The 72,089-nt window shown below is 41.3% G+C and overlaps 1 long non-coding RNA gene across 1 annotated transcript; it reads left to right on the top strand.

Annotated features, from left to right (window-relative positions):
- The first annotated feature begins 27,261 nt into the window (after nucleotides 1–27,261).
- LOC138985973 (uncharacterized) lies at nucleotides 27,262–53,168 on the top strand. The gene is made up of 3 exons (XR_011462905.1): nucleotides 27,262–27,421; nucleotides 51,407–51,544; nucleotides 52,438–53,168. It is a non-coding gene; the product is annotated as an uncharacterized lncRNA (long non-coding RNA).
- The last annotated feature ends 18,921 nt before the right edge of the window (nucleotides 53,169–72,089 follow it).

Genomic DNA, 72,089 nt, shown 5'->3' with positions numbered 1-72,089 from the left:
TCCCTGTCCATCACCAACTCCTGGAGCTTGCTCAAACTCAGGTCCATTGAGTCAGTGATGCCATCCAACCATCTCATCCTCTGTCGTCCCCTTCTCTTCCTGCCCTCAATCTTTCTCAGCATCAGGGTCTTTTCAAATGAGTCAGTTCTTCACATCAGATGGCCAAAGTATTGGGGTTTCAGCTTCAGCATCAGTCCTTCCAGTGAATATTCAGGACAGATTTCCCTTAGGATGGACTGGTTTGATGTCCTTGCAGTCCAAGGGATTCTGAAGAGTCTCCTCCAATAGCACAGTTCTAAAGCGTCAGTCCCTCGGCACTCAGAGGTGGTAGTTTGAACATTCTCTGGCATTGCCTTTCTTTGGGATTGGAACAAAAACTGATCTTTTCCAGTCCTGTGGCCATTGCTGAGTTTTCCAAATTTGTTGGCATATTGAGTGCAGCACTTTCACAGCATCATCTTTTAGGATTTGAAATAGCTCAATTGGAATTTCATCACCTCCACTAGCTTTGTTCATAGTGATGCTTCCTAAGGCCCACTTGACTTTGCATTCCAGGATATCTGATTCTAGGTGAGTGATCACACCATCGTGATTATCTGGGTCATGAAGATCCTTTTTGTGTAGTTCTCCTGTGTGTTCTTGCCACCTCTTCTTAATATATTCTGCTTCTGTTAGGTCCATACCATTTCTGTCCTTTATTGAGCCCATCGTTGCATGAAATGTTCCCTTGGCATCTCTAATTTTCTTGAAGAGATCTCTAGTCTTCCCCATTCTATTGTTTTCCTTTATTTCTTTGCATTGATCACTGAGGAAGGCTTTCTTAACTCTCCTTGTTGTTCTTTGGAATGCTGCGTTCAAATGGGTTTATCTTTCCTGTTCTCCTTTGCCTTTAGCTTCTCTTCTTTTGAAGGTTAGTCCTTGTTCAATAAAAACTCCTCTTGCTGATTTTATCGTGGTATCTGATATTTTGTTATAAAAACTTTTCAGAATTAATTAATTTTTGGCTGTGCCTGGTCTTCACTGCCGCGTGCGGGCTTCTCATTGTGGTGGCTTCTCTGCCGCGGAGCACAGGCTCGAGGTGCACAGGCTTCAGAGGCTGGAGCACATGGCCTTAGTAGCTGTGGATCACAGGCTTAGATGCCTCACTTCCTGCAGGAAGGGGGACCCCTTCCAGGGCCCCAAACTGGGCTGTTGTCTAACACTCAGAAATGAATTGTCTGAGGAGACACACGTGCCGACAAAGCAAGAGATTTTATTGGGGAGAGTGCCTGGGGGAGAGCAGTGGGGTAAGGGAGCCCGGAGGACTGCTCTGCCACAAGGCTGGCAGTCTCTGGTTTTATGATGATGGGATTAGTTTCCAGATTGCCTTTAGCCAATCAATCTGATTCACTCAGCCAAGATGGATACCGGCGAGAAGGATTCTGGGAGGTGCTTGGACACATGGTGTCTCCTTTTGACCTTGCCCAAACTCTCCCGCTTGGTGGAGGCTTATTAGTTCTGTGTTCCTTATTAGGACCTCCTATCGTAAAACAACTCATGCAAATGGTTACTAGGGTGCCTGGCCAGGGTGGGCGGTTTCAGTCAGTGTGCTTCCCCTAACACCCTGGCATGTGGGACCTTCCTGGACCAGGGATTAAACCCATGTCCCCTGCAATGGCAGGTGGATTCTCAACCACTGAACCACCAAGGAAGTCCTTGTTATAAAAGTTTATAAGTCTTATTTTAAATTCATCTGGAATTGATTTTAAAAAGTAAGCCAGGAAGAAAAACACCAATACAGTATACTAATGCATATATATGGAATTTAGGAAGATGGTAACGACAACCCTGTATGCGAGACAGCAAAAAAGACACAGATGTATAGAACAGTCTTTTGGACTCTGTGGGAGAGGAAGCGGGGGGATGATTTGGGAGAATGCATTAAAACATGTATAATATATAAGAAATGAATTGCCACTCCAGGTTCGATGCAGGATACAGGAAGCTTGGGGCTGGTGCACTGGGATGACCCAGAGGGATAGTATGGGGAGGGAGGAGGGAGGGGGGTTCAGGATGGGGAACACGTGTACACCCGTGGTGGATGCATGTTGATGTATGGCAAAACCAATACAATATTGTAAAGTAAAATGAAAAATAATAATAATAATAAAATAAGTGAAAAAAAGGAAAGAGCTTCAAAAAAAAAAAAAAAAGTGTGAGTTAAGATTAATTTATTTTCTTTCCCCATATGGTAACCAGCTGTTCCACTCCAATTCATTGTCTCACTGAACGACAGGAAGGCCACCTCCACCACGTATCGAGTGTGCGTGTTACTACACTCAGGCTTGGATTTGCACTACTCAAAAGCCAACACTCAAGGGACGCGTGTGGGTAGGAATGGAAAGTTGCTTTATTCAGGAGGCTGCAGGCTGGGGAGAAGGGGGACTCATGTTCACAAACCAACTCCAAAGATTCTGCTCAACCGTCCCAGGTTTTAAAAGGAGACTCGTTTACTGAAGGGGTCAGGGTCTTCACTGCCTTCCAGTGTATGCAGACTTTCTTCTTACTGGCTGGGGGTGCGGGAACAGGGTGGTGTTCCAGGGATCCTGTGCTCAGCCTGAAGTTGCCGTCCTCCTTCTGGGTGGGGGACTTAGTTCCTGTGGAAGAGCTCAAAGGTATTTCTTTAAATATATATTCTTTAAGAAGGAACCAGGGCCCTGCCCCCATGGCTGCACTCTCATTTCCTAACTGCTTCTCCTTTGTTTCTTCACCCCCTCCCCTTCCTGATAATCAATGCTTTGAGTCTGCCATGTGAAACTCAGGGAAGGTCAGGAGGCTGCATGAAGCCTATTTCCCACAAACAAGAAACAGGGACACAGAAAGGATTTGTGTCCAAGAGAGACCCACAGGGTCCCGTTCCACTTCGTCCATACATATGTGAGTTTGCTGTGTTTTGAGGATTTTTTTTTCCCATTGACCTGCTATGTATATCTCTATTTCAATACCATGCTATGCTAAGTCACTTCAGTCGTGTCCGACTCTGTGCGACCCCATAGATGGCAGCCCACTAGGCTCCTCTGTCCCTGGGATTCTTCAGGCAAGAATACTGGAGTGGGTTGCCATTTCCTTCTCCAGTGCATGAAAGTGAAAAGTGAAAGTGAAGTCGCTCAGTCGTGTCCGACTCCTAGCAACCCCATGGACTGCAGCCCACCAGGCTCCTCCGTCCATGGGATTGTCCAGGCAGGAGTACTGGAGTGGGGTGCCATTGCCTTCTCCAATCTCAGTACCCCGCTGCCTTAATTACTATAGTTTTGTAATAACCTGATGCATGGTAGGTGAATGGCCCCTCTTTTTCTTTCTTCAGTGATTTCTTAACTGTTTTAAGTCTTTGCGCTTACAAACCAAGTTTAGGAATGAACTTGTCAAGTTCCTTTAAGAATCCTATTGGAGTTTGATAGGAATTAATTAATTCTAGTGGAGTTTGCTGGTCTTGCAATATAGCTGGAGAGATTCCACAACTTCATAACGTTGTCTTTGACGTCATATATCTCTTCAGTTATTTAGGTCTTCTGTAGTGTCTTTTCATCAGCTGTAAAATTTCCTCCGTAATGATTTTGTATATTTGAAAATTTTATTTTTGTTATTTATATTTTTGAGCTATTATAAATTATGTTTATTATCATATTCTTTTTGTTACTAATGTCTAGAATGATACTGCTTTTATATTTATTCACCTTGTTAAGCTCACTAATTTTCATGATATGAATGCAATTTTTATTTTAATAGACAAGAGTACTATGTGTGAACACCATCAGCTTTTCTTTCCAATTCTTTTATCTTTTATTTATCTTTCATACTCTCCTGAGTGAGACAAAAATTCCAGTGCAGTGTTTAATACAAATGATGACTCTTTCTGTTCCTGATTTTAAAGTTTTGTTTTGAATATTTTTCCATTAAGTAGGTATTTTTAAAGATTTTTTTCTATACTATGGAACACACTAAGAAAATTCCCTTCTACTTATAAATCATAAATATGATTACAAGGAAATTATGGCTTGAGAGAATGCTGAATTTAATCAGAGGCTTTTTCAGTAGCTACTTAAATAATTACTTGTTTTTTTTTCTTTTATTGGTTAGCACAATAAATTATATTAATAAACTTGCCTAATGTTTTAATTCCTTGAATAAGTCCATTTAGTCATGATAAATTTTTTTTAAATAAATCTTGCTGCTGAAATTTAGCTTAGGTTTTTCATATGTGTGCTTTGAAGCCCATCTGTGGAAATAGCATGGACCCTCACCAACACTTGATTCATCAGCAGGAGCTGAAGATGCCGCGTTGCAGGTGTTAGGCAGCTGAGAGTGAGTTGTGACAGAGGATCTGACGCCACCTTTTGATATCTGGTGTTTAACTGGTGACAGTATCTACGTCCTCTCTTCACCCTCCCCTCAGCTCTGCATCTGGGCAAGCTGATAAAAAAATAAATAAAGGATCCTGGCTGCTTCTTCCTCTGGAACAGCCGAGATACTGAACCACAAGCCTTTGCCTGTGCGTGGAAACCCCCACTCTACCTGCAGTGAGACCCCAGGCCAACCTTGTGCTCTCAACCCATTTTTGGACGGGCTGGGAACGCACGACTTGCCCTCTCCTAAAAGCCGCCTTGTGTGAGTTATTAGCTTTCTCATACCCTCTGGTGTTGTGTGTGTATCACCAGTTTTTACATTCGAAACAGATTTTGAGCAGAGGTCCATCCATCCTGCACCTTTGGTTTGGACACAAAGCAGTGTGCTGATGAATGAGATGGAATTGCGACTTTACTTTTGCTATCTTTTCCTGGCTTGAGTATCATAGTTACACTTGACTTAGTAAATCAGTTGAAAAATGAAAAAATTCTTGTAGAGAGGCATTTATGTAAGATTAGACTTATCTGTTCCTTAATTTTTCTTAGAATTCATCTGTAAAACCTGGATACAAACGTTTTATGGATATTTTTAAAGACTATGAATTTAATTTCTTTAAGGATTTTAAGGTGATTCAGGTTTTCTGTTCTTTTTCAATATGAGAAAATGAGAAAAATAGTCCAAATTTCCTGAGTTGAAATGTGGGTTTGTAGCAGTGGTATAGGGTAGAGACAGAGGGGGTCAGGGGTCTGGGCTCTTTTTCATAAGGGCACTGACTAACCCCACTCATCAGGGCTCTACCCTCATGACCTAATCGCATCTCACAGGCTCTTTAACTTGTTTCAAAGATGTTTTGTCATTTCTGGTGTACATGTCACATGCATCTTAATTACCAGTTTTATTTTTGATGTTATGGTAAACAGAACTGCTTTTTAAATTTCACTTTTGGATTGTTCATAGTAGTTATGGAAATATAATTGATTTATGCTTTTTAATGTTCTATCCTACAGCTTTGCTTTTTAGTAAGTTCCTTATGATATTGTATGTATAAAATCATGTTATCTGAAAATAAGGATAGTTTTTACTCCTTTTAAAAATATAGATGTATTTTCTGTCTTTTTTGGAAAGTTGCTAATTTTGGACTTAGTGTCTTTAATAGATATAGGCCGATTCACATTATTTCTCCTTGTGTTTGGGCTGTGTGTGTCTGTTAAGGAATTGATAACTTTAAGTTATCAAATTTGTGGCAATGGAATTATTCATAGTATGCCTTCATTATCTTTTTAATGTTCATCAGATCAATAGCGATGACCCGTCTTTAATTTTTCATATGCATATCTGTCTTTATTCTTGGTTTCTTCATGATGGCTTCTCTATTTCTTGGTTAGCCTGGCTACAGACTGCTCAATTTTATTGACCTTAAAGAGCCAACTTTTGATTTTGTGGATTCTCGCTATAGTTTTTGACTTCATTATCTTCTCAATTTTAATTAGATCTTATCTTCTTGCTTAGGCGTCACTGAGCATTTTATATGATCTTATTTTTCCCTTCTCTTAGGACATCAGTCATACAGGCATGCCTATGATTTTACTTTTTCTCTTCTCTTAGGACATCAGTCATACAGGCATGCCTTGTCTTACTCTGCTCTGCTTTATTGCCGCCCTCCTTTGAGCAAGTCTGTTGGCTCCATTTTTCCAACAGCATTTGTTCACTTCATGCTTCTGTGTCATGTTTTGGTAATTTTCACAATATTTCAAGCTTTTTCATTATTATTATATTTGTTATGATGGTCTGTGATCAAGTTGATGTTACTACTGTAATTGTCTGGGGGTGCCATGAACTGTGCCCACACGAGACAGTGACTTTAATAAATGTGTGTGTTCTGCCCACTCCAGCTATTTATCATGCCCCCGCCTCTGTCCCTCTCCGAGGACTAACCTATTCTCTAAGACAAAACAATACTGAAATTTGGCTAAATAATAACTGTACAATGACCTCTAAATGTTCAAGTGAAAGGAAGAATTGCATATCTTTCACTTTAAATCAGAAGCTGAAAATGATCATGCTTAGTGAAGAAAGTATGTTGAAAGCCAAGATAGGCTGAAAACTAGGCCTCCTCCACCAGTTAGCCAGATTGTGAATGCAGAGGAAAGGTCTTGAAGAAAATAAAAAAACACTACTTCAGTGAACACACAAATATTAAGTAAGTGAATAGCCTTATTGCTGATATGGAGAAAGTTTTAGTGGTCAACATGGAAGATCAAACTAGAGCCATAAGACTCCCTTTAGTCACAGGAAGGCCTTAACTCTTCAATTCTATGAAGGTTGAGAGAGATGAGGAAGTTGCAGAAGAAAAGTTTGCAGATAGCAGAAGTTGGTTCATGAGGTTTAAAGAAAGAAGGCATCTCTATAACAACAAAAGGCAAGGTAAAGCAGTGAGTGCTAATATAGAATATACAGCAAGTTATCCAGAAGACCTAGCTGAGATAAAGTGATGATTCTAAGCAACAGATTTTCAAAGTAGATTAAACAGCTTTCTAATGAGAGAAAATGCCATCTAGGGCTTTTCATAGCTAGAGAGAAGAAGTCAATACCTAGATTCAAAGGACGGACTGACTCTTTTGCTGGGGGATAATGCGGCTGGTGACCTTGACTTGAAGTTGATGCTCATTTACTATTCTGAAAATCCCAGGGCTCCTAAGAACTATCCTAACTCTACTGTGACTGTGCTCTGTGAACTGAACAATGAAGCCTGGAGGACAGCACATCTGTTTGCAGTGAGGTTATGTGAGTGCATTAAGCCCATTGTTATGACCTGCTGCTCAGAAAAAAGATTCCTTTCAAAATATTACTGCCCTTTCACAATACACCTGGTCACCCAGGATCTCTTAAAGGAGATGTACAACGAGATTCATGTTGTGTTCATGCCTGCTACCACAACTTCCATTCTACCAAAGAGTAATTTTGATTTTCCAGTCTTATTGCTTAAGAAGTGTATTTCATAAGGCTGTAAGTGTCATAGATAGTAATTCTTCTAATGCATCTGCACAAAATAAATTGAAAAGCTTCTGGAAAGGAGTCACCATTCTAGATGCCATTAAAAATATTTGTGTCTCATGGCAAAAGGTTAAAATATCTGTATTACCTGGAGTTTGTAAGAAATAGATTCAAACCTTAATGGATGACTGTGAGATTCAAGACTTTATTGGAGGAAGTAACTGCAGATGTGGTGGGAATATCAAGAGAACTAGAATCAGAAATGGAATCTGAAGATGGACTGAATTGCTATATAATTTTTATGATAAATGTTTAATGGATGAGAAGTTGCTTCTTATGGATGAGCAAAGCAAGTGGTTTCTTGAGATGGAAACCACTCCTGGTGAATATGTTGTGAAAATCGTTGAAATGACAATAAAGAATATAGAATATTATGTAAAGTAGTTGATAAAGTAGGGGATGGATTAGAGAGGATCACTTTAATTTTGAGAGAAGTTCTGCTGTGAGTAAAATGCTATCAAACAGCATTTTTGCCACAGAGAAATCATTCATGAAAGGAAGGGTTAATTGATACAGTAAACCTCACTGTTGTCTTATTTTAAGAAACTGCCACAGCCACCCCAACTTTCAGAGCAACCACCACCTTGTTCAGTCAGAAGCCACCAACACTGAGGCAAGACCCTTCACCAACAAAAAGATTATGACGTGCTGAAGCCTCAGATGATGGTTAGCATGTTTTAGCAATAAAGTGTATTTTAGTTAACACATGCTCAGTTTTTAGACATACTGCTATTGCACAGTTAGTGTACTACAGAATAGTCTTAGCATAAATTTATATGCCCTGGGAAACCAGAACACTGTCTGACTCACTCTATTGCAGTGTTCACTTTGTTGTAGTGGTCTAGAACTGAGCCTGCAGTATCTTCAAAGCTACGCCTATCCTCCTTTAAACACTGTTTTAGTTCTTTTATTTTTTTTTTTTTATCTTATAGTTTCTAGTGTACCCTGCAGAGTGAAAACTTTCTCTACAGGTAGTAACATGGGGCAGTTTTAGGGCAAATACTGTTTACTTCTCATCTGTCAAGCAGTATCTTTTGCTGCCTGATGCCTAGTGTCTTGAAAACCTTCGCTCTGTGTGTTTTTTCCTGCTATAGTTTTATAAACTGTTTCAATGCAACAGCTGTTACTCCATCTTGAGTCGAAGCGGAAGTTTGTTAAATATAATATATCAGCTTGGAATGAGCACATTTTTATTACTTATGCTTTAGTAAACTTTATCTTCTATATAGAAATGAGTTTGAGAAGCTCCTAGTTATACAGCCAGCCTCTAACAGTCTTGATTCGATTCCATGTGTTTATTTCAAGAGAACATCCACAGCGCTTTGAGGCCATTCAAGCTTGTTTCAGGTGCAGCTGAAATTCTAGATCCCGTGCCAGTGCACGGTCCTGCCTGTGCACAGCAGATTGAAAATGAACAATGACAACACAGAGATTGTTGTTGTTGAAGCAGAAACAGAACTTGAGTTACGTCCATTCTGTCATTTCACAGGATACCTTAAAGTTTTCACTTGTGTTCAAAACTTGAAAGAATTTTAGCTAACAGGGCTTCCCACAAAGTATTTATAATTCATCTTAAACCTTCTACATAATAAAATATTTTATCAATAGAAGGTCACTTCTGCTATAACTAATATTCTTTTTTAAATTCTATTGAAGTATGGTTGATTTACAGTGGTGTGTTAGTTTCAGGTGTACAGAAAACTGAATCAGTTGTACATATACACACACTCATTTTTTAAAAATTCTTTTCCCAGATAGGTTATTAGAGAGCATTGAGTAGAATTCCCTTACTTTACAGTAGGTCCTTGTTGGTTTTATATTTTAAATATAATAGTGTATATATGTCAATCCAAATCTCTCAATTTATCTCTCCCTCACCCTTCCCCCCAATAACCATGTTTGTTTTCGAAATCTGTGAATCTGTTTCTATTTTGTAAATAAACTCATTTATACCATTTTTTAAGATCCCACATGTAAGTAATATATGATACTTGTCCTTCTCTGACTCACTTCACTCAGTATGGCAGTATCTAGGTTCATCCATGCTGCTGCAAATAACATTATTTCATTTTTCTTTATGCCATAACTAATCTTAGCTAATGGCAAATCTGGCATTCAATCTTCATTAGGTTTCCAAGAAACATACCTAGAAAATTTGCTCAAGATCAAATTTATCCATAGACTAGTACAAAGTGTTACAGTTACCCTTTATCAAGCAGTGTCTATAAATATTTATAACTTTATAGACACACATGATAAATATCCAGATTGATTATGGGAACTTGTAGAGTGGTGATTAACTCCAGCTAGAATGATGGGAGAGTACTTCCTAGAGAGTGTGAATTTTAGTTAAGCCTTGAAAAGTGATCAGCAAGGTGTCCAAGGGTAAAAAAGGAGTTCTTAGAGGCAAGTGTAGCCTGCGGATGTTCCTAGGCTGAGGAGGGGCCTGCCTGGTTATTACTAATAAATGAGCTTCCTTTGAAAGCTGTATTGACTCTTAAAGTTTACTTAGGCTTTCCTGTGGGAATGGAAGAGTAGGGACAGAGGTCACTGGATGCTCTTTCAAGGTTTTAGTTGGTGAATTATTAATCTACCTTCAGAATCTACTTTTAAAGTCTAGTACCATATTCTATGAGATGAAAAAAGTCATCCGCAAATGGACCATTTCACTTTCTTAGACTTTTTTCAACTTCAACTGATATTAAAGAAGAAATTTTGAGGCATTCTTCCAATAGTTAGGAGCAACTTTTATTTTGAACAATTTCTACATTTTTAGGCAACACAAAATCGCCACAGACCTCTTTCCTGCTGCTGCTGCTGCTGCTGCTAAGTCGCTTCAGTTGTGTCTGACTCTGTGCAACCCCATAGACGGCAGCCCACCAGGCTCCCCCGTCCCTGGGATTCTCCAGGCAAGAACACTGGAGTCGGTTGCATTTCCTTCTCCAATGCATGAAAATGAAAAGTGAAAGTGAAGTTGCTCCATGTCCAACTCTTGGCGACCCCATGGACTGCAGCCTACCAGGCTCCTCCATCCGTGGGATTTTCCAGGCAAGAGTATTGGAGTCGGGTGCCATTGCCTTCTCCGACCTCTTTCCTAGTAAATATTAAATGGAATGGTAACATGAATTTTTTGTTTTTGTTCCAAGAGAAGGATAAATGTTTCACTTTTTTTTTTCTCCCTTCAATTTAATGGAAGTCTTCAGTTACCCAAGAGAATATGATGGCTTTTAGGAATCTAAACCATGAAATTAAATGTAATTACTTTGTTCCTTTTTATTTTTAAAGCCATTTGTGTTAAAATGTTAGAAATTAAATGACTCTAAATGAAATGGCATGCATTTAGCATTTTGTGAGATGAACAAAAATTCCTGTAAGAAATAAATGTTAGTTGTATGGACAGTATAGAATGAGGAGGTACTTGGCCTGCCCCGTCAACGTCTGCTTTCTTGCCATTTGCTTTGTATTTCAACTAGCTACCTCCGAGGTTTTGGACAGCTCTAAAATGCAGTGCTGATACTAACTGGGCCACCTACTGATATGCAGTGACTGGAACACAATTACTTAGACATAAGTGCAGACTAACACATTTTCTTCTTGGAAATGGACATCCTTGTGAAGATAAAATTGAACAGTTTTCTACATTAAAAGAAAAAAATCAAGAAATTCTTACATATTCTTAGAAACAGAAAATATCTCTACTTGGTATTTCCAAACATCAGCAATATAAGGAAAAGCTAGGGATAGACTTTGTGAGAGTGGTATTTTTTTTTTTAATTGAATCTAATTCTTATGTTTCGGAAGAAGAACAAACCTGTACTGGGCTGTCCTAATAAAAGCTTTAATTACCTTAATCAGTTGTCCACTTGGCATTATTAAAGACAAAGGAGAAATTCCCCTGTGGAAGTTCTTCTCCTTCTTGCCATCATGAATGCTGCCATAATTGCAGTATTACAGAAGAGAAGCAGCCGTGTGGCATTTGAATGGATATTAAGGGAAGAACCCAGGCCTACTTAGTTAATTGGCATGGAAAGCCAACAAAAATCCAGAAACTTTTAAAAACAAATTGTAAATGATTTCATTAGTATGAAAGCCTAGGTGCTTGTAGGTTGCATACCAATTTCAATAATGTGATGGTAAGTCAAGGTTCTGTTGGATTCCATCATGACTTGGTTTTTGTTAGAAGATGCTTTGTGTGAAGGGGTGATTCTACACGTCTCTGTGTAATTATTAACAGGGATTCCACACAGCTCAGGCAAAAACATCTAAGCTACCTATTGGCTTCAAGTTTCCTCTTAAGAACCGGCGCTTCTATTGAGAGAGTAGCCCTGGCATATATGCAGTATCACGTGTGAACACAGCCAATGGGAAGCTGCCACGTGGCGCAAGGCGTTCAATATGGCGCTCTGCGGCCACCCAGAGTGGAGGGACGGGAGGATGGGAGGGAGGTCCAAGGTGGGGAGGCATGTAAGGCTGATTCATGTTGCTGTGTGGCACAAACCAACACAATGTTGTAAAGCAATTATCCTCCACTTAAGACATGAGAGAAGATGAATTTAGAGTGGTAGAACAAGAAGGAAAAAAAATAGGTGCCTGTATTCCATAATTTGAAGCATGCTTTTTTCTCTTATTATGTTATTCTTGAAACGTGCATAAGAGTTGGACCATGTGAGACTGCTCTCTCATATGTCTGAGACTCATATCAGGCACAGAGATGTGAATTTGTTGCTAATGGCATGGAGTCTAGAATTTAGATGGGGTAAACACAGCAGAGTTTGTCAACTTCAGCAGGTAGACCTTTGGGTTGGCTCATTCTGGTTGTAGGGGGTTGTCCTGTGCATCATAGAAGGTAGAGAAGAATCTCTGGTTCCACCCCCAGAAGCCATCAGCACCCCCTTCTCAGCTGTGGTAAACAAAGTCATCTCCAGGTATTGCCAAATGTCCCTGGGGGACAAAGCGTCCTCCTGTTGAAGCCTTGGCTGGCACCATTGAGCCATCAGGGAAGTTCTAAATAGCACAGTACTTGGTGTATAATTAGAATTCTCCCACCTTTAGGAGGATTTTATATTTAAAAATATATCTGAAGTTCCTTCAGAAACATCTCCTTATGTATCTCTTCTTGGGGATGGGGGACAATATGGTATGGGGCTTAAGTGGTTGTTGGTCTCTAAGTCGTGTCTGACTCTTTTATGACCCCATGGAATGTAGCCCATCAGGCTCCTCTGTCCATGGAATTTTACCAGGTGAGGATACTGGAGTGGGCTGCCATTTCCTTCTCCATGGGCCTTAGATATTCTTATGATTAGAGAGTTTATCCTCAAATTTGGTTTTATGGAAACATCACAGGAAAGACAAGGATGTTCATGATGAAGTCATCATTTGTGTAGTACTGTCTCTTCTTAGGGGTTGCAGGGATTCCTTTCTTTACCAAGCCAATGACTCTTTGAAGAGATGCAGAACCTCAGGAGGCAGACCCATAGGAAGCCCACTGTTCTTTTCTGTATGCCCCAAAGAAGATGAGTATTTGATGGGAAGCAGTGATGGCTTCTCTGATGTTCTCAATGAAAGAACAAATTTTGTATCTCTGGGTATCCCTATTTTACCCTTCATGGCACTTCAAGAGTTGAGACGTGAAATTTGACATTTGGAGACTTTTAAAGGGGAAAACTACTGTATGTCGATGTATCATTGCTTCACACACTATGCTGGGTCTACGTACTTCATAAGGATGATAAGCTTCCACTGGCTTCAAGTCATCAAATAGAACATCATGTAGTAATTTTCTCCTACTGTTACCTAAGGTACATTTGGATTATAGAGCAATTTCCTGCTACTTTTAGCAAAAAATCAGGTTATAGTTAATTTCATTAAAGTAAGTGGTGGTTATTGACTGCCCTCTCTCCTTGCAGCTGATACAGTCACAGGAGGGACTGAAGTGAATTCAGGTCCCTGAATGACACACAGCATTCATGCCACGAACAGCTGTTGTTATTCCGAATCTCTGTGGTTTACCCTGTTGTATATCTCAAGGAGTTTGTGTAGTAACAAAGCTGTAATGACAAAGTTGAAATCTGTCATCAAAGTGTCGTCTAAATTTTCTAAGTCTCTTTTAAACTAAAGCCAAACAGATTTTAGTCTTCATCACCTTTTCCGAAAAGCTCTCATCTGAATCCCTAGTGACTGTAATACTTATCAATCCAAGGGCTGGTTCCTGTTTCTCACCTTTCATTTATTTACTTATTTATTTTGGGGGGGCTTCCCTGGTGGCTCAGCTGCTAAAGAATCTGCCTGCAATGCAGGGGACCTGAGTTCGATCCCTGGGTTGGGACGATCCCCTGGAGAAGAGAAAGGCTACCCACTCATTATTCTGGCCTGGAGAATCCCATAGACTGTGTACTCCACGGGGTCGCAAAGAGTCGGACACGACTGGGCCACTTTCACTTTTTTCCCCTGTACTTACTGGAGCATATTGGATAACAATGCTGTGTTAGTTTCTGCTGTACAGCAGAGTGAATCAGCTCTGTGTCTACGTGCAGCCCTCACTTTGGACTCCCTTCTCATCCAGGTCACCACGGAGCCCTGAGCAGAGTCCCTGTGCCGTGCAGGACGTCCTCATCAGTCACCTGTTCTGCACACCGCGGTGTGTGTAAGGTCCTCATCCTTCTTAACGTTTCAGTGCCGTGTGATCCAGTTGATTCCATCCTTGCAGTGCCCTCTCTGCTTGGTCTTCTAGCCACCCACCAACTCTCAGTGTTCTTTCTACCTCACTGCATATTTCTTCTCTTTCTCTTTTGCTGATTCTCGTTCTCACTCCCCCTTCCATTTTATTGTCTTCTTAGTGTTGAGTTATCATTAAGTGCATTCTTTGAACCTCTTTGCTTTTCAATCAACATAAGGTAATCTCATGAATTCTTTTAGCTTTTAATATGATTGATATTAATTGATGTCAATTGATATTAACTTATTATGATTGATATTATCCAAGATGCTTGCTCCTTGGAAGAAAAACTATGACAAATCTAGACAACATATTAAAAAGCAGAGGTATTGCTTAGCCAACAAAGGTCTGTTTAGTCAAAGCTGTGGTTTTTCCAGTAGTCATGTATGGATGTGAAACCTGAATATTCACTGGAAGGACCTGATGCAAAAAGCTGACTCATTGGAAAAGACCCTGATGCTGGGAAAGATTGAGGGAAAGAGGAGAAGGGCATGACAGAGAATGAGATACTTGGATGGCATCACTGACTCAATGGACATGAGTTTGAGTAAACTCTGGGAGACAGTGAAGGACAGGGAGGCCTGCTGTGGTACAGTTCATGGGATCCCAAAGAGTTGGACATAACTTAGTGACTAAACAACAAATAAAAAAGAATGAAATAATGCCATTTGCTGCAATGTGGATGCAACTAGAGATGATCACAGTAAGTGAAGTAAGTCAGAGAGACCCAAAGGCCATCTGATATCACTTAAACGTGGAACCTAAAAGATGACACAAATGAATCTGTCCATGAAACAGAAAGAGAATCATGGACAGAGTATAGTTGCAGTTGCCAAGTGAAAGGGGGCTGGGGAGGGGTAGGGTATTATATACAGGATGGATAAAAGACAAGCACAGAGAGCTGTACTCAGTATCCTGTGAGAAACCACAAGGAAAAGAATGTTTAGAAGATGAATGCATATGTAGCCAAATCAATTTGCTGAACAGTAGTAACTGATACAACATTGTAAATCAACTATACCACAATTAAAAAAATAAAAACAAAAGAAAATGAACCCATGTGTCACAAAAGTAAAGGTGGTGATCAGGTATTTTGGAAATAATGATACACTGTGTGAGTCCTGTCAAGCAAGAAGAGGTTTTTGAAGGTTGGTTGATTGTGCAGGAAGAGCCAGGTTCACTTTGTGGGAGCATGACTATTCACTCCCAACTCAAGCTAAGACTAGGGAAGGATCACACACACCCATTCACATACACACGTGTGTATGCACACATGTATGTGTATCTTATCGCTCTTCCTCCGAAGCGTATTGTTTATGATGACATTTCCCGCGTGTCTGTGGAGGCAGGCACTGCTGAAAACATGTGTGTTCTCGCTGTGCATTGGCAGAGTCATACAGCTGCCCCTTGTCCTCATTCTAAAGGTAAGGTCAGAAAGAGTTGGCTGGATAGGCATATCTAACCGGTAAGTCATTTATTCACTGAACAGTATCGGGATTTTAGAAATTGTAAGTTTATTGACAACTTAAAATGTTTGAGTATTTTGCTTAAAATCAGATTTCTGACTCTTTAAAAACTACATTTATCTACTTAATAGGCTGAGCTGGGGCTCTCCTGAAGCGTGCTGGGTCTCTGTCATCACTGCTGTGTGCAGGGTCTTTAGCCGCAGCGTGGGAATGCTTCGTTGCAGCACGTGGGATCTAGCTCGCTGACCAGGGATGAAACCCAGGATGAAACTCCTCTCCCCGCACTGGGAGAGGAGTCTTAGCCACTGGACCACCAGGGAAGTCCCATCTGACTTTGATAAACTAAATTTATGGCAGAGCTAGTCTCCAGGTTTCACAGGAGGGCTAGGAAGTTCTCCTTTGAATGAGACTTTCTTTTTCCAATGGCCATAGTTCCCCCTTCCCCTACATTTAGCTCATTTGGGTACTTGCCTGGTCCATCCATGTGATAAAATAATTTAATTCAGCAAATTGATTAATCCTTCAATCAACTAATTGGTCCATTCAATCAAGACAGATGATGAAGTAGACCTGCTTGGAAACATTGTCTGACTCATGTTCTTGACAGCTTTTTCAGTTGAAGCTTCTATTGATTATTCTGCCCTTGGGCCTTTAAGTAAATTAAAAACAGCTCCCATGGAAAAGATGTTGACTTAAAGGGTAAATATATCAAAGTAATCAAAATAAAGAGTAATGTCCAAAGAAAAGAAGGTATAGTGAAATTTTGTCATTTTTTTCAGATAGGATATAGGTGTATCAACATGAGGGAGGGCACAGGAAGCTCACCAGCGATCATCTCTTTAAATGTATAGACATTAGCTTCACTCTTTGAAGCATTATGCAAATCTTTGGTATTTTCTTCATGATGCACATTCACTTATTGTATTATAATTTTTAAAATCTCATGAACTGTGAAGGATGGAAAACAGACTGAACATAGCTGGGTTCTCAGCATAGAGGAAGGGTTTTCACGTAATTCAAGTGGACTCACATGTGCAGGAAAGATATCCTGAGAGATTTAGCAAGTAGCAGGTACTTTACTCGGAGAAAGCAATGGCACCCCACTCCAGTACTCTTGCCTGGAAAACCCCACGGATGGAGGAGCCTGGTAGGCTGTAGTCCATGGGGTCGCTAAGAGTCGGACACGACTGAGCGACTTCACTTTCACTTTTCCCTTTCATGCACTGGAGAAGGAAATGGCAACCCGCTCCAGTGTTCTTGCCTGGAGAATCCCAGGGACAGGGGAGCCTGGTGGGCTGTCGCCTATGGGGTCGCACAGAGTTAGCAGCAGTAGCAGCAGCAGCAGTTACTTCACTAGTTGGAATGCTGCCATTCCACCCAGCCTGGACTTAATATGGGAGAAAAGTCTCTAAACACTGCAGCTCATGACTGCAGATGCGCTGAGTGACCCACCTTCCTTACTGGGGCGGGGTGGGGCAGGGGGTGGCCCTGCAGGCTGGCCAGGCTATCGTATCTCCCCCCTGAGGAGCTCTGGGCTTCTTGGCATCATCAGCAAAGCTCTGGGGACAGGGAACGGTTTCAAAATGGTAAGAAACCGCATGTGAACCTCAGAGTCAGAGAGATATTAGGTGGATCCAAGGCTTGTGTTAGGAACCACAGGTAAGAATTAAAGAAAGATAGGAAAGAAAAGGAAAGTTACAACGTCGAGAAAGTGGATCTAGCTAGATATTGGATGGACCATGAGGAGTTACTGAAGATGAATTTATTTTCCTCGTGAATATCAGCTATCAATAAGAAATATGATAATGAGCATGTGGATATTACATTTTATTGGCCTGGTAACAATTGTTCTTTGTATGAGAATTTATTAGTTGCAGAAAGACAATGAGCAGAATATTTAACATAATTTATAAATAAAACACTCATTTTTAAATGAAAACAATTGATTTTTTCCCCCAAAGGAGAAAATCATCCATTTTAGTATGAAATTAATGAACTTAGTCACTTGATATATGGAGAAAGGGGCAAACCATGATAGCATAGTCAAAACTGTGATGCTTCACAACACCTCAGGTAAAAATTCCACCAAATGGGGGGAAGATAATAAAACCAGACCAGAGGTAAATGATGCGATATCATGTGCAAAGTAAAAGTGAAGAGGAATTGGAAAATTTCTGAGTCAAATGGTGCTGTTAGCTGTTTTATAATACAAGGTGCAGTCAACAGGAAAGCACAGTTGCTCCTGTCTGTGTATTAGCAGCTGGTCTCAGGAGATGACAAAGGCCCGTCTAGTCAAAGCTATGGTTTTCCCAGTGGTCACGTACAGATGTGAGAGTTGGACCATCAAGAAGGCTGAGTGCCAAAGAATCGATGCTTTCAAAACTAGGTTGCTGGAGAAGACTCTTGAGAGTCACTTGGACTGCAAGGAGACCCAACCAGTCCATCCTAAAGGAAATCAACCCTGAATATTCATTGGAAGGACTAATGCTGAAGCTGAAACTCCAATGCTTTGGCCGCCTGATGCAAAGAACTGACTCATTGGAAAAGACCCTGATTCTGGGAAAGATTGAAGGCAGGAGAAGAAGGGGATGACAGAGGATGAGATGGTTGGATGGCATCACTGACTCTGGATATGAGTTTGAGCAAGCTCCAGGAGACATGAAGCACAGGAAAGCCTGACGTGCTGCAGTCCGTGGGGTCTCAAAGAGTCAGACAAGACTGGCCTAGGGGACAGCAACAGAGGAGAAGACCACAGCAGTGGATCATATGGATCAATTTCAGGCTCTCGTTGATGACTTTTTGTTCTCTTTTTCAGTGAAACCCTGTGTTTCTTGGAGTTAATGAGATTTTTAAAAATTTTGTTGCAAATTAGAAATCTGTTCAGGGAGCAGTGAATAAGTGAAACTGAAAATGTTAGTCGCTCAGTCGTGTCCGACTCTTTGCCACCCCGTGGGCTGCAGCCCAACAGGTTCCTCTGTCCGTGGAAGTCTCCAGGCAAGGATACTGGAGGGGGTAGCCATTCCCTTCTCCAGGGGATCTTCCTGACCCAGGGATTGAACCCAGGTCTCCTGCACTGCAGGCGGATTTTTACCCTCTGAGCCACCAGGGAAGCCCATAAAAAGCACTGCTGTTTATAAAAGCAGTGTGTGCAGAGGAGACGGGTGTTACTATAAATAAAGGCAGATGATGCCCATCTATGGATGGATGCCCATCTGTTACCAGCTGGTTTATAGAAAACAGCTGGCAACGAAAATACTTATTCTGATCTTGAGTTTGCCTTGAAGGAAATGGACATATTTTAATAAGTTTAATGTGCAGCCAAATGTGGATATATGAATACTTCAACTTGGAGAGACAAAGAGCACACATGAGATTTTTAAATGAGGGATAATTTTTTTAAATTTCATAATAGTGGTAATGCCAGTAAAACCATGGTTGTATTCTTTAATGTCAGTTTTTAGAAGTCTTGATAAAATACTAGACTTTGTCATGAAGAGCAAACTGTGATAGCACAACCAAGATTGTTTGATTTTGAAAAAACTGATACTCTTTTATATTTTGTGATTTTCATTTTTCCATTGAAGAAGCAAAACAGTGAAATATTGGACATCTTTTCAAACAATATCACAAGCTTGCATTACATTACTAGTTATAAAAGAATAACTAGTACATTATTAGTTATAAAAGAATAAAAATCTAAAGCCAAATGCAATCAAAACACAAAGTTAGGAAGCCAATCTCCATTATTCCACAAGTAGAAATAGGCAGGTTTCCTGTTTTGGGGTGTAGTATACTTACTAATTAGCATCTGATGGGGCTCTTAAGGTATCACAATATGAAGCCATCTCTCCATAGTTTCTAGGCCCATGTTTGGGTTATTGCTGCCAATGATGATGGCATATGTAAATTTTAAGTTTCACATTTCACAGAAATAAAGAATAAGAAGAGAAATTGAAACTGAACAGAGAATCTGACCTGTTCAGCACTGCATCACATATAGTTGCTTTGGAAAACTTGCTGAGAGAATACTTTAGTCTTCATCACTGTTAAACGAGTCTTAGAAGTAGCAGTAGTTTACAAAATTGCTTTATTGTTTTAAAAGTATTTAAAAATGATATAAAACTGGTGGCCTGTGTGTGCACCAAATGCTGCATTAACTGGTCTGTGCATGCTGAAATGTGCAAGAACATCGAACTAGAAAGTATGGGTGTAGGAAAATGGAAACGAAACCGGAAGTCTGGGAGCAATCGGTACCAAGGAGTGTGAGACAAGCAGCGTTGCAGGGCTGTTCACAATAGCCAAGACACAACCCACACGCCCATCAACAGAGGAATGGATGAAGAAGACACGGTGCATGTGGACAGTGGGATGTTCTTCAGCCGCGAAAGAGAACGAACGAATGCCATTTGCGGCGACACGTATGGATCTAGAGATTATCACACTGAGTGAAGTAAGTCAGAAAGAGAAAGACAAATATACGACTTTGCTTGTATGTGATGTCTAAAGAATGATACAGTGACCTTATTTACAGAACAAAAAGACTCACAAACATAGAAAAGAAACTTACGGTTTCCAACGGGAAAAGTAGGGGGTGGCAGAAATTAAGAGTTTGAGATTAGCAAATATGCACTAATACACGTAAAACAGATAATCAGCACGGACCTGCTGAGCAGCGCAGGGAACTCTACCTAACATCCTGCAATAACGGATAAGGGAAAAATCTGAAAAAATATACGTGTACATACATGATATGTGTGTGTGTGAATAACTGGTTCACTTTGATGTATACTTGAAACTGACACAACATTGTAAATTAACTGTAGTTCAGTAAAATAAACAACTTTTATCAACCTCCAGCAATTCAGAAAGAGGTTTGAGGATCCAGGACATCTCTCGTGAGTGGTCTGTATTGTTAGGACTAGCTCCTACTGCGTGCTGAGAACACTGCTTTCTGATAAGGGCACTAAGTTGGGCTAATCAGCTGAAATTCTCTCTAAAACTTTCACTTTCGTAATAAGACATTTCTTTAATTATCTCTGAGACTTTCTTTCTTAGAGCCCTTTACTTAGTCATCTAATCCTGAGCCCCCAGCCAATAAATTCTCGTGTATCCCAAGGTCAAGCATAAGCATCTTTTGTCTTCATATTCTTTCCATGGCTGATTTTATATATTTCTAGCTTTAAGTAGTAATTCAAAGCAAATGGCTTTTCAATCAATATTTCTGCCCCATGGATGTCTTAACCCATAGGCCATTTTTCATCTGCAAGTGGCTCTTTCTTCTCAGAGAAGACCTTCTCCCCAAAGGTGGGTTTCCTTAAACCCAGAAATAAAATTAACCTTCTATTTTGAACTCATGCACACTGTTCCTCTGGCATTATCACGTCTATATCCTTATAATTATTTAATTATAATCCTTATAATTAGCACATGATGTATGTATTGAATTCTTCATACTGGATTTCCATGCACCCTGAGTGCTAAGACTATTCTTCATTTGTGTTTTGGTTATTTGTCAACCCTGGTCATCATATGGCTCCCTGCAGTGCATGCAGTGGACGGTACATACAGATGTTCCAAAATGTTGGATAAATGAATATATGAAGGAGAAAATGGATTCTTTTTGGGGGGGGGCACGGAATGCCACGTAGCTTGTGGGGTCTTAGCTCCTCAACCAGGGATTGACCCTGGGCCTCCAGCAGTGAAAGTGCCGAGTCCTAACCACTGGACAACCAGGGAATTCCTGCGTCTTGGCTCCTCGCCTCCTCTTTTCTAGCTTTGCATTGGTCAAACAGAAATGAAAGTACAACATAAAACTCAACATATTTTTGTTCATTTGCCTGCCATAAGAGATACTATTTTTGGAACATAACATTTAACAGATTTCTTTGTGCTCCTTTTTAAACCAGATATTTTTATTAAAATGTACTGAAATCAGACCAATAGGCAAAGTAAGATACAGGCTACAGGCCATAGGAAGCAATTTTAGCAAAATTTAGTAAGAAAGGAGAGAAGAGAGGCTTCAGTACATTGTAATCATTGTTAACTATTGTAAGTAACAACATATTTAATACTGAAATGGTGTGAGCTTATGTAGATACACACGTCAAAAGTTGATATTTTGGGCAGTCTTATTAACCTTAGTGACTTGATAAATACCCTCTGCTTAAAATTCTAGCAAACTTGTAATTGTTTAATGGAATCTGTGCATTCTCTGTTGTATTATCAATTTCCTTGCTCAATTTACTTATTTTTTCTTTCCTTCTATAATAGATTTTATTTATTTTTTTGTTTTCTTTATTTTTTTGTGTGTGCTTTTATTTTTTTATTTTTTTAAATTTTATTTAATTTTTAAACTTTACATAATTGTATTAGTTTTGCCAAATATCAAAATGAATCCACCACAGGTATACATGTGTTCCCCATCCTGAACCCTCCTCCTCCTCCTCCCCCCCCACCATCCCTCTGGGTCGTCCCAGTGCACTAGCCCCAAGCATCCAGTATCGTGCATCGAACCTGGACTGGCATCTCGTTTCATGCATGATATTTTACATGTTTCAATGCCATTCTCCCAAATCATCCCGCCCTCTCTCTCTCCCACAGAGTCTATAAGACTGTTCTATACATCAGTGTCTCTTTTGCTGTCTCGTATACAGGGTTATTGTTACCATCTTTCTAAATTCCAAATATATGCGTTAGTATACTGTATTGGTGTTTTTCCTTCTGGCTTACTTCACTCTGTATAATAGGCTCCAGTTTCATCCACCTCATTAGAACTGATTCAAATGTATTCTTTTTAATGGCTGAGTAATACTCCATTGTGTATATGTACCACTGCTTTCTTATCCATTCATCTGCTGATGGACATCTAGGTTGCTTCCATGTCCTGGCTATTATAAACAGTGCTGCGATGAACATTGGGGTACACGTGTCTCTTTCCCTTCTGGTTTCCTCAGTGTGTATGCCTAGCAGTGGGATTGCTGGATCATAAGGCAGTTCTATTTCCAGTTTTTAAAGGAATCTCCACACTGTTCTCCATAGTGGCTGTACTAGTTTGCATTCCCACCAACAGTGTAAGAGGGTTCCCTTTTCTCCACACCCTCTCCAGCATTTATTATTTGTAGACTTTTGGATCGCAGCCATTCTGACTGGTGTGAAATGGTACCTCATAGTGGTTTTGATACACAAAAATAAACTCAAAATGGATTAAAGATCTCAACGTAAGACCAGAAACTATAAAACTCCTAGAGGAGAACATAGGCAAAACACTCTTTGACATACATCACAGCAGGATCCTCTATGACCCACCTCCCAGAATATTGGAAATAAAAGCAAAAATAAACAAATGGGACCTAATTAACCTTAAAAGCTTCTGCACATCAAAGGAAACTATTAGCAAGGTGAAAAGACAGCCTTCAGAATGGGAGAAAATAATAGCAAATGAAGCAACTGACAAACAACTGATCTCAAAAATATACAAGCAACTCCTACAGCTCAATTCCAGAAAAATAAATGACCCAATCAAAAAATGGGCCAAAGAACTAAATAGACATTTCTCCAAAGAAGACATACAGATGGCTAACAAACACATGAAAAGATGCTCAACATCACTCATTATCAGAGAAATGCAAATCAAATATAATAGATTTTATAAAACCCATTGTTGGTTGTGCAGTGTTTTGGACATAAAAATTTGCGAGCTAATTACAGCCTTAAAAATCTTGAAGAGAATCCTTTCATCTTAAACAGGCTTGATGAGCCTGGGTCCTTCATCACACACACATCAGAAAATACAGCAAGTTATTAAAGTTCTTATTAGATCCTTTTATCGAAATTCTTCACTTAAACTAAATAAGAAGAGAGAAAATTGGAACACACACACACACACACACACACACACACACCCCTGTACACATGCACATAAGGCACATCTGGCACGCTCTCTACCCTGTCGTCAGGATGCACGGGTCAGGAGCCAGGGCGTGGGGGTGGCAGCAGGAACTTTCGTTATTAGACCTAATACCCACTGGGAAGTGCTTCTGTTTGCTCCTTGCTGGGCTCTTGATCCCAGTGAGTCTGGAAGTCCTACTGCTGAAGGGAGGAGTGTTACTAGCCTTTGACTGTGTGGACCACAACAAATTGTGGAAAATTCTTTGATAGATGGAAATACCAGACCATCTGACCTGCCTCCTGAGAAATCTGTATGCAGGTAAAGAAGCAACAGTTAGAACTGGACATGGAACAACAGACTGGTTCCAAATCGGGAAAGGAATACATCAAGGCTGTATATTGTCACCCTGCTTATTTAACTTAGGTGCAGAGCACATCATGCAAAATGCTGGGCTGGATGAAGCACAAGCTGGAAACAATATTGCTGGGAGAAATACCAATAACCTCAGATATGCAAATGACACCCACCCATATGGAAGAAAGTGAAGAACTAAAGAGCTTCTTGAAGAAGGTGAAAGAGGAGTGTGAAAAAGTTGGCTTAAAGCTCAACTTTCAGAAATCTAAGATCATGGCATCCGGTCCCATCACTTTATAGCAAATAAATGGGGAAACAATGGAAACAGTGGCTGATTTTATTTTTTTGGACTCCAAAATCATTGCAGATGGTGATTGCAGCCATGAAATTAAAAGATGCTTGCTCCTTGGAAGAAAAGCTATGACCAACCTAGACAGCATATTTAAAAGCAGAGACATTACTTTACCGACAAAGGTCTGTCTAGTCAAAGCTATGGTTTTCCCAGTAGTCATGTATGGATGTGAGAGTTGGACTATAAAGAAAGCTGAGCACAGAAGAATTGATGCTTCTGAACTGTGATGTTGGAGAAGACTCTTGAGAGTCCCTTGGACTTCAAGGAGATCCAACCAGTCCATCCTAAAGGAAATCAGTCCTGAATATTCATTGGAAGGACTGATGCTGAAGCTGAAACTCCAATACTTTGGCCACCTGATGCAAAGAACTGACTCATTGGAAAAGACCCTGATGCTGGGAAAGATTGAAGGTGAGAGGAGAAGGGGATGGCAGAGGATGAGATGGTTGGATGGCATCACCGATGTGATGGACATGAGTTTGAGTAAACTCCGGGATTTGGTGATGGACACGGAATCCTGACATGCTGCAGTCCATGGGATCACAAAGAGTTGGACACGACTGAGTGACTGAACTGAACTGAGTGTAGTTATAGTTCCCATGATTGAAAACTAGAACTGTCCCTCTGTACATAGGAGGCTTTTTCTGCCACTGAACCAACATGTAGAGAATAGTATCATTGAATTGGCAGGGGAAATTGATCTCTTGAGTAACTGTGTTGAGCATCTTTTCATGTGTTTATTTTCCATCTGTATATCTTGCCTGGTGAAGTTGTGTTAACTGTTTTGCCCTCTTTATACGATTTCTAATTAAGTTTTGAGAATTTTAAAATATATTCTGCATATGAGTCTTTTTTCAGATTTGCAGCAATTTTCTTCCTGCTTGTAGCTTTTCTTTTTTTTAACCATATCTCTCATAGATCAAAAATTTTTAATTTGGAGGACGTCTCATTGATTATTTTTCTTTTGTGGATTGTGTTTTCACTGCTATATGTAAGAACATTCTCTTAACCCAAAGTCAGAAAGATTTTTCTCTTTTTGCTAAATTTTTATAGTTTTATGTTTTGTATTTAGATCCGGGATTCATTTTGAGTTTATTTTGTTAGGTATGAGACATATAGATACCCAGTTTTTTCAGCAGTGTTTGTTGAAAGACTGTTTTTTCTTTGCTGAATTGGCTATCCACCTCTGATAAAAATTAATTGACTATTTTCATGGGTTTATTTCTGGATTCTGTAATCTGTTCCATTTGCTTATGTGTCTTGCCAGCTACAGTTTGAGCTGTGTAGCTTATAGTAAGCACTGATATAAAGAAGTGTTACATTTTCTAACATTTTTCTTCATTTTCAAAATTGTTTTGGCTTCTCTATTTATTGTAGAATCAGTTAATCAATATCTATAAAAATCCTTCTGGTATTTTGATTAGGATATTATTACATCTGTAGATCAATTTGGAAATAGTTGATCTTGAGCCTTCCAATGTATGCATATGGGATATTTCCTACTTAATTTAGGTTTTATATTTCTTTCATCAGGGTTTTATAATTTTCAGCACACAAATGGCATGCATTTTGTTAACCTTGCAATGTGAATCCCATTTTTTGTACCTGTAATAAGTTATGCTTTAAACTTTTTTCAATTTCAGATTATTCACTGATAATACATGGATGTGTGATTGGTTTCCCGGTATCATATCTATATTGGGCTTCCCTGGTGGCTCAGACAGTAAAGCGTCTGCCTGCAATGCAGAAGACCTGGGTTCGATCCCTGGGTCTGGAGGATCCCTTGGAGAAGGAAATGGCCATCCACTCCAGTATTCTTGTCTGGAAAATTCCATGGATGGAGAAGCCTGGTGGGCTACAGTCCATGGGGTCGCAGAGAGTCAGACATGACTGAGCAACTTCAATTTCTTTCTTTCTTCTCTATATCAATCTTTTATCTTCTGAAAACTTAAAAGATCTTTTTTGTAGCTTTCATGGGATTTTTTCTGTACTTGAGTGTACTATCTGTAAATAGAGAGAATTTTATATCTTTCTTTCCAGTCTATACAGTTTTTCTTTTTTACCTTACTCCTAGAGATTTTTTTTTGCTGGTTGTAGAATTATGGAATGGATTGACAGTTCTTTTTTCTCAGAACTTTAAAACCGGTATTCCACTGTTGTGGTAGGCAGAAGAACAGCCCCTCAAGATATGTCAGACAATACTCAGTATCAAGGCTGCAAAGAACAAACAGCTGTGTCTGGAATCTTAAGAACAGCTCTTTGGGAGACACAGATTCAGGTAAAACAATGTTGTAGAGGAGAGAAAGAACCAGGGTCTCATAAAGAGAAAAAAAAATCACAAGGTGGTTCAAGTTGCCCAACAGGAATTGTGACTGACTCTGACGCAAGGCAGGAAATAATTGTCCTTAAGGAATCACAAGTTATTTGATGGTGAGGGTCTGATAAGTATGAGCTTCTGGAGATCTTCTGGATGCCTTTGTTAGGACAGTAAGGAGGCAGATTCCATCCGTGTGAAACATGCGGAAGTCAGCCTTCCTCAGTGGCCTCCTGCCTCCGCTTTGGAGGACTGTATTAGCAACGCCAGCTCTATTTTGATTTTCCTTCCAAAGTTGTCTGCATTCTAATGCCTAGAACCTGAGAATAGGTTCCATTATATACAACTTGGCAACTTAATTGTAATTAAGGACCTTGAGGTGGACAGGGAAGCCTGGATTATCCAGGTGCACTCAATTTAATCATGTGTTCTTAAAAGCAGAGGATTTTTTTTTTCAGTTGTAGTCTGCTGCTGCTGCTGCTGCTGCTGCTGCTGCTGCTGCTGCTGCTGCTGCTGCTGCTGCTGCTGCTGCTGCTGCTGCTGCTGCTGCTGCTAAGTCGCTTCAGTCGTGTCCGACTCTGTGCGACCCCATAGACGGCAGCCCACCAGGCTCCCCCGTCCCTGGGATTCTCCAGGCAAGAACACTGGAGTGGGTTGCCATTTCCTTCTCCAACGCATGAAAGTGAAAAGTGAAAGTGTAGTCGCTCAGTCCTGTCCGACTCTTTGCGACCCCATGGACTGCAGCCCACCAGGCTCCTCCATCCATGGGATTTTCCAGGCAAGAGTACTGGAGTGGGGTGCCATTGCCTTCTCCCAGTTGTAGTCTAGCTGTGGGTAAATGGCCAGAGGAAAGCAGCAAGGCTTTGGAAACAGAGGAAAGGGGCCACGAGACAAGGTATGTGAACAGCCTCTGAAAGCTGGAGAAGACCAGGAAGCAGACTCTAAACTAGCGGTCCAGGAAGGAATGCAGCCCTGTAAAGCAGCACTTTAATTTTAGCCCAGTAGGACCCGTGTGAGACTTTCAACTACAGAACTATAAAATAAGAAAATGGTTTAAATTACTTAGTCTTTCTGTTCTTTAAAGCTGCTAAGTTTGTGGTTGTTATAGCAGCCGTACAAAAGCAAGGCAGTGTCCTCCATTTCTGTCCTGGTTTCTATTTCTGTTTTGTTTGTTTGTTTCTTTTTTTTTTTAACCTATCATCAGTCATTTGAATTGTTACTTTTCAAGTAAAGTGCTATTTTCTCTGTAGACAATTTTGGGATATATTGCCATCTTAATGGCAATAATGACTTAACTATTAATGACTTAACACTGATGTCTCCCCATTTGTTTGGGTCTTCTCTAATTTCTTTCAAAAGTTTTTTGTTTTCAGAGTAAAAATTTTACATTTATTTTATTAAATGTATTTAGTTGTTTTTGATACTAAATAATTGTTTTCTTAATCTCGATTTCAATTTGCTAATTGCTGTTGTATAAAAAAGACAAGAGATTTAATGTGTTGATTTTATATCCTTTAAACTCACTGAACTCTTTTATTCTGAGTTAATTATTTTACATAGAATTAAAAAAACACTTTTAGCAGATTCTCTAGAATTTTCTATTAATATGGTGTATTACATCAGTTGATTTTTGGATATTGAACCAATTTTGCATCCTGGGGACAAATCACTCTTGGTCATGGCTTATAATAATCATTTTGAAATGTTTCTAGGTTTGATTTACAAGGTTTGACTTGCTGATTTTTGAATCTATATTCATAAAATATATTGATCTGTTGTTTATTTGTGGGGGGCTGTCTGGAGCCTGAAAACAAGCCCCACTGAGTTGAGGTGCAAGAAAACCTCCCTCCCCCGAGTGCAAGACTCAGGCTAAAGTGAAGAAACCTGGAGACCCCAGAGGCGCGGATAGAAATGAACCAGGTGGTAGGTGACCTGCTCAAAAGTGGCCGGGGAGCTGAGGCCCGTCTGTGGAACACTGTGAAGTTATTTATAAGCTCTGTTTCCTTGCCAGGGGAGGGCTGAGTTCTTGCTTCCAGGACAGGGGTAGAGAGCTCTGGGGTTAACTAGATTGTTATGAAAAGCAGGCGCTGAGTAAGAAGGAGGCTGCTGTAACATCCAGGCACACTTTATTCCCACCTGTCTCCTACTTGGAGCAAACACAGGCTTCCTTTAACGCATCAAGTGCTCCATGCTCCAAAGGAGGGCGCCTGGCCCTCTTGATTTGCCCTGGAAGTTCCCAGGATGTGGGACTTTCAGTGCTAAGACTGGGAGAGAAAGTGTAGTTAACTGTCCAGTCACGTCCGACTCTGTGCGACCCCATGGACTGTAGCCCACCAGGCTCCCCTGTCTGTGGGATTCTCCAGGCCAGCTCACTGGAGCGGGTTGCCATTCCCTTCTCCAGCGGATCTTCCTGACCCACGGATCAAACTCAGGTTTCCTGCATCGCAGGCAGGTTGTTTATCGTTTGCACTCCCCAGGAAGTGCTGGGAGAGGAAACTGGAGATCCAAGAGTCGCGGACAGAAGCAAATCAGGGGCAGGGTGTCCTAGTCAAAAAGTGACCGGAGGAGCTGATGCTCGTCTGTGGAATCCTCCAAAGTTATTTATAAAAACTGGGAGAGACCTCGGCAAACTGGGACACCTTTGTCTCCCTACTTTAAAGTGACCTACTTCTCCCAGTGGGGTCTGGGAATTTGTGTAACATATTTTCACAGTTCCCTGCAGAAATATTACCATTTTTATTTCGGTTATTATATAGTGAAACATAAGGTTTTCTTTCTCGCATCGGAGAGCGTCTCTTACAATAGGATATTGCTTAGATATTTCAGTGCCTGGCGTGTTGGCTGTTTGGCATTGAGCAGCACTGTATCAGCTATCAGGTTCTAACAAGTAAAAAGCAAACTGAACGAAAACCAAGCGAAGGTCAGATGCCTTCCCTGAAGATTATTTCAATAAGGATTTCCCAGGTCTTCCATGAGAGAAGAGAGCTGACAGCATTATGTGGCAGCCTGAATGGGAGGAGAGTTTGGGGAAGAATGGATACCTGTGTATGTATGGCTGAGTCCCTTTGCTGTCCATCTGAAACTATTGCAACATTGTTAATCAGCTATACGCCAATATAAAATAAAAAGTTAAAAGAAAAGCGAGCTGATGAAATGAAAATGCAGCAAAGCAGAAAGTAATAGAACTCAAAATTTTGTCTCTACCATAGCAGTTAATAGCAACTTTAGGCTGTGACTTCTGGATTGGCTTCAGCGAAACAACATCATTTATGTTAAATTACTGTTGCTATTTAGTTACATTTTTATTGGTTTAGTAACTTTTTGAGTTTAAATTTTGTCTTGTTGTTGAATGAAATCAATAGTTATAAATATTATAGTTTCTACTAACATTTTTCTGTATATGCAAGTAACATTATAATAAAGTCAATACTGGCTCTATAAAAAGAAATACGGGACTTTCCCGACTGGCCTGTGGTTAAGAATCCACGTGCCAGTGCAGGGGACATGGGTTCAGTCCCTGGTCCAGGAAGATTCCATCTGCCACAGGGCACCTAAGCGGGTGCGCCACGGCTGCTGAGCTTGCGCTGCACAACGTGTGCTGTGCCATCTCTTGTACGACAAGAGAAGCCCCTGCCAGGAGTAGCCCCTGCTTGCTGCAAGTGGAGAAACCTGCATGCAGCAACAGACCCCCAGTCCACCCAGCCAGAAGTTAGTTAATTTAATTAAGGAAGAAATATGTGTAGCCTCCCAAGGGCTTCCTCGTTTACTGCAGATGCATTATGATTCATAAAACTCTGGACTCTATGGAGGGAGATGGAGAGGGTTAGATGGGAAGTGGGAAGGGATAAACAGAAAGAGGGTGGTTAGTATGTTTAAGGAGCCGATGAACTCACTAAGGTTGACTTCATATCTGGTGACATTTTTTAATTGTACCCTTTACAATCTACAACTTCTTAAAATCTCTGATGATCTCTAAGTCATGACTCCCATGATTTTAGTTGTAGTTTTTCCAGGGAAATTTTAACACTTTGGTGGAAGTCATTTTGGTGGGTAATTCGGAAACCAGGCACGGGTACGATGAGGACTTTCTGAATGTATCATCGTAATGAGACCCACAGTAAGTCACACCAGATTGTTCTCAACGTTTTGTGCATTCCTTTGTGTGCCGCCACCACCTAGGAGGAGGCTGCGGTCAGTTCCGTTTTATAGAAGAGAAGACAGAGTCCCAGAACAGTATACCGGCGCAGCAGGGTGTGTAACGAGTGAGAATGGATCCTGGATTTATACTCAGGTACTCTGATTACAGAGTGCACATCCTGAAACATGCTGAGAACTGTGATTAGCAATAACATGATCTGCAATCTATAATAGAGAAGAAATTTGAGATTCTAGTTAAAGGCACGGAAATAAGTGGTTAACAGTCAACCAATACCAATTATTTATAAATAATCAGTAGATCTTTGGTGCTAATATTAATATTAATTACTGTATCCGACATTGAAAGGGACTAAAAAATTACACTGTCCCTGGAAACCTCATTTGATCTCACATTTATAATGTTAATTGCATATTATGACTGGTTCTGATAAACTAGAACTTATTGGTGTTCTCGAGCATAAATCAAGTATGTTAAAAAAAAAAAAAGATTTCCTCATTAATTCAGGTCTCAAAAAAGTTAGATGGCAGTATTGTGAACTGTTTGGGATGTTGTGTACGACATGGCTCCTTTCTAAAGGTGAAGTTTCTAGGGGAATACAGTATGTCCTATTTGAATTTATCTTTCTAAAGAAGAAAATATTTTGTAATTTATAGGCTTAGGTTATACAAGAACTGGAATTTCTGAAAAAGGCAAAGTTGTTACTGCCATTGGTAAGGGTTCTGTTATCAGAGATAATTGAGAAAAAGTGACCAAAAATATCCATTCCTAATAACTGAAAATATTTAATATTCTTTTAAAAGTCAACAACTCCATCAGAGCAGATCAGATCAGTCGCTCAGTCGTGTCCGACTCTTTGCGACCCCATGAATCGCAGCACACCAGGCATAGGGATGATCAAATTGTTTCTGAGAAGTTCATTTATATCTGAACTTATATAGATCAAAGAAATATTTCTTCAGTGAACAGTAATGGGAGGCTTCTGTTTTGGTTCTTAAGGTAAAAGCAGGAGAAATGTAAATGAATCACTTAAATGAAAAGACCAAGGACAGATCTTATTTTAGATGTATTAGATATAATGGCTTAATCAATGTCATCAAGATTACATTTCTTTCTCCACTTTACGTGAAGAAATTTTGAAGGAAGTGGAAATTAGAACATAATCAATTTCTTCACATATTTGAAGAGCAGCAGTGCAAAAGATTAATTTGTGTGACTTCAGAAGATAAGATAGATATAGTATGAAAGCTTGAAGGAGACAAACTTCAGGAAAAATTTAATTTCTGAAAGTAAAATTGTCTATCTTATATGTGTTCTCTGTGGCTGGAGGTAGTCAAGTAAAATCTCCATGATTATGTGTTGAAGGACTTCATCAGGAATCGAGCCTTTATGGGAAGTTTCAGGAGAATGTAGTTAATGCCCTTAACTTTCATGTTTTTTGACATTTCATTCAATTAAACATTTTCAAAATACAAAAAAAAATGCATTTTTTATTTTGCAGAATTCACATTCAGCGTGTTTGGTGTCATGTTCAGACAGGATTTCCACGAGTCAAAGAGCAGTGCCATCATTTCAAGAATTACATCATCTTATAGATAAGAGAGAAGCAGCAGGGCTTGCTTGGTGGTGGCGGGAAGGTTGTATGAAAGGCTTCTGACTCTCTTCACTTGGTTCCTGTCACCATCGCAGGCTGAATCCCTAGGGTCTATAGTGGGCAGCTCCAGTTGGCCAGCCTGGGTCTTGAGCTCCCCTTTGTGATGGGGGATGAGCCATGTGATTGACGAAACACCCTAGAACAGGATGCCCATGTGCCTGAGGTGTGTCTGGAGGGGTTAGACTCTTTTTTTAAAATTTTTTTATTTTTTAACTTTACAATATTGTATTGGTTTTGCCATATATCAACATGAATCCACCACAGGTATACACATGTTCCCCATCCTGAACCGTCCTCCCTCCTCCCTCCCCATACCATCCCTCTGGGTTGTCCCAGGGCACCAGCCCCAAGCATCCAGTATCGTGCATCGAACCTGGACTGGCAACTCGTTTCATATATAATATTATACATGTTTGAATGCTATTCTCCCAAATCTTCCCACCCTCTCCCTCTACCACAGAGTCCAATAGACTGTTCTATACATCAGTGTCTCTTTTGCTGTCTCGTGTACAGGGTTATTGTTACCATCTTTCTAAATTCCATATATATGCGTTAGTATACTGTATTGGTGTTTTTCTTTCTGGCTTACTCCACTCTGTATAATAGGCTCCAGTTTCATCCACCTCATTAGAACTGATTCAAATGTATTCTTTTTAATGGCTGAGTAATACTCCATTGTGTATATGTACCACAGTTTTATTATCCATTCATCTGCTGGTTAGACTTAAAAAAACAAAAAAAGCTTTATTTTTTTTGTCAGAGTGTAGATGATTAGCCATGGTGTGATAGTTTTAGCTACACAGCAAAGGGACTCAGCGATACATATACATGTATCCGTTCTCCCCCAATCTCCCCTCCCACCCAGGCCCTCCCTGACAGCTACAAACTTTCTCTAAGTCTGTGAGTCTGTCTCCGTTTTGTAGATGAGCTCATCTGTACCATTGCATTCTGGGCTCCTCGTGTGATGAGTGCAGGCTCTGTCGTGACCAGTGTGCTGCCACTCTGGGGACTGTAGCCCATCGGTTTCCTCTGTCCTGGGATTTCCCAGGCAAGAATACTGCAGAAGGTTGCTATTTCTTACTCCAGGAGGTCTTCCCTACTCAGGGGTTGAACCCACAACTCCTGTGTTTCTTGTATTGCAGGTAGATTCTTTACTGCTGAGCCATCGGGAAGCCCAGATATAAGGGATGTCATGTGATATTTCTCCCTCTCTGTCTGACTTACTTCACTCTGTACAACAATCTCTAGGTCCATTGATGTTGCTCCAGATGACATTATTTCATTCTTTTTAATACTGAGTAATATTCCCTTGTATACATGTAGCACTTCGTCTTTATCCATTTCTCTGTTGATGGACATTTAGGTGGCTTCCATGACTTGGCTTTTGTAAACAGTGCTGCAATGAACACTTGGGTGCATGCATTCTTTTGGATAATGTTTTTCTCCAGATATATGCCCAAGAGTAGAATTGCACAGTCATTCGGTAGCTCTATTTTTCGTTTTTTAAGGAACCGCCGTACTATTTCCATAGTGTGAATGGGATAGCCTCTTGACAGAAGCTTTGTATAGTCTTACATAAGACGCATAAGGAGAGACAGACCCATGTGAATGTAGAGTTCCAGAGAATAGCGAGGAGAGACGAGAAAGCTTCCTCAGTGACCACCTGACCTGCCCCGAGAAGTCTGTGTGCAGGTCAAGAAGCAGCAGTTAGAACTGGACATGGAACAACAGACTGGTTCCAAATTGGGAAAGGAGTACATCAAGGCTGTCTATTGTCACCCTGCTTATTTAACTTATCTGCAGAGTACATCATGAGAAACGCTGGGCTGGATGAAGCACAAGCTGGAATCAGGATTGCCAGGAGAAATATCAATAACCTCAGATATGCAGATGATACCACACTTATGGCAGAAAGTGAAAAAGAACTAAAGAACCTCTTGATGAAAGTGAAAGAGGGGAGTGAAAAAGTTGGCTTAAAACTCAACATTCATAAAACTAAGATCACGGCATCTGGTCCCATCACTTCATGGGAAGTAGATGGGGAAACAGTGGAAAAACAGTGAGAGACTTTAGTTTTGGGGGCTCCAAAATCACTGCAGGTGGTGACTGCAGACATGAGATTAAAAGACGCTTGCTCCTTGGAAGAAAAGTCATGACCAACCTAGATAGCATATTAAAAAGCAGAGACATTATTTTACCAACAAAGGTCTGTCTGGTCAAAGCTATGCTTTTTCTAGAAGTCATGTATGGATGTGAGAGTTGGACTATAAAGAAAGCTGAGTGCTGAAGAATTGATGCTTTTGAACTGTGGTGTTGGAGAAGACTCTTGAGAGTCCCTTGGACAGCAAGGAGATCCAACCAGTCCATCCTTAAGTAAATCAGTCCTGAATATTCATTGGAAGGACTGATGCTGAAGCTGAAACTCCAATACTTTGGCTACCTGATTCGAGGAACGAACTCATTGGAAAAGACTCTGATGTTGGGAAAGATTGAAAGCAGGAGGAGAAGGGGACGACAGAGGATGAGATGGTTGGATGGCATCACCTACTCAAAGGACATGAGTTTGAGTAAACTCTGGGAGTTGGTGATGGACAGGGAGGCCTGGCATACTGCAGTCCATGGGGTTGCAAAGAGTCGGACACAACTGACCAACTGAACTGAACTGAATTGAAGATGTATAGTCTTATATAAGACCTCTTTGGGGCAGACATACCAGGAAATATTGTCTTTTTCTGATACTATTGCTAAATTGGTAGGACATAACCATGGATAGGGGCTTCCCTGGCGGCTCAGCAGTAAAGAATCTGCCTGCAATGCAGGAGACCTGGGTTAGATCCCTGGGTCAGGAAGATCCCCTGGAGGAGGGCATGGCTACCCACTCCAGTACTCCTGCCTAGAGAATCCCATGGACAGAGGAGCCTGGTGGGCTACAGTCCATATGGTCTCACAGAGTCAGACACGACGAGGTGACTGAGCAGGAGCGTGAGGAACCATGAACAGCCAGAGGCCCTCCTGCTTGCCATGTGGGTAGAGCTTACTTATTGATACAAAACAGTGGTCTTCCTCAGTGTTCTTAGTGAATCCTTTGGGCTCCCTGACTTTGAAGCTCACAGTAGACATGCATTTCCAGGCCTCCTGGTGGCTGATGGCACCATGTCATTTTCTCTGGATGGTAAGTCATGAGAGGAGATGTATTTCTTCTGGGTGGAGGATGCAATTACTGATGTGAGACCCTCCAGAGCTCTTTCCCTTCAGCACAGCACGTGATAACATTTGAGATGGTGGTTACTCCGTCAGTCTGAATTATTCTTCAGTTGCTACTCAGGGCATTTTTGTTGGGTTCCGATGGTATGATGTATACAAGACATAGCATGACACACACAAGAAAAGAATCTTTGATCAATTTTAAGTAAATTAGGCTTTTTTTTGGTCAGTACACTGTGATCTAGCCCAGCTTGGTAGTTCTAAAACTATATAAATTTCCATATCAGCTGCCTACAGTCACTTGTTCTTACAACTATTGTATTGTATGGGTCAAACACTGTGGCAAATCTTGCTGTTACGCCTGTATTTGTTCTTCTCATGATCATCAGTTCAATTCTCATAGCAAATGTGCATAGATGTTTTAGTGATCGGTTGTTCTACACTTGCCTAAAACATTTGTTATTGACTCTGCTAAATGCCTTTTTTAAATTTATTTTTTAATTGGAGGGAAATTGCTTTACAATGTTGTGATTAAATGCCTTTTTATAAAACGAAGTAGAGTTTATCTATCAGAAGACAGAATTTTTTCCCCCATATACACCCTCAGTACATAAAAGGAGGAAACTTCCATCCAAACTTGGGTTTGGCTTAAAAAAAACTTGAATCAAAGGTGCAATGTTCTGTGTAAGCATATCTCAGAGCTCTGACCCTGGACAATTTCCCAAACTCTTTTATTATATCAAAATCATAAGTTTTATTGATTTATAAGCTGTGTGTATCTCCTTTCTTTCTTCAAGGAATTTTTTCTCTGGCAGCAGAATGTCAAGGAAGCAGTAAGTTTCCTTTGCATATTAACAAATAGTACAAGAAAACAAAAATTGTCCCAGTGAAGCATTTCAGATTGACGTTAGGGTAATACATAATTTTATGTTTGTATTTCTGAAACTATATAAGCTTCAGCTGAGGAATCAAAGTGATGAATTTGATTCAGTGATCAATTTATATCAGTGATGAATTTCTGATCTGAATTACAAAATCAAGATGTAAATTTTTATAGTGCATGCATTATCATACTAAGTGAAGTAAGCCAGACAGAGAAAGATAAATATCATGTGATATCACTTATATGTGGATTCTAAAAAACAGATACAAATGAACTTATTCACAAAAAAACAGACTCACAAACATATAAAACAAACTTGATACCAAAGGGAAAGGTGGCGGGCAGGGATAAATTAGGAGTTTGGGATTAACAGATAGACACTATCATATATACAATAGTTAAAAATGGTTAATCAGGCATGCAAAGCCCTACTGTATAGTCAGACTGTGAAGTCTACTCAATATGTTGTAATAACCTGTAAAAGAAGAGAATCTGGAACATATATATATATATATATAACTGAATCATCATGTGTGTGTTAGTCTCCCCGTTGTGTCCGACACTCTTTGCGACCCAATGGACTGTAGCCCGCCAGGCTCCTCTGTCCTTGGGATTCTCCAGGCAAGAATGCTGGAGTGGGTTCTCATTCTCTTCTGCAGAGGCTCTTCCCAATCCAAGGATCAAAGTCTGCATTGCAGACGGACTCTTTACCATCTGAGCCACCAGATCACCATGCTGTATGCCTAAAACGAACACAGTAGTGTAAATCAACTATATTTCAATAAAAGGATGCAAGTGGTCAAAGAAAAAAAGTTAAGAAGGGGTTTCATAGCTCTAAGATAATTTTATCCAAAAAAGAGTGGTGCAAGAATTAGGTTGTTGAAAGTCTTTCATAACTTGGTGAGAAGGATTCCTTTGGTGGAAGGTGTACAGTGATTCTCGCCCGTGACCTTGGCCAGGGGGTGGAAGCCTGCCTGGGGAGAGGTCTTGAGCTCTGGCAGCACCGTGGCTGTTTTGGGATGGGTGTCCTGTGGAAAGGCACAGAGGACTGGCATCTGACCATCCGTTACTTTGCCAGCAGAGTTGCTGTGACTGGGTTTGGATTGGTCTGTGCTCCCAGGGTTTTTCTGGACAAAGGGTGAATGAGTGTTACTTGTGGATCAGAGGATGGCCATGTGGGAGAGCCAGCCAAGAGTCAGTTGATACTGAGCCAAAAAGTCTCTTCTAAGTTCTATGGGCTCCCCGAAGAGGGACTGTGTGTGGTAAATGGCTAGAAATCACTGGGCTAAGAGGAGACAGTGGGGAGATTGATTTCTTGGGTCCTGGGAAAGAATGGCAGAATGTTCCCAGTTGTGACATCTCTGAAGAGGACACAATGTAACTCAAGGCGCCAAGAAATTAACTTTAAGCACCTGCCAGGCTCAGAATGCAAAGCCAGCTTAAAATACAGCCGGTTGCATAAGAACGCTCCTATTTCTCTCTTGTTTCTTGCTACTCTGACCCTTGTGGAATAGTGATGAGAAGTATTTATGCAGAAAATCAGCCTCTGATCAGGGCTAGCTCAGGGAGACACGGCAGCCTGCAGGTCTAGAGAATGAGATGTGGCTGGACTATTTTAGCTATAGAATTGAGAGAATGCTTGGGACTTAAAATGGCCTAGGCTTTTATCCTCTCTAGAAATAAGCAGGGGTGAACCACTCCGTCAGTAGGATTAAAGAGACTGGAGAGCAGCTCCTGTGAGTGCACACTCATGGGACATGATTTGTTCAGCCTCCTGCCTGTGCTCATTAAGGCTTACACTGGAATAAAGAACACGGCCTTGCTAGTCTCCAAATGATGCTTTTCATTAATGCATTTCCTTGACTCTAAGTTGCACTAATTTTTCCCATATTTAAAATTGATGTGTTATTTAATATGAAAATATTTTGTGTTCTTTCCAAAAATGTTTTCTCAATAATAGTGATACATCATACAATTGCTCAATTTTGAGAATTCTGGAGCTGCATTATTATAAAGAGTCTATGCACTGTTTTCACAAAAGCTTATATTGTTATGTATTTAATACTGAAGAAAGCCACTGAGGGACTGAATCGATCATTTGCATGCATGCTAAGATGCTCCAGTCATGTCTGACTCTGTAACCCTGTGAACTGTAGCCTGCCAGGCTCCTCTGCCTGTGGGAGTCTCCAGGCAAGAATACTGGAGTGGGTTGCCATGCCATCCTCGAGGGGATCTCCCCACCCAGGTATCAAGCTCATGTCTCCTGAGGCTGGTGCATTGCAGATGGATTTTTTTTTTTACCGTGTTGTCATTTAAATACATGCAATTTCAATCTAAGAAAAGTATAGTTTAGTAAGCTAAAATTCTGATCTTGGATTTTCTACACAATAACACAGTGTTTCTTTGAAAGGTGTAATCTTTGAGAATACTGCTTTCAAAAAACAAATAAACTGACTGAGCAAGGAAGTAATTTACTAAAAACAGTAAGTCGTTTTGTTAATTGCAATTATTATGATCTGAATAATTACCTAACTTGTAAAGACCTCAGAGCTCATTTTATTCTCAGCTTTGTTGAAATATGACTTGCAGGATGTTTGGCTTTGTTTTACATGAGAAGAAATAGAAGTCTCAATATCTAGGTCAAATATCTTAGACCACGTAAGTAGGATAGGTGAGACCTGCCTCCTGAGAAACTGCATGCAGGTCAAGAAGCAACAGTTAGAACTGGACATGGAACAACAGACTGGTTCCAAATTGGAAAGGGAGTATATTAAGGCTGTATATTGTCACCCTGCTTATTTAACTTATATGCAGAGTACATCATGTGAAATGCTGGGCTGGGTGAAGCACAAGCTGGAATCAAGATTGCTGGAAGAAATATCAATAACCTCAGATATGCAGATGACTCCAACCTTATGGCAGAAAGTGAAGAAGAACTAAAGAGTCTCTTGATGAAAGTGAAAGAGGAGAGTGAAAACGTTGGCTTAAAACTCAACATTCAGAAAACTAAGATCATGGCATCTGGTGCCATCACTTCATGGAAAATAGACGGGGGAACAGTGGAAACAGTGGCTGACTTTATTGTTCTGGGCTCCAAAATCACTGCAGATGGTGATTGCAGCCATGAAATCAAAAGACCCTTGTTCCTTGGAAGAAAAGCTACGACCAACCTAGACAGCATATTAAGCAGAGACATTACTTTGCCAACAAAGGTCCATCTAGTCAAAGCTATGTTTTTTCCAGTAGTCATGTATGGATGTGAGAGTTGGACCATAAAGAAAGCTGAGTGTGGAAGAATTGATGCTTTTGAACTGTGGTGTTGGAGAAGACTCTTGAGAGTCCCTTGGACAACAAGGAGATCCAACCAGTCAATCCTAAAGGAATTCAGTCCTGAATATTCACTGGAAGGACTGGTGCTGAATTTGAAGCTCTAATACTTTGGTCCCCTGATTCGAAGAACTGACTCATTTGAAAAGACACTGATGCTGGGAGGGATTGGGGGCAGGAGGAGAAGGTGACGATAGAGGATGAGATGGCTGGATGGCAACACCGACTCAATGGACATGAGTTTGAGTAAACTCTGGGAGTTGGTAATGGACAGGGAGGCCTGGCGTGCTGCAGTCCACGTGGTTGCAAAGAGTCAGACATGACTGAGCGACTGAACAACAATGGCTATAAAAGCGTCTTTTTGTCTATAATTAAAAAACGAACAACAAGACATGTGTTAGTAAGGGTGTGGAGAAGCTGGCACCCTTGCAGGTTGTTGGTGGATATGTAAAATGATGCAGCTGCTCTGTAAGCGAATTAGGTGAGTCTTCATCCAGTTAAACCATATGGCCCAGCGACTCGACTACTGTGTATGTATCCCAAAGAACTGAAAACAGGAATTCAGACAAAAACTTTTGCACAAAAGTTAGTGGCAGAACCAGTCATAATTGTCAAGGGTGAAAACAACCCTAATGTCCATCAACTGTAAAATGGATAAACTAAATATATTGTATGCATATATGGGAATACTCTACAGCCATATGAAGGAATGAACTTCTGGTACATGCTGTAACATGGATGACTCTTGAACACATGCTAAGTGAAAAAAAAAAAAAAAAAACCAGACCCCCAAGTAGAAACTATTCTGTGATTCCATTTATATGAAAAAGCCAGGGTAGGTAATCCATAGAGACAGAAGGCAGATAAGTGGTTGTCAGGGGCTGGGGACGGGAGGAGTGTGGGTGGCTGCTAATGGGCGCAGAGCTTCCTTTTGGGGTGAGGAGGATGTTCTGGGAATGGTTTTGTATATCATGTAAATGCAGTACCCGCTGCCGGGCTATGCACTTTTACATGGTCTGTGTCACGCTGCATGATCTTTCTGGTTTCTTTCTGAACAGCCTTCAGGTGGGGTGAACCATGACCGAGATTGGTGATAAGGGGGAAATTCCTGAGACAAACAATCAAAGTCATGCAGGGAACTCAGGAGAATAGTGTACCAGCTCAGGCAAGAGATGATGGTGGCTCGGGACACCATGGTGGTGATAAAGATCTCGGATGAAACGAGTGTGGGGTCACGGAGGAAGTCTGAAGAGGCAGGTGGAAGGCAACGAGATGACTCCTTCCCAAATGGGGTCTGAGAGTGCGGCACACCTGCACAGGAGCTTCCTATTCTGAGGGCCCTGGCACGTTTCAGTGGGCTGAGGACCGCTTGGTTGGTATGAACTGTTATCTAAAAATAGGTAACCAGGTTTACTCGCCTCTGACAGTTGCCTATTTCGTTGTTGATAGTTTTCTTTTTTTTTTTGGTCTTACTGTTAGTGGAAGAGGAGACAGAAAACCACGCAACAGTTCCATGCTGCTCCTGCCTCTTATGGGAACAGTGGAGACTGTTTATGGTTTAGTCATTAGGTGTTTTACTGCTCTCTAAAATGGGTAAAACCTTTTTAAAATGTTCCCTTCACTTTGGAAAATAATTTGGGGGCCAACTGGCTGTTTTGCAATTTCGTGATGACGCTGATGATTCCTGTGTTTGTGCTGGGGCTTTGCTGGAGAATTCCGTCCTCCCTTCCATCATTTCCTGACCTTGAACTGGCCTGCAACAGGCTATAGAAACCATTTTGAGTTTCTGCAAAAGAGAGTTAGGTTAAAACCTCAAGCACGGGTTGGATTATTCTGCATTTGTTTTATTTTATTTTTACTATAAAAGAAGAAAAAAATGTATAAACCCTAGCTTTTTCAACAAGTCAAATCATTTTGTGTAAAAGAAATAGTACCAGAGAATTTGAATTCAGTAACTTTTCATTTTGATCAGCCAATTTTGTGTTTCATTAGATCAGTTGTACTCCCTTCCTCAGTCGGGGCTACTCTGAGGCTTTTAGGCAAGCCTAGATAAATGGGAGTGAGATGAAGTAGTAATTGGGACCATGAAAAGCCTGCTACCCTACCTTTTCTGTAAATGGGACAACTCAATTATCTGAAAAGTATTTGTGTAGTGGAGACACAAGTGGAGTGAATAATAACTTGGGTGGATGCTAAGGAAAGAATTCCTGTGGCAAAGAATTGAAGTCAATGTGCTCAGTTTTCCCTGAGTGCAAATGTGAGTAGATTTGTTCAGTGTTATTTGTCTTTATAACCAACATAATACTATTTCCACAAAAGGGAAAAAAATTAAGATCAGGAACCATGCGCGCCCGTGAGCATGGGCGATTTCCAAGCTGACAGGAGTTAGGCTCGCCTCTGGGCTACAGTGCAGAACCATGCGCGCCCGTGAGCATGGGCGATTTCCAAGCTGACAGGACTTAGGCTCGCCTCTGGGCTACAGTGCATTGAAGTCTTTTTCCATCTCTCAAGTTTCTGAAGATCAGTGAGCTCCTCTGTATAATGGAAACTGTCCCATAAAAAGGAAACTGGGATAGAAAGCTACTTGTAAAAATGTGTTTTATTGGAAAATAACATCCCCAGGCACTGTAAGTTAGACTTCAACTTTCCAGTGCAAGAATATAAAAATAGGTCAAGAGATATATTAAAATAGATCATGGTGAGGTTGTTCCAATGACTATCACAGATAAGCCAGCGACAGCATGTCATAGATAATACGGGTTTTCTTCCTGGGAAGTTTCAGCTATAACTAGATAGGTTCAAAGTGGCAGTCATTCATAAACCCATAGGGGATAATGGAGTTCTTTTTGCTCAGTTTCTCTTCTCACTCAGATTAGTCTGCCACCTTCCTTATAGGCCATTTCATCTTAATAATCAACCCCTTTCTCCCTTGACAGACTGCTGGTTACAGAAGCTGCCCTTCTCTGGCTACGACTTTGGCTATGTTGAAAATTCTGGAACAGAATGGAGTGTAGTAAAATGGGATGAATCCTAAAATATTAAATTAGAAGCAATATATTCTCCATCTAGTGCAGTATTTTTTAAAAACGGAATCGGTTTTCAGTGTTTTAAAATCGGAAGTTTATACACACACATACACAAATCCCAGGAAAATTGACTCCTGGGCATATATCTGGAAAAGATGAAAACTCTAATTTGAAAAGAGAGATGTACCCCAATGTTCAAAGCAGCACTATTTACAATAGCCAAGACATAGAAGCAGCATAAGTATCCATCGACAAGTAAATGGATAAAGAGGATGTGGTGCATACATACAGTGGAAAACTACAAAGCCGTAAAAAAGAGTGAAATAATGCCACTTGCCACGACATGGTTGCAACTAGAGATGATCATACTAAGTGAAGTAAGTCAAAGATATCATATGATGTCACTTGTATGTGGAATCTAGAAAAATGATACAAATGAACTTATTCTTAAAACAAATAGACACAGACGTAGAGAAGGAACTTATGGTTAGCAAAGGGGAAGAGAGGGATAAATTGGGAGTTTGGGATTAACTGATAACAAACTACTATATATAAAATAGAGAAACAACAAGGGCCTCCTGCATAACACAGTGAACCATATTCAGTATCTTGTAATAGCCTATAATGGAAAAGAATCTGAAACAGGATGCACACATAACTGAATCACTTTTCTGTACACCAGAAATGTGGCAAGTCCAATTTTTTTTAAATGGAAAAAATAAGAATTAGAGAACTGTAGCCATGGAGTCATGTTCTCATATGGTTCATCAGCTGTTGCCAAGCAGGAACACTCTTCAGGAGGTTTAAGGGCACAGAGTTCCCTGGGTTGGCTTTTTTCTTACTCCTGGTCAGCACTGCTGGTCTGCTTTCCCTGCCCGGGTCCCCTATAAATTTGAGTTGAAAACCCCATGTTAATGAGTGTGAATGAGAGCCCCATATCAATGAATGTGAGCCTTTGTGTGCAGTGGAGGTGGCTAATCAGAGCCAGTTGACGCCTTTTTGACCTTAAGCCCTAAACGTGCAGAACCAAGCCTTACAATCCTCTCCCGCTTTGTTCTCGTCCTTTGTTTGCCGTTTGCTACCATTTAACAGTGGTTAATGCGATTCATTCGTGAGAGGAGTTGTGGGAAAGAGTGATGTGGAAGGGCTCTTCCTGGGCGGACTGTCCTTGGATGTCTCTGAGAGGGGATATGACCCCATCTAAAGAAGCTTGCAGCAGGAGAAAATAATTATCTTTCTTCCAAATTGCTGCAGTCTTTCTGGAGGGCAATTTATTAGAGCATTTATAAAATGCTGTAAAAGTATATATATATCTATATATCCTTTCACCCTGGAATTTCATTCCTGGAAACATATTTTGAAGGAAGAAGCAGACATGGGGTCAACCCACATATGGTGATGGTATTTATAATTGCAAAAAATAAATATTTAGATTGTGTCTATATTTTAAAGTTAGAATAAATTATGGCATATTATTATGAATTGAAGCTATGTCACCACTGAAAATAATGTTTAAAAGAATATTCAACGATGGGGTAAATGTCGATAATGTGTTATAAAATGGACCAAAGCAATAAGATTCCAACTCTCTGAAACTCACATTTGTTTGCAGATATACAGGGAAAAACCAGAACTATTTCATGACAAAATGTTAATAGTGATTATCTAGAATGGTGACTTTGATTTTTTTTTCTTTTCTATAAATTGTGTATTTTTTTGCTGCTAATAAATAATTTTTTTAAACAGGAAAAAAGTTTATTTAGAGATTCTTTCCTCCTATTCCTCTTCTCACTTTCCCACAATTTCCTTCACAACAATCAACAATTAGAATTAGGTACAAGAATCAAAAGGTCAGAATGGTCACCAAGTGACTGATTTTAGAGCATCTTAGGCAAGAGCCAGTCTGCATGAGTCCAAGTTCCAGGTCAGATGACACTCTTTGGCTTCAAGAGCTTCAGCAAGTATTTCGCTTTTCTGTACCTCAGTTTCCCCAACAGTAAAATGAACGTGTGACAGTATTTACATCCTTGGATTGCTGGTGTCTCCCAGAATGGAAGCTTTTTCTCCTCCCATGACTGCGAGCATTTTCCTCCTTTCTTAGTAATTTCCCTTCTCCTGATCTTCCACGAAGATCTAAGATCTCACTCCCAGAATTAGCTGCTTATTCCATTGCCCTCAGTGCTTTCCTGATGGGAGTCCTTAAAGGACAAAGTCCAGAAGGGAATGAGGTTTTCTTTTTAAAAAAACCTTTACACTGTATAGTGTATAGTTCCTTTACACTGTTGTGCTAGATTCTTCTGATGGTGAGAGAGTTAATTCTTAGGTTGACAAGGAGTCTGGGAGGAGGAGGAGGAAGGGATTCAGGGCCCTTGAGGAGGAGAAAGGGACAAACTTTTTTTCTACATTGCTTTGTCTTAGTCACAGAAGATGTTTTTTCTTAAACTCTGTTTAAGACTAACTTTCTTTAACCTCAGAGCTAATAATTACACAACAAAGCAACTCATGTTGTTCAAGGGTATGTTTTTCCTTAAGCTGTGTACTAATGATTATATAACAATAACGTCAGCACAAGCTGGAATCGAGATTGCTGGGAGAAACATCATTAACTTCAGACATGCAGATGACACCACTTTATGGCAGAAAGCTAAGAAGAACTACAGAGCCTTTTGATGAAAGTGAAAGAGGAGAGTGTAAATGTTGGCTTAAAACTCAACATGGAGAAAACTAAGATCATGGCATCCAGGCCGATCACTTCTTGGCAAAGAGATGGGAAACAATGTAAACAGTGACAGACTTTATTTTTGGGCTCCACAATCACAGCAGATGGTGACTGCAGCCATGAAATTCTAAGACGCTTGCTCCTTGGAAGACAAGTTATGACCAACCCAGACAGCTTATTAAAAAGCAGAGACATTACTTTGCCAGCAAAGGTCCGTCTAGTCAAAGCTGTAGTTTTTCCAGTAGTCATGTATGGATGTGAGAGTTGGACTATAAAGAAAGCTGAGTGCTGAAGTACTGATGCTTTTGACCTGTGGTGTTGGAAAAGATTCTTAAGAGTCCCTTGGGCTGTAAGAAGATCGAACCAGTCCATCCTGAAGGAAATCAGTCCTTAATATTCATTGGAAGGACTGATGCTGAATTTGAGGCTCCAATACTTTGGCTACCTGATATGAAGAACTGACTTATTGGAAAAGACTCTGATGTTGGGAAAGATTGAGGGCAGGAGGAGAAGGGGATGACAGAGGATAAGATGGTTGGATGGCATCACCAACTCAAAGGACATGAGTTTGAGTAAGCTCTGGGAGTTGGTGATGGACAGGAAGGCCTGGCATGCTGCAGTCCATGGGCTTGCAAAGAGTCAGACAGGACTGAGCAACTGAACTGAACTGAACAGCAATGTATCTTGCTTGAGGACATGTTTTTCCTTTTTAACAAGAACCTTCTGACTAACCTTGTTATCGTAAGATGTATGTTGTGGGAGTGGGCCTAGTCAGTGGGTTCAGTTCAGTTGTGCAACATTTATACTCTTTCACTTTCATCAAGAGGCTCTTTAGTTCCTCTTCACTTTCTGCCATAAAGGTGGTGTCATCTGCATATCTGAGGCTACTGATATTTCTCCCGGCAATCTTGATTCCAGCTTGTGCTTCATCCAGCCCAGCGTTTCTCATGATGTACTCTGCATATAAGTTAAGTAAGGAGGGAGACAATATACAGCCTTGACATACTCTTTTCCCAATTTGGAGCCAGACTGTTGTTCCATGTCCAGTTCTAACTGTTGCTTCTTGACCTGCATACAGATTTCTCAGGAGGCAGGTCAGGTGGTCTGGTATTGCCATCTCTTGATGAATTTTCCACAGTTTGTTGTGATCCACACAGTCAAGGCTTTGGCATAGTCAATAAAGCAGAAAGAAATGTTTTTCTGGAATTCTCTTGCTTTTTCAATGATCCAGTGGATGTTGGCAATTTGATCTCTGGTTCCTCTGCCTTTCCTAAAACCAGCTTGAACATCTGCAAGTTCATGGTTCATGTACTGTTGAAGCCTGGCTTGGAGAATTTTGAGCATTACTTTGTTAGCGTGTGAGATGAGTGCAATTGTGCGGTAGTTTGAGCATTCTTTGGCATTGCCTTTCTTTGGGATTGAAAGGAAAACTCCTTTTCCAGTCCTCTGGGCACTGCTGAGTTTTCCATATTACTGGCATAATGAGTAACAGCATCATTTTTTAGGATTTGAAATAGCTCAACTGGAATTCCATCACCTCCACTAGCTTTGTTCATAGTGATGCTTCCTAAGGCCCACTTGACTTTGCATTCCAGGATGTCTGGCTCAATACAGAAATTCACTTTCCAGGATGATGGTCAATACAGAAATAAGATTTATTATGTTCTTTGCAGCCAAAGATGGAGAAGCTCTATGCAGTCAGGAAAAACAAGACTGGGAGCTGACTGTAGCTCAGATCATGAACTCTATTGCCAAATTCAGACTTAAAGAAAGTGGGGAAAATCGCTAGACCATTCAGGTATGACCTAAATGAAATCCCTTACAATTATACAGTGGAAGTGACAAATAGATTCAAGGGATTAGATCTGACAGACATAGAGTCCCTGAAGAGCTATGGATGGAGTTCATGACATTGTACAGGAGGCAGGGATCAAGACCATCCCCAAGAAAAAGAAATGCAAAAAGGCAAAATGGCTATCTGAGGAGGCCTTACACATAGCTGAGAAAAGAAGAGAAGGGAAAGGCAAAGGAGAAAAGGAAAGAAACATCCATTTGAAAGCAGAGTTCCAAAGAGTACCAAGGAGAGATAAGAAGGCCTTCTTAGTGATCAATGCAAAGAAATATAGGAAAACAATAGAATGGGAAAGACTAGAAATCTCTTCTAGAAAACTAGAGATACCAAGGGAACAATTCATGCAAAGATGGGCACAATAAAGGACAGAAATGGTATGGGCCTTTCAGAAGCAGAAGATATTAAAAAGAGATGGCAAGAATACACAGAAGAACTGTACAAAAAAGATCTTCATGACCCCAATAACCAGGTTCGTGTGATCACTCACCTAGAGCCAGACATCCTGGAATGGGAAGTCAAGGAGTGGGCCTGGTAAGACCTTTCTATTGTTAGTTCTAATCTTCTTCATTTAAGATGCATGCTGTGGGAGTGGGTCTGGTAAAAGCAAATAAGGCCTTGAGAAGACTGGAGAGGGACCCATTCTGATGTGTATGTCAGAAGGTTTCTCTCTCCTTTTTCACTGTAATAAAAGTTCTGCCACACAAAAACTCTGAGTGATCAAGCCTCGTCCCTGGTCCTGCAGCTAAATCTTCTTCAGAGGTCAAGAATCAGACATCGTTCGCTGTAAGCTACCAACAGCAAAGTGCGTCAGTTACACATGTTCCCCCTCTCTTTTGGATTTCCTCCCCATTTAGGTCACCACTGAGCATAGAGTTCCCTCTGCTCTACTGTAGGTTCTTACTGGTTATCTCTTTTATGCACACCAGTATGTGTTGTCAGCCTCAATCTCCACTTCATCTCAGTTCCCCTTGGTATCTATACATTTATTCTCTATGTCTTTCTTTCTCTTTGCAAATAGGTTTATCTGCACCAGTTTTCTTCGATAAGCCCTCGGTATTCACTGTCAAGCATTTCTCCCACCAGCTGCTTCCCTCTCTGTCTCCTCTTGTTCATCATTGCCTGCTCTGTCTTTGAATGCCCTTAAGTTTCATATGAAGCTGGAGATGGGTAGGGTATTTTTGATAAAAGAGTTCTACCAAACTATTCATCAAGGAAGACAGACACACTCTTGCCAACTGCCAGCGTGTGCCTGTGTTGTCCCCTGCTTGTTGTAGGACTTGGGGGAGGCCCCAGCTTTAGGCTCATATTAGAGCCATCCTGTTTCAAATCTCCCTGCTGTCTGGGTCAGCCTGGGGAAGTTACCTATCATTTTAGAATCTGCATTAGTTCACATGTTGAGAGGAAAACCATATGTGCTGGGGGGAGGTGGAGGCTTGGAGAAGCATGCTATATATACACTTGACCCTGCTGCCTTCCAAGATATTAAATCATATAATAAAGCCACGTTGCTATGATGTTGAGACAGGAATGGAAGGTAGATACATGGAACATGAAACACATTCCAGAAGTAGATCTTAATCATATATGAGAATATGGGCAGCCAAACAGGAAAAGGAGGACGTCACGGCTGTACACTGTCACCCTGCTTATTTAACTTACATGCAGAGTACATCATGAGAAACGCTGGGCTGGAAGAAACACAAGCTGGAATCAAGATTGCTGGGAGAAATATCAATAACCTCAGATATGCAGATGACACCACCCTTACGGCAGAAAGTGAAGAGGAACTAAAAAAGCCTCTTGATGAAAGTGAAAGTGGAGAGTGAAAAAGTTCAACATTCAGAAAACGAAGATCATGGCATCCGGTCCCATCACTTCATGGGAAATAGATGGGGAAACAGTGTCAGACTTTCTTTTTTTGGGCTCCAAAATCACTGCAAATGGTGACTGCAGCCATGAAATTAAAAGACGCTTACTCCTTGGAAGGAAAGTTATGACCAACCTAGATAGCATATTGAAAAGCAGAGACATTACTTTGCCAACAAAGGTCTGTCTAGTCAAGGCTATGGTTTTTCCTGTGGTCATGTATGGATGTGAGAGTTGGACTGTGAAGAAGGCTGAGCGCTGAAGAATTGATGCTTTTGAACTGTGGTGTTGGAGAAGACTCTTGAGAGTCCCTTGGATGCAAGGAGATCCAACCAGTCCATTATGAAGGAGATCAGCCCTGGGATTTCAGCATCAGGGAATGATGCTGAAGCTGAAACTCCAGTCCTTTGGCCACCTCATGCGAAGCGTCGACTCATTGGAAAAGACTCTGATGCTGGGAGGGATTGGGGGCAGGAGGAGAAGGGGATGACAGAGGATGAGATGGCTGGATGGCATCACTGACTCAATGGACGTGAGTCTGAGTGAACTCCGGGAGTTGGTGATGGACAGGGAGGCCTGGTGTGCTGCGATTCATGGGATCACAAAGAGTTGGACACGACTGAGCAACTGAACTGAACTGAACTGAAGAGATTTCATGTCACTACCTTTTGCCTGTCCCCCAGCCATGGTCTCCACTACCCAACTCAGATCTCTGTCCTGGTCAGTTACCCATATTGCCCAGATTGCAAGGTGCCCCCTCTTCTCAGGCCCAGCACCTGTGGAAGCTCTACTAGAAACAGTGACTCAGTATGATTTGATTTGCCACTCAGAGATGTTGGCAGAGGAGGGGAGAGGGTGAAAGCCATAAGCCCCTCATTTCTGAATGAGTCTATAATGTATGCTGCTGCTGCTAAGTCGCTTCAGTCGTGTCCGACTCTGTGCGACCCCATAGACGGCAGCGTACCAGGCTCCCCTGTCCCTGGGATTCTCCAGGCAAGAACACTGGAGTGGGTTGCCATTTTCTTCTCCAATGCATGAAAGTGAAAAGTGAAAGGGAAGTCGCTCAGTCGTGTCCGACTCTTAGCGACCCCAGGGACTGCAGCCCACCAGGCTCCTCCATCCATGGGATTTTCCAGACAGGAGTACTATAATGTATAGATGGCTCTTATACACACCCTGGGAATAATAAGAGGAATTCCTGTACCAGCAGACTACTGTATTCTTAACAGAATCAGGCAAATGTAATTGCTTCCTCTGAAATGATCAACATGGGACCCATTCTTCAAAGAATCAAACCATACCTAAGTGCTGCTTCTTCCTTGTAATCTCTTCTGAACCTGCCAGCTGCAAATTTCTGTTTTACCTATGCTCACATAATGCTTGATTGTTCTCTGATAATACAAATTATTCAGCCATAAAAATGGAACAAAACTGGGTCATTTGTAGTGTTGTGGATTCACCTGGAGTCTGTCATACAGAGTGAAGTACGTCAGAAAGAGAAAAATAAATGCTGTGTATTAACGCATAGATGTGGAATCTGGAAAAATGCTACTGATGAACCTCTTTGCAGGGCAGAAATAGAGATGTCCCTTCTCACGTAGAGACTGGATTTGTGGACACAGTGGGAGAAGGAGAGGGTGGGACGAATTTAGAGAAGAGCATTGATGTATCTATACGACCATGTGTAAATAGACAGCTAGTGGGAAGCTGCTGTAGCACCAAGAGCCCAGCTCAGTGCTAGAGGAGCTCTGTGATAACCTGGAGGAGTGGAATGGGGAGTGGGGAGGAGCCTCAAGTGGGAGGGTATATATGTATGTTTATAGCTGATTCACTTTGTTGAACAGCAGAAACTATCTCAATATTGTAAAATAACTATAGTCCAATTAAAAATAAATTTTTAAAAGTGAGGGTTAAAGGTTAAGGTTTCTATGCCAATTTTTAGATAAGTGTGCAAACTTAGGGGGCTTCCCTAAGTTCCCTAAGTGGCTCAGATGGTAAAGAATCTGCCTGCAATGCAGGAGACTTGGGTTCAACCCCTGGGTCAGGAAGATCCCCCTGGAGAAGGGAATGACAACCCACTACAGTATTCTTGCTGGAGAATTCCATGGACATAGTAGCCTGGTGGGATACAGTCCACGGGGTCACAAAGAGTTGGACATAAATGAGCGACCACACTTTCACACTTTTTCACAGACTGCAGAACTTTATCCTGGTCCCAGTTTCCTCATGTTGAAAACAGAGACCATCGGACGTGCTTGGCTGACACGAGTGCTCACTGCACGTTGGCTGCTGCTGTTCTTACACGTGGTTTGCGGCGTCCTGTCCCTCCAGGTAGGTGAGTTCTCCAGGAGAAAATCTTTCTTTGCTTTTGCTCAGTGTTGTGGATTCCCAACTCATATTTACTCAATGGGTAAAAATGTGAATGTGATTAGTCAAGTTAGTCAGATAAAAATGATTTATCAGGGGAAGGAAAACAGATCAGTAGGCTTAGATACAACAAAGGTTCATCTAGTCAAGGCTATGGTTTTTCCAGTGGTCATGTATGGATGTGAGAGTTGGACTATAAAGAAAGCTGAGCACCAAAGAATTTATGCTTTTGAACTGTGGTGTTGGAGAAGACTCTTGAGAGTCCCTTGGACTGCAAGGAGATCCAACCAGTCCATCCTAAAGGAGATCAGTCCTGAATATTCATTCGAAGGACTGATGCTGAAGCTGAAACTCCAATACTTTGGCCACCTGATGCGAAGAACTAACTCATTGGAAAAGACCCTGATGCTGAAAAAGACTGAGGGCAGAAGGGGACGACAGAGGTTGAGATGGTCGGATGGCATCACTGACTCGATGTACGTGAGTCTGAGTAAGCTCTGGGAGTTGGTGATGGACAGGGAAGCCTGGCATGCTGCAGTCCATGGGGTCACAAAGAGTCAAAAGGACTGAGCGACTGAACTGAACTGACCCGACTGAGGGTTGGATACACCTGCTTCCTGAAGACACATCTTTAGGACTGAAAACATCTTGTAGCATTTCAATCATATAACTTTAAGTATTTAAGGTTCCAGACTGAGCTTTTGTCGTGCTTTCTGCCTCTTGCCCTCAGAACTTATTTCTTACCCATTCTGTGCTAACCCCCGCTGGCATCAGTCCCATAAAAGAAAATGAATGTTCTTATTCCTAAATGAATAATGACACTGTAACTTTTTTTTCTTTTCCTTTTTCCCCCACAGGGGATTCTTCCCTTGTCTTATTGGAGCAATGAGACAACACAGAGAAAGGACTTTGGCATTCTTTTCTTGAAATGGAAAGAGACGTCTCAAAAGCAAATATTTCACATTTGTGTGGGCGCTTCTGACTCATGTCTTAATTTACATTATTGGGCAGCTCTAGGTTACTGAGCTGACATCTGGAGAAAAGGCCTGAAGTGGGGAGGTTTGGCAGTCTCTGCCTTTTCCCATGACTGCAAGGATGAAGGATAGCTTTGTAGTGATGACAGCTTGGGACATAGTTCTAGAAATCTTTCCTTGTCGTTAATATGCATTAAATGTCTATGTATGCACATGGATTTTAATATTCTTTCTCTTCCTGTCCTCTAAGTGTTGAATAGTGTGGCTCTCTCCATTGATACTTTGACATTTGTAAGAAGTGGGGCAGAGTGGGGGTGGGAGAAGTTGAGCATCAATTTTTCTCAGATTTAGGACTAATCTGCATGACCTTCACACAGACTAGAGGGGTGGCTGTGATGGTGAGTCCTGTATTGTGGTCAGAGGGGCTTCCTCCTCCCCTCTTCCTCCTCCTGTTTCCTCCACCAACACTCTCTCCCCCTTCTCTTCTCGCTCCCTTCTTTCCACCTCCTCTTTAAATGTTTTGGTTTGTTCTTAATGAAAAAGCAATCATGGAGCATTGTCATTCTTTTCAGAGAAGAAGTGTAGCCTCTAGAGATTTTTTAAGTATTATTCAAGTTTATCTGGTTCTGATTTTCGGCCTCTCACTGAGAGCTTTCGGTAATCCTGCCTGGAAATCCTTTCGGTCTCAGTTCCCTATTTGAAAACAGCGTGTCCCGTTAAGATGACATAGTGGGATCTGACTTTAAGAGTGTAAAAAAACACGCTGAGCTTCCACCATGAGTGTTTTATTCTTCACTTGGGGATTCCAGCTTTGTGGCTCATCATTAAAGCACATCAAGGAGTTAAAACCTTGTACATGTACAGCCCATCACACATAGGGTTCCCATTTCCTGAGAAAGAAAGCTGTTTACTCGTGAAATACATTTTCATATTATTTCTTCTTATATATGGTCAAAATTGGACTTTAATATCATGATTGATCAGCACAGGTTTACGCCTTGCCCCTTGATGCCAGTGTTAAAGGCGGAGTTTTGGGGATCATCCAACTGCCTTACCCTGGAGATATCCAGGCTCAGAAGTGGGGTTTTGGCCTGGAGCTAGATGATTACCAGCAGACACAGAAGAGGAACTCAAGTTAGCTCTTCCTAACAGTACCAGTCATATTGCTTATTTCCGGTGAAGGCTGTTAGAGCATGAAGAAGCTATGGATTGATAAGTTGTGCTGACTGCAAGATCACAGGACAACAAAGAAGAGGGTGGACCCCATCGTCAGGCTGATTTAGCCTCAAATTCCATACTCGCTAGCTGAGTACTTTGGGCAAGCCTCAAATGATTCTCTCTGCACTTCTACCTACCCAACCCAAGAAAGCATGAAATAAAAGTGTTTTCCTAAGTAAAGTAGCAAGGAAAGTAACCACCAGACATGAAGTATGCGGTGAGTTTTAGCTCCACATTGTGTTAGAAGTACGAGAAGAGTAGTCGTAGTAGTAACAGTAGCAGCAGCAGCAGCAGCAGTGATGGGAATAGTAGTGGTACGACTAGTATTCGTAGCATTACACCTCTCATTATCAGTGCTTATACTTCTTTTCCCTGGACTAGTCGTTCCTGTGGTGTTTGGGGTATATGGTATCCTATAATTGAGTTTGTTTCAACTGAAGGTTAAGATCAGGTGGATCCTTAAGACGGAAAAAAATTCAGAGTGATCCAGGAGAATGTGCTCACTGTGAAAGCGGCTCTGGGAGAGAGCTTTGCTGCCTCCTATGATTTCAAACACTTTTAGGCCATCCAAACACAAATTCACACATCCATGAGTTCATTCAATTGTTCCTGGATGAGTTCTATGTGCCAGGTCCCAAAGTCATGATACATTAAAAACTCAAGTGCTAGAAGAACGCTTGCTGCCATCACTAGCTTTTTCCATTGCTTTGTGGCCTCTAAAGGAACTTGTTGGATATAAAAGAGAGCCTGTAAGTTTTGGGGTTGTAAGACGTAGATTGTAACATCAGGACGAACCAGCTCAGGAAGGAATAGCTTGTGTCATGATTGACCCAGAAACAAGACATATCTTGACAGCACTAAGCCACATATTTATAAACCAACTCAAATTCTACATGAAATAGACAAAATATTTTGTATATATCCCAAAGGGGTTTACTTTGACTCTTGAGCCTATTGAAGTTACCCAAAGCAGAGATGCAAAGAATGCTGGGAAAACCTGCAGCACTATCAAACTATACGTTTTTTTGAAATGGCAACCTTATATTTAGTAAGTTTCTCCCTCCCTCCCTTTCTATGAAGATATATACATGCTTTATCCCAGCGAGAATCTGGGATCAGAGCCTTCTAACTCCATCAATCCACCATTTATTGGACACCTACCATATGTCAGACTCTGTGCTGAGCTCTTTGCATGCCTGGTCACCCATGGGGGAGACATTATTACTGAAAACTACTATTTAGAGAAGTTCAATAGAAAGGGAGGATTTGGATCTCCTTGAGTCCAAGTCTGTGACAGTATCCACCACTTAAGAAATAGAAGCATAAGAAAGTCGTAGAATGAAATTCCTCAAAGAAAGAGTGAATGTTTTTGCATCCTGGGCTTGTTGTAAGATTATCTGGGGTTGCGGTTTATCTTAAGTTTGGATTTCTGATGAGACAGTAGGTTATAAACATGGTTAGGGACTTTCCTGGAGGTTCAGTGGTTAAGCCTCTGCACTTCCACTGCAGGGGGTGCTTAAGTTTGGATTTCTGATGAGACAGTAGGTTATAAACATGGTTAGGGATTTTCCTGGAGGTTCAGTGGTTACGCCTTGGCACTTCCACTGCAGGGCGTGCAGGTTGGGTCCCTGGTGGGGACACGAAGACCCCACATGCTGTGGGGTGCAGCCAGAAAGTGAAAAAAATATTTGGAGTGTGCTCGTTAGTGAACGCAGCAGCCTGGCCTACTCTGTCCGTAAACTTGAATGATGTTGGGTTTTCTGTAAGACTCTGCAGACCCAGAAACTGTTTAAGGAGGTTTCCCATGAGAACAAAGGGAAGATATTTTAGAATACAAATTGCTAAGAGGCATTTCCTTTTAAGCTGTCATGAGCATCCACGTTATAATGCTGTGTGTTCAACATCAATTGTCCAAGGTGATAACTCTGAGCAGGAACTAAGGAAAAGAGGAGGGTAAAAGAAGCTTGCAAGCTCACTAAGAGTCATTACACCACTCAAGTCACCGGTGAGAGGTATATCTCAAACATAAAGGCACGTCCAGTATACTTCCCTTACTTGTTCAAACACGGGAGCATGGACAACAAAACAGCTAAGGGCTATTGTGTCAGAAGAAACAGTTTCTCTTAATTGTTTTTAAGTGGAGAGTATCCAGTCACCATCGTGTTTGAATTTTAACATGTAGACCCTAACTGAAAAATAAATGGATAGAAAATCAACACATGTTCTTTTGTACATTGTATTGATTGAAGGCTTGTAGATTCTGTTTGGAGTTTGAAAAAGGATGCACATCAAGAGGAAAGAAAGAGCTTTTTATCAGCACTGTTTTCTTAATTCAAGTAGAGCTGATTTACAATGCTGTGCTGGTGTCAGGGGTACAGTAAAGTCATTCAGTTTTATATCTGTGTATTCTCTATACACAATATATGGATATAAGTTATTACAAATACTGAGTAGAGTTCCCTGTGCTACACAGGAGGTTCTTGTTTGTCTGTTGTACATGTATTAATACCAGTGTGCACCTGCTAATCCCAAATCCCCGCTACACAGGAGGTTCTTGTTTGTCTGTTGTACATGTATTAATACCAGTGTGCACCTGCTAATCCCAAATCCCCAGCTCATCCCATAAGTTTGCTTTCTAATTCTGTGAGTCTATTTCTGTTTCCTAATTTGCATCATTTTTTAGACTCCGCATACTAGTGATGTCATGTGGTCTGTCATTCTCTGTCTGATTGACTTTACTTAGCACGACAGTCTCCAGGTCCCTCCATGTTGCTGCAAGTGACATGATTTCATTGTTTTTAATGACCGAGTGATATTCCATTGCGTACATGTACCACGTATTTATCCATTCATCTGTAGATGGACACTTAGGTTGCTTCCATATTTGGCTATTGTAAATAGTGTTGCAATGAACATTGGGGTGCAAACATCCTTTTGAATTATAGTTTTCTCTGGATATGTGCCTGGGAATGGGATCGCCAGATCCTGTGGTAGCTATGTTTTTAGTTTTTTAAGGAACCTCCGTATTATTGTCCATACTGGCTGTACCAGTTTAGCTGCAGTAATCAAAATAGTATGGTACTGGAAGAAAAACAGAAATATATATCAGTGAAGCAGGATAGAAAGCCAAGAAATAAACCCATGCGCCTATGGTCAATTAATCTACAACAAAGCAGACAAGAATACACAATGTGGAAAAGGTCTCTTCAGTGAGTGGTGCTGGGAAACTGAACAGGTACATGTAAAAGAATGAAAAATTCTAGAACATTCCCTGACACCATACAAGCAAAAATAAACTCAAAGGGATTAAAGACCTATATGTAAGACAAGATAGTATAAAGATCCTAGAGGAAAACATAGGCTGAACATTCTCTGACATAATTTTCAGCAGTGTCTTTTTGGGTCCACCTACTAGAGTAATGGAAATTATTAAAAAAAAAAAAAACAACAACTAAACAAGTGGGACCTAATTAGACTTAAAAGTTTTTGCCCAGCTAAGGAAACCATAAACACAACAAAAAGCCTACAGAATGGGAGAAAATGTTTGCAAATGATGCAACTGACAAGGGATTTATCTCCAAAATATACAAACAGCTCCTACAGTTCAATATCAGCATCTGTCTTGACTCCCATCTAACCCAGAGAGCAGCCCACGTGCCTGTATCTCTACTGCGAGCTGTGACAGAGGTGAGGTGCAAAAGAGAGTTACCTGGGACCATGCGTCCATACAGTCCTGCCAGGAGAGCATCTCTTAATGGAACTGAACCGCAGCCTCAGACGTTGTGAGCTGTTCCATTGTGCACCTATCCACACCTCAGCTTTTTCTCCCTGTTAAGCCTGCATTCTCAAAATATGCAAGAGTATAATGGCTGGTTGCAGGCCTTGGAACTTGAATATGTTTATGTTGGAATGTAACCATGCACACCTAAGCAGGACCAATCTGAGTTTTTCTCTCTGTTTACTACAGTTTTTTTTTAAGTGGAAATAGCCGTGAGCCTATATGTCAGGGTTTGAACTTCTATCTCATAGTGTGTTGTAAAGATCAAACAAAAGAAAACATGGGGAAAATATTTTAAAATGTAAGGAAAAGGAATATTCTGGGAAGATAACAGCTTGTTTTCTTTTAGTCCTGTTTCCAGTCTTCCCCACAGGAGCCAAATGACTGCTAGAATTGGAAGGAAGTTGGTTGGAAGTGAGGCTTTGGTTCTGCAGGAGTTATGGTGAGGCAAAGCTTCCTGCCTTCATTTGTGGATGAGATCTTAAAGACCAGTACCAGAGGGAACTGCAATGAGACTCAGAAATATCAAGTCTTGAGAAAACCATGACCTCACCTCTTTGTGGGCCCCTAACAGAAGGTCACCATCTCCATATGTGGGGCTGGGCTCCTGGTGCTCAGGAGGCCAAGAATTGACTGGATGGATGGAGCCCTCCACGCCCGTAGGCTGAGAGAGGGAAAGCAGACCAGGGATCCAGTAAGGAATTCCCTGTGATGCCTTCAGAGACTTACGGAGTACAGAGCACTTAACTTCCCACTGCTCACCAGGCTTCAGAAACCCCAGTAATTACACTTGAGAAGAGAAAATTTCCTGGAGCTAAAAACAATTTTAGTGCAAAAGTCTTTGGTTTAATTGAAGGAGAGGATGGTCAGAGTAGAGACTGAATCCAGGGAATCAATGGGAAAAAATTCTTAAAACAGAGAGCAAAAACACAAAGAGAGAAATTATGATAAAAAGATAAGAGACATGAAAGATAGACGCTGAACATCTAGATGCACATAAAACTTAAGAAAATGTATCTGAAAAGCTGAGTCACAGGATGAAAGAGCATGTTTAGGTCCAGGAAGTATGGATGAGATGAGAAAAGACAGCTTCAGGAGCACACCTGGAAATTCTGAGAACCTTCCTGTGAGATCAGGTTACACATAAAGGGAAAGATTCATGCTGTTATGCTTGCATTTCCAATCCTTATAGTGAAATCTAGGAACAGTGTTATAATTCCTAGAGATAACAGATTTCAGGAGTTTAACCTGAGAGTCTCTTACAAAAAACTGTAATTCACTTGGCATGCTAAGCAATTCAATTAAGACTTTGTAGTAATTCAGATAATATATCTCTGAGGAAAACACAATGGTCTAGAAGAGATTCTAACTGAACAAGTGAAGGAGAGATGAGTAATCAAGCCAGGGAAATGCAACATGAAGTGGAGACTGTGCACAACGCATCTGAGAATGAGTCAGTGCTTATTTGTGTGTTTACTTAGATACAGATGGATAATGAGAGACTGAGATGATAAATATAATTTATGTGTGATATAAACGCCAAATATGATTAATATGATGGAGAGAAGAGACACAATGTATTGGAAATTCAACTAATAGTTTAGAACTAAAATTGCTAAATTCTGAGTAAGTCCAAGGACTTGAGGGGAGGGGAAAAGTAAAATCATTCAAATTCTTCAATGTTGATGGGAGGGTCAAAGAAAGAAACGTCTGTATGTAATCTTACGGAGGAGTGGAAAATTATAGAACAGCACATTTTGTTGGTGTAAATGGTTTTTATTTTTGCTTCAAATAATTGTAGAGAAATAGGTTTCAAAAAGAGAAGATAATCATTAAAGAACTGGGGAGAAATCTATTAGTATCATTTCCAAATGAGTATAGGAAAATAGCAAGCAGTCATAATCATCAAACTAGAAAAATAAGAGAAAAGTAAAATGGATGTTGAAAATAAAGAAAGAGGAATAAAATTATGTCAATGATTTTATTAAATATGAAAACTGCATTCTCAGATTAAAAGTGTCAACTGACATAAAAATATAATTAACTGCCATTTGCAAGAAGAACTGTTAAAATGATTTTAAAGAGTTGTATAAAGAAAATGCAAAGAAACAAGAGGCAAAAGGAACATCCATGTAGAATTTAAAGTTAAAAGCACTAAGTCAGGACTTCCCTGGTGGTCTAGTGGTTAAGACTTTACCTTCCAATGCAGGGGATATGGGTTTGATCCCTCCTGGGGCAGCTAAGAGCCTGCATGTCTCCTGATCAAAACATAAAACAGAAGCAATGTTGTAACAAATTCAATGAAGACTTAAAAAAATACGAGCTCCATATTAAAAGTACTAAGTCATGAAGAAAAACGATTCAGTTCAGTTCAGTTGCTCAGTCGTGTCCAACTCTGTGCGACCCCATGGACTGCAGTGCGCCGGGCCTCCCTGTCCATCACCAGCTCCTGGAGCTTGCTCAAACTCATGTCCATCAAGTCAGTGATGCCATCCAACCATCTCATCCTCTGTTGTCCCCTTCTCCTCCCGCCTTCAATCTTTCCCAGCTCAGGGTCTTTTCCAAGGAGTCAGTTCTTCGCATCAGGTAGCTAAAGTATTGGAGTTTCAGCTTCAGCATCAGTCCTTCCAATGAATATTCAGGACTGATTTCCTTTAGGATGGACTGATTGGATCTCCTTTCAGTCCAAGGGACCCTCAAGAATCTTCTCCAGCACCACAGTTCAAAAGCATTGGCTTTCTTTACAGTCCAGCTCTCACATCCATACATGACCACTGGAAAAACCATAGCTTTGACTAGACAGACCTTTGCTGGCAAAGTAATGTCTCTGCTTTTTAATATGTTGTCTAGGTTGGTCATAACTTTTCTTCCAAGGAGCAAGCGTCTTTTAATTTCATGGCTGCAATCACCATCTGCAGTGATTTTGGAGCCAAAAAAATAAAGTGTCTCACTGTTTCCATTGTTTCCCCATCTATTTGCCGTGAAGTGATGGGACCAGATACCATGATTTTAGTTTTCTGAATGTTGTGCTTTAAGCCAAATTTTCACTCTCCTCTTTTACTTTTATCAAGAGTCTCTTTAGTTCTTCTTTGCTTTCTGATGTAAGTGTGGTGTCATCTGCATATCTGAGGTTATTGATATGTCTCCCGGCAATCTTGATTTCAGCTTGTGCTTCTTCCAGCCCAGCATTTCTCATGATGTACTCTGAATATAAGTTAAATAAGCAGGATGATGATATACAGCCTTGACATATTCCTTTCCTGATTTGGAATCAGTCTGTTGTTCCATGTCCAGTTCTAACTTTTGCTTCTTGACCTGCATACAGGTTTCTTAGGAGGCAGGTCAGGTAGTCTGGTATTCCCATCTTTTTAAGAATTTTCCACAGTTTGTTGTGATCCACACAATCAAAGGCTTTGGTGAAGTTAATAAAGCAGTAGTAGATGTTTTTCTGGAACTCTCTTGCTTTTTCAATGATCCAACGGATGCTGGTAATTTTGTCTCTGGTTGCTCTGCCTTTTCTAAATCCAGCTCGAACATCTGGAAGTTCATGGTTCACATACTGTTGAAGCCTGACTTGGAGAATTTTGAGCATTACTTTGCTAGCTAAACCAGTTAAACCACTTAGAAGCCTATAAAAAAGATGAGAAGACAAAATTGTGAAAATACAGAGTGGAAAGGAACAATCATCCAATAGAAAGAATTTTAAGAGCTGACTACAGGAAGACAACTGAACAGTTGATTGAAGGTGGTGGAAGGGGCTAAGTTTAGCTTTGAGGAAGGCACTAGTCTTGATGTATTTCAAAAATAAATTGTGTCTAATCTTTAAAAATAGATTATTCAAAAAATATATAAAAATTTATTTAACAAATATTATTTAGTAAAAGATAGAAATTGCCCCATTTTATTCATGGAGATAGTATCATAGTCATGGTGAAAACTTATAAAGAAACTACAATCTAAAGAAGAAAACTTATATCATGCTACTGATTTTGACTTCATGTACTGATTTTGACTTGCCCCTTGGCTCAATGGTAAAAGAATCTGCCTGCAATCCAAGAGACGCAGGTCTGACCCCTGGGTCTGGAAGATCCCCGGGAGGAGGGAATGGCAGCCCACTCCAGTGTTCTTGCCTGGGACCTCCCATGGGCAGAGGAGCCTGAAGGGCTACAGTCCATGGGGTCGCAAAGAGCTGGACATGACTGAGCGACTAACCACACAGTCACTTATTTGATTTAGAAGTTTTGCCTCTATGTCTCTATGCCTCTGTCCTCCCCTTCTCCTGCTGCCCCCAATCCCTCCCAGCATCAGGGTCTTTTCCAATGAGTCAACTCTCCATGTAAGGTGGCCAAAGTACTGAAGTTTCTTCTTTAGCATCATTCCTTCCAAAGAAATCCCAGGGCTGATCTCCTTCAGAATGGACTGGTTGGATCTCCTTGCAGTCCAAGGGACTCTCAAGAGTCTTCTCCAACACCACAGTTCAAAAGCATCAATTCTTCCGTGCTCAGCCTTCTTCACAGTCCAACTCTCACATCCATACATGACCACTGGAAAAACCATAGCCTTGACTAGATGAACCTTTGTTGGCAAACTAATGTCTCTGCTTTTGAATATGCTGTCTAGGTTGGTCATAACTTTTCTTCCAAGGAGTAAGCGTCTTTTTTTAGATTCCCCATTTTCTTCTTAGATCCACACTGATGCAATAAACAAGTGGAAACATTTTGCCTACTTACTGGCCACAGAGATAATTATACTTGAGGCAACACTCTAGTGTGAAAACAAAGTCAGTCAGTCACATAATCAAATTTTACACTAGCTAAATCCGGCCCTCATGACAAGCCCACCCAGAGAGGAGAAGTACTCTGCTTCATGAAGCTTCTTAACTCCACAGTTTCTTTCTTGAATTGGCAGGCAGCAGTTGTCTTTGTTGTGAATACCAATGTTTTTCGGCCAGCTATCAATAGAGTTTTATTTCCTGTAAACTCTTCTGGCCTTGTGCCCTTCCAACACCTCAAAGGCTTAGGGAGCCAGATCTTCAGCCTTTCCTTTAATAGGTGTGATTTAATACCCTGCTTTTTTATGCACAATGCCAACACTGTAAACTTCATCACAATGTGTGTAAACGGGCTGCCTCCTGGCTGTGAACTGGCTGAGTGAAAAATACATTGCCTAGGAAACCACAGCTCTGCAGCTTTCCTGAATGTTTAATTAGTTTAGTTAGGGATCAGGACTTGTGATACTTCCTCGTCAGACCTTGTTTCCACTACTTTACTACCCATTTGCCTTTGAGCAATTTAATTAATATCACTGTGTCTGAACTTTCTCACTTATCAAATGGAAATACTTATGTTACATATTTGATTGGTACTTATATTAACGTGAGGAAGAAATTAAATACTGACTCATGGTACACAGCACCGTACAACAACATTTAGTAAGTGTGTTGGCTGAGCCACACCTGGGTTCCTCGCCCAAACTCAGTGAAGCCAACCTATGGACACCTGGGATCCCTCGGCAGTGAAGCCAACCTACGGACACCGCGTTGTGGTGAAGGAAAGTGCAAGAGCCAAGCGAGCAGTCCAGGCAGCTAGTGCTTGAAAGACCTGTACTCCCCGGTGGCGTTCAGGGAAAGGTTTTTAAAGGCATGGTGAGCAGGAGAGGGTATGGAGTGTGTGATCAGCTCGCGGACATTCTTCTGATTGGTTGGTGGTGAGGTAATCAGGAGTCAACATCATCAACCTCCTGGTTTCAACTGGTCTGGGGTCTGTGTGCTGGTGAGCAGCACACAATGAACTTCTCCCACCCTGTGGGGGTGTCAGTATCTGCAAAACTGCTCGAAGGACATGGCTCAGAATATTATCTAAAGCCCTTGAAGAGGACCTAAAGGTCCTCCACCTTCTTTAGTGACTCAACTATTACTGATTTTTATTGCTTGTTTTTTTTTCCTTCCTTTCTGTATTTTCTCACTTCTCTGATTAAATTTGCTCAGGGAGCATCTGGGAGGCTAAAGATTTTTTTTACAGACAAGAGGCACAGGGAGGGCATGGGGCACAGGGGGTCTGTCCTGGGAAAGCCCCCATAGGATCCTGCTCAGTTACAAATGTTAATGATTGTTATAATGGGTTATTATGCCTCTTTGGTAAACTGTGTAAATGAATGCTTTGGGTACCAGTTGATGTATAACCACAGACCTTCTGGTTTAAAACAAAGTGACGTTATTACGCTCACAGTCTATAAGTCAAGGGTTGAGCAGGGCTTGGCTGGGTGTGGCGTCAGCTGGTGTCATCCGGTCACTTGCAGCGGGTCGCTGGGATGATCTTGGAGAGTCTGAGAAGGCTTCACTTGCTTGTGGTCTTACTGGTCTGCAGCTTGGGAGGCATAGCAGGGGCCCTGGTCTCAGCTTGGTCTCTCCAGGTCTTTCCCGGATCATCTCTCTAGCTGGAGCATCTGACTGCTTTAGTACCCAGGGCTCTAGAGTAAGTGTTCTAAGAATCCAAAGAAGAGCTACAAATCTTCTCGCGTTGTTTCAGAAGTTGCCACGTGTCGCACACGCTGCATTCTTTCGGTTTCACAGGACTAGCTCATGTTCATGGTGGGGAAGGACCGTATGACTGCATGAATACTGGCAGGCATGACTCTTTGGGGCCCGTCTTCAAGACAAGCCGTGGCAACGAAGAACAGCATTTCTTCCAGAAGTATTCTTCTGTATCTGTGTGCCAACTAATGGTTACTCATTAGTCAGGCATGTGTCCAAGGTGTGTTATTGCAAAAAAATGCTTAAAAAAATACTACAGAGTCATCTCATGGAGTGACTTGAAATTTTCTGAAAATGCGTCCTGGGATAGAGATTGGCTAGAGAGATCAGAGGAGAGTATGACTAAGAGCAGACTCCTTTCTAGAGTCAATATTTCCTAATGTTTCACTTCTAATTGCAGATTGAAGAACATATTTCTTGGTCATTGCTCCCACTAGGCTATGTTAAAAGCCACCCCTTTACCTCAGAGGCTTATAATAATAAACGTTTATTCCCTCCTCTCCTGTCTGTAAATCAGCTGTGCTCTGCTGGGCTTAGCTGAGATCATTTGCAGTCAGCTGGATTAGGATTCAGGATTTGGGTGGGTCCAAGTATGTCCTGAAGAATTGATGCTTTTGAACTGTGGTGTTGGAGAAGACTCTTGAGAGTCCCTTGGACTGCAAGGAGATCCAACCAGTCCATTGTGAAGGAGATCAGCCCTGGGATTTCTTTGGAAGGAATGATGCTAAAGCTGAAACTCCAGTACTTTGGCCACCTCATGGGAAGAGTTGACTCATTGGAAAAGACTCTGATGCTGGGAGGGACTGGGGGCAGGAGGAGAAGGGGACGACAGAGGATGAGATGGCTGGATGGCATCACCGACTCGATGGACGTGAGTTTGGGTGAACTCCGAGAGTTGGTGATGGACAGTGAGGCCTGGCGTGCTGGGATTCATGGGGTCACAAAGAGTCAGACATGACTGAGCGACTGAACTGAACTGAAGTTTGTCCCACCTGTCTCCTCATTCTGGAATCATGATAGAATTCTGAACTTCTGGTGAAACTCAGGAACTATAGAGGCTAAAGCAAAGCGTGCGAGCACCTCTGAGACATCTGTCCACACGCTGCCTGCTCACATTCACTGGCCAAGTCAAACCACAGGGGTAAGTAAGCCCAAAGTCAGAAGCACTGGGAATTCTCTTCTCCCCACAGGAAGGCATAGGGGAAAGGAATAACTGTGAACAGCTGGCATTCTCCACCATGGAGAGCCAGGCACGGTGGAATAAAGAGCCAGTTCCCTGGACCTTGCTGAATGGATCTTCAGTTTTTCCATTTGTAAAGCTCTATCTCCCATCCAGTAGAACAGAGCATCATCTTCTTATAATTTTTTAGGAGCACTCAGAGTTCATTCCAAAGCTCCAGATTTTAATTGTCTAACATACAGAAATTATTACCCTTTTTTTGAACTTTCTGTTATTTATATTCATACTGTGTTTATGCAACACCAACACCATATTTAGCTATTGACAATGCATAAGGAATTGGTCTCTGCCCTGAGGAATTTATTTCAGAGCAATTCAAGCTGCTTAAATCAGTGTCAGGCTCTCAACTTTGAACAGACAGCTGTGGAGAGGAGATAAGCTTTTGAAGATGCAGCAGAAATGGTGTTTATAGAGGGAATGAAAGTGGGAGAGATGACAGGCAACCACGAAAGGGAGAGTTTATCCAAACTTGCAAAACGAATGGTAGGAGAGGGAAAAAATGAACAGTTCAGGTGATGGAACAGTCAAAGGTGAGGCTCCAGCTCGACTTCATCCTCTGCGTTTTCAGCAGTCCTGAGGAATTGAGACATCAACTGGGTTTATTCTTTGGCAGACATAACCTCTTGAAGTTTTGACTTCAGCTTTATCACGTCTCCGTCTCGTACGTGCTCTGTGCTGATAACATGGCTAATTCTCACTGAGGATGGTGCAGTCCCTACGGGCATGTTGTTAATAGAAAGTTTGATACACTTCAGTGATTTTCTAACCTAAAGTAAGATCTGAACAGAGGCTAAAACAGTAACTTCTAATATGTTATAATTTGAGGATTTCCACAGACATCTGTTGGAGAAGGCAATGGTACCCCACTCCAGTACTCTTGCCTGGAAAATCCCATGGATGGAGGAGCCTGATAGGCTACAGTCCATGGGGTCGCTAAGAATCAGACACGACTGAGCGACTTCACTTTCCCTTTTCACTTTCATGCATTGGAGAAGGAAATGGCAACCCACTCCAGTACTCTTGCCTGGAGAATCCCAGGGACAGGGGAGCCTGGCAGGCTACAGTCCATGGGGTTGCAAAGAGTCAGACACGACTTAATGACCAAACAATAGGCATCTGTGCCTTTAAAATAATTCCTACACCTAAACTCACCCTGTACTTGATAATCCTGAAATGCCTTACTCTGCATTAAGGAATTAAGATGATAAGTAAGACTATGGTGTCTCATAGATATATAGCTCCTTGGATGGACACTGACAAGGGAGATGTGATGGCAAGATCCTGCTGGTAAAGAGCCCTTGTCACTGTGAGCTGTCTGCTTCTCCTGGGCAGTCCTCTCCACCCTCTGTGAAAGTGAAGTCGCTCAGTCGTGTCCAACTCTTTGTGACCCCGTGGACTGTTGTCCACCAGGCTCCTCCGTCCATGGGATTTTCCGAGTAAGAGTACTGGAGTGGGTTGCCCTTTCCTTCTCCAGCCTCTGTAGTGGGGGTTTGTTCTCGGCTGCTCAGAATCCACGGACTTTTCCAGGATGAGCCCATCATTGTCTTTTGGCAAATTCTCTGTCCCACTTTGTGAGTAGTAGTTGGAAAGTGTGTAAACTGAGGTGCCCTGTTCTGTTACCTCCCTTCTGTGATGGTCTTTTTTAAAGAGTTTCTGATGTAGACCACTTTAAAAGTTTTTATTGAACTTGTTACAACATTGCTTCTGTTTTATGTTTTGATTTTTGGCCAGGAGGCACGTGGGATCTTCTTTCCCCACCCAGGGATCACACTTGCACCGCCTGCGTTGGAAGGTGAGGTCTTAACCACTGGACCACCGGGGAAGTCCCTGTGATGGTCTCTTGATGTGTCAACTTGGCTATTCTCCTGTCCTCGGTTATTTAATTTTATATTATTTTAAATTTTCATTGGCGTGAGAGAGCCAAAGAATATTTCTTACACTATGTCAGATCTCCCACTCTAAGGATCCTCCAACCCCCATGCTCTGTTTGAGGAGTTAGAGGAGATGGGCCTCATCCCTTTTCCACAGAGATGGAAGGAAGATCTGAGAGTGGGAAGTGCAGCTGAGGCACCAGGGCTTAACTGGGGACTCTCAGGTCCTCAGTACTGCTTCCACTCTGTTTCTTAGCTATGATATGCCTGTAATTTTGTTTTTAATTTTTATTGGAGTATAGTTGGCTTACAAAGTTGTGTTAGTTTCTTGCATACGGCAAAGTGAATCAGTTATACATATACACATATCCACTCTTTTTTAGAGTCTTTTCCCATATAGATCATTACAGAATATTGAGTAGAGTTCCTTATCCTATAAGTAAATCCTTATTAATTATCTATTTTATCTACATTAGATGGGTTTCCTTGATGCCTCAGTGAGTAAAGAGTCTACCCGCAATGCAGGAGATGTGGGTTCAGTTCCTGGGTCAGGAACATCCCCTGAAAAAGGGAATGGCACCTCACTGTACAATTCTTGTCTGGGAAATCACATGGACAGAGGAGCCTGGTGGGCTACAGTCCATGGTGGTGTCAACACTCTCTCTTTTCTGCAGTATTTTACTTTCTTATGTTATCTTGAAATTACAATCTTAATCTGTGCCTTATATATAATATCTTTAGGTCATTGAATTTTGCATAGTTCCATGAGCAATTTCCCAATTTCTTTTTATCTGTTGTTGATTTTATTTTAACCAAGAGGGAAACAAACAATCTTAAAGAAAATTAAACACTGTATGTGGATATTGCTTAGGTATTACAAGTACTTTTTTAACCCTGATGTTTTGAAATCTTTTTCCAAAGAAAGTGTCTGAACAAGATCCTCTGATCATTCCTTCTCAGCTTATTTTTACTCTATTTCCAATCCTGCTTCATAGCTGTTGCGTTGTCTTAGTAAATTTTCTGTTTGCTTGGCCACAGAAGAACAACAAAACACACTGGCAAGCCCATTTGTGTCACTTGCAATAAGAACAAAAATACTTACCTAGTATGGCCCATGAGCATTCTGATGGACAAAACTTGGATTCCTTGTAAGCCTGAACTCCCAGAATATATTCAGACAAATAGATGAACCCATGAAATGCCCTGTAATCAGATTGAATCTGCCTTCTCTCTTGCTTTAAGGCATGGGGCATGCAGGATCTTAGCTGCATGACACGGGACCTTTAGCTGAGGTCCGCAGGCTCTCTAGTTGGGGGGTGAGGGCTTTGTTGTCCCGTGGCATGTGGGATCTTAATTCCCCAGCTGGGGATCAAACCCATGTGCCCTGCGTTGGAAGGTGGTTTCCTAACCACTGGACCACCAGGGAAGTCCCGCAACTGGGTCTTGCAAAGTGGAAGAACCAGGCCAAGGACAAGCCAGCGTCAGAGGGATGCTGCGGTAGGAAGGCTCAGCTAGCCGTGAACGTGAAAGGAGTTGGCAAGGCAGTGCAGGCCCAGCAGCCGAGAAGGCAAGAGTCTCCTCTAAGCCTCTGGAAGGAATGCAGCCAGTCAGAACCTTGAGATAACCCAGCATGACCTGCAGCGGAGTTCTGAGCTACAGAGCAGTAAGACGATCAATCTCTGCTGTGTTAAGCCAATAAGTTTGTGGATAATTTGTTATGGTAGCAAGAAAACTATTAGACTCTATAGCCCGTAAGTGTAGCAGGAAGAACAGAGCTGAGCACAGAATCTGGGGGTGGTCATACAGCGGGGAGTGCAGATCATGTCCGTGCTCTACTGTTTACTGGCAAGAGGTTCACCTCTCTAAACTTCAGTATTATCATCTCCAGAATGGGCAGAAGATGCCTGCCTTTCAGGTTTTTTTTTTCCTATAAATTAGAGATAATACAGGCTTAGCTTGTAAGCATCTGAACTCTCTCCCTGGCTCTGACCAAGGCTGGGATTCAGGGTGGTACCTGGTACCACTGAGGAGAGAGAGGTTGATTGTGATAGGCTGGGAAATGTAGGTTGAAGGGGAAACTGAGGTTTGCAGGTGGCCAGGTCAATATGGGCTCAGGAAGAGAGTCTGTGACTGGGAATTCAAAGACACAGGGCAGATAGGCCGTGACTGTCTGTGGGCAGAAAGCTAGCAGTCTGGTCTGGCAGGACCGATGAACGAGGTCAGGACTGGGGTTACTGGAGCAGGTCCCGGGGCCAGGGTAGAAGCAGGACCCACTGACTGGGCAGGGAAGATCCCCTGGAGCAGGGCATGGTGGCCCACTCCAGTGTTCTTGCCTGGAGAATTCCGTGGACAGAGGAGCCTGGCGGTCCACAGTGCATGGGGGCACAAAGAGTGGGATATGACTGGAGTGACTTATCACGTATGCATGGTGATGCAGTAAATATAGATTCTAGCTATTACCTTATCATAGAAAAGAGCAAGAGAATTCCAGAAAAACAGCTACTTCTCCTTTATTGACTATGCTTTGACTGTATGGATCACAACAAACTGTGGAAAATTCTTAAATACATGGGAATACCGGACCACCTCACCTGCCTCCTGAGAAATCTGTTATGCAAGTCAAGAAGCAACAATTAGAACCAGACACAGAACAACAGACTGGTTCCAAATTGGGAAAGGAGTCGTCAAGATTGTATATTGTTACCCTGCTTGTTTAACTTATATGCAGCGTACATCATGCGAAATGCTAGGCCAGATGAAGCACAAGCTGGAATCAAGATTGCTGGGAGAAATATCAATAACCTCAGATATGCAGATGACACCACCCTTATGGCAGAAAGTGAAGAAGAACTAAAGAACCTCTTGATGAAAGTGAAAGAGGAGAGTGAAAAAGTTGGCTTAAACCTCAGCATTTAAAAAACGAAGATCATAGCATCTGGTTCCATCACGCCATGGCAAATAGGTGGGAAAACAATGGAAACAGTGAGAGACTTTCTTTTGGGGGCTCCAAAATCACAGCAGATGGTGACGGCAGCCATGAAATTAAAAGACACTTGCTCCTTGGAAGAAATTCCATGACCAACCTAGACAGCATATTAAAAAGCAGAGACATTACTTTGCCAACAAAGGTCCATCTAGTCAAAGCTATGGATTTTCCAGTAGTCATGTATGGATGTGAGAGTTGGACTATAAAAAAGCTGAAGGCCAAAGAATTGATGCTTTTGAACTGTGGTGTTGGAGAAGACTCTTGAGAGTCCCTTGGACAGCAAGGAGATCCAACCAGTCCATCCTAAAGGAGATCAGTCCTGAATATTCATTGGAAGGACTGATGCTGAAGCTGAAACTCCAATACTTTGGCCACCTGATGTGAAGAGGTGACTCATTTGAAAAGACCCTGATGCTGGGAAAGAGTGAGGGCAGGAGGAGAAGGGGATGATAGAGGATGAGATGGTTGGATGGCATCACTGACTCAATGGACATGGGTTTGGGTGGACTCTGGGAGTCGTTGGACAGGGAGGCCTGGCATGCTGCAGTCCATGGGGTCGCAAAGAGTCGGACACGACTGAGCGACTGAACTGAATTGATTACCTCTTGGAGTATTTTTCCTTTTGCTTCTTTCTCTTCTCCCATTCCTTGTGTGTTGATTTGTGTGTATGATGTGTGTAATCCTGTGTGTACATCTTCGAGATTTGATTTTTCTTCCAACTTTTTCCTCTGTTATTCAGATCACATTCTTTCTATTGACCTGTCTTCAAGTTTGCTGATTCTTCTGCCAGCTTATATTTACTGCTGAGCCCCTCCAGTGAATTGTTAATCTTGGGTTTGCATTTTACTATCTGGTTCTTTTTAATATATATATATATTTTACCTTTTTATTGATCTCTATTTACAGAGATCACCATACCCTTATTTCTGTAAGCACAATTTCATTTCCTTGTCTTCGCATCATTCTCTTAATAGTAGCAGCTCTGAAGTTTCTCTGTCCACCCAGTTCACCCTCTGGGCCTCCTCAGAGGCAGATCTTGTTGATTTTTTCCGCCTGTGGATGGGTCACAGTTTCCCTTTTTCTTTCTTCATGTCTCATAATTTTTGGTTGAAAACTGAACATTTTAGATACTACCCTGTCGCAGCTCTGGATACTGATTCCCCCCAACCCCCACCCCAAGGAACTATTGTTTTATTTGCTTGTTTGTCTGCTTGGTGACTTGGCTTTGGCTGTTTCGACCTGGAGTAAATTGTCTGGCGGACAGGCTTGTTCACAGAGCTGGGCAAGGAGGGTAGGTGAGAGAATGAGTCAGAGACTTCTTATTCTTACCAAGATTTAGTAGATTTTCACGAATGAATGTTTCTCTACTTGATGTATTCTCACAGGACACTTTCTATAGACTTGAAAGGATTAAAACAACTCTTTCTGCCTCAGTTAAATTTCTGTTTTACTGGGGAGAGTTTTCGCTGAGACTCTTGTTCTGCTGTTCTGGAAGCACAGCTTCTTCTCTTGTTTTCACTGTTTGCTTAACTAGAAGATATCCTTGGGAATCCCTGGTCGTCCACACACAGAAGACTGCGTGTTTCACAATCTGTAGCCAGTTTCAATCCATGGTCAGGGAACTAAGATCCCACATGCCATGTGGCATGGTCAAAATGAAAATAAAATAAATGAATAAGTAAATACATAAATAACATCTTTTATTTATTTGAATCTAGTTGTTATGAAGCAAAGCGATCCTCTTGATCTTTAAGTAGGTGAAAGCAAATTATCTGTGTGACTCCATTCCAACGTTAACTTTGATAAATGAGAATTTTTGAAATGTGCCCAACTTGGGTTTGAGATCACTGACACCACATTAGTTTATCTCCCAGCAGGAGTCCGTGGCCTCTGGGAGGCAGCAGTGTGAA

The sequence above is a fragment of the Bos mutus genome, chromosome 27, assembly GCF_027580195.1.
Source record: "Bos mutus isolate GX-2022 chromosome 27, NWIPB_WYAK_1.1, whole genome shotgun sequence".
NCBI classification, from domain to species: Eukaryota; Metazoa; Chordata; class Mammalia; order Artiodactyla; family Bovidae; genus Bos; species Bos mutus.
This window is presented reverse-complemented; position numbering and strand designations above follow the sequence as displayed.